This window comes from Neophocaena asiaeorientalis, unplaced genomic scaffold (assembly GCF_003031525.2).
Source record: "Neophocaena asiaeorientalis asiaeorientalis breed wild unplaced genomic scaffold, Neophocaena_asiaeorientalis_V1.1 scaffold82, whole genome shotgun sequence".
In the NCBI taxonomy this organism is placed as follows: Eukaryota; Metazoa; Chordata; class Mammalia; order Artiodactyla; family Phocoenidae; genus Neophocaena; species Neophocaena asiaeorientalis.
In genome coordinates this window covers 1362794-1432761 of record NW_020173068.1, presented here as the reverse complement: position 1 = coordinate 1432761, position 69968 = coordinate 1362794, and the positions used below count along the sequence as shown (strand labels likewise).

At 47.3% G+C, this 69968-nt stretch overlaps 4 protein-coding genes across 7 annotated transcripts; 1 reads left to right on the top strand and 3 right to left on the bottom strand.

Moving 5' to 3' along the window:
- The first annotated feature begins 3684 nt into the window (after positions 1-3684).
- OXT (oxytocin/neurophysin I prepropeptide) lies at positions 3685-4487 on the top strand. Its single transcript, XM_024743170.1, has 3 exons — positions 3685-3846; positions 4037-4238; positions 4330-4487. Exons 1-3 carry the CDS (start codon positions 3727-3729, stop codon positions 4383-4385), a joined length of 378 nt encoding a protein of 125 aa, XP_024598938.1. The 5' UTR covers positions 3685-3726; the 3' UTR covers positions 4386-4487.
- Positions 4488-14013: 9526 nt separating this feature from the next.
- LOC112398466 (vasopressin-neurophysin 2-copeptin-like) lies at positions 14014-15669 on the bottom strand. Its single transcript, XM_024743040.1, has 4 exons — positions 15550-15669; positions 15052-15276; positions 14762-14774; positions 14014-14297 (listed from the first exon to the last, which is right to left on the bottom strand). The coding sequence occupies exons 1-4, from the start codon at positions 15667-15669 to the stop codon at positions 14053-14055; spliced, it is 603 nt and encodes a 200-aa protein (XP_024598808.1). The 3' UTR covers positions 14014-14052.
- A 14457-nt stretch (positions 15670-30126) lies between these two features.
- On the bottom strand, positions 30127-63305 carry UBOX5 (U-box domain containing 5). 3 transcript variants are annotated; one of them, XM_024742981.1, is made up of 5 exons: positions 61550-61650; positions 39019-39113; positions 36616-37804; positions 33507-33668; positions 30127-30866 (listed from the first exon to the last, which is right to left on the bottom strand). In XM_024742981.1, the coding sequence occupies exons 2-5, from the start codon at positions 39070-39072 to the stop codon at positions 30658-30660; spliced, it is 1614 nt and encodes a 537-aa protein (XP_024598749.1). In that variant the 5' UTR covers positions 39073-39113; positions 61550-61650; the 3' UTR covers positions 30127-30657. The 3 variants fall into 3 exon arrangements, with proteins under 3 accessions (XP_024598749.1, XP_024598751.1, XP_024598750.1); XM_024742983.1 differs by having other exon boundaries at positions 30127-30861; XM_024742982.1 differs by lacking the exon at positions 61550-61650 and adding an exon at positions 63182-63305 and having other exon boundaries at positions 30132-30866.
- On the bottom strand, positions 51458-63281 carry FASTKD5 (FAST kinase domains 5). Of its 2 annotated transcripts, XM_024742979.1 has the most exons (3): positions 63182-63212; positions 61550-61657; positions 51458-54431 (listed from the first exon to the last, which is right to left on the bottom strand). In XM_024742979.1, the coding sequence occupies exon 3, from the start codon at positions 54392-54394 to the stop codon at positions 51950-51952; it is 2445 nt and encodes an 814-aa protein (XP_024598747.1). In that variant the 5' UTR covers positions 54395-54431; positions 61550-61657; positions 63182-63212; the 3' UTR covers positions 51458-51949. The 2 variants fall into 2 exon arrangements, with proteins under 2 accessions (XP_024598747.1, XP_024598748.1); XM_024742980.1 differs by lacking the exon at positions 61550-61657 and having other exon boundaries at positions 63182-63281.
- Positions 63306-69968: the final 6663 nt, after the last annotated feature.

Sequence of the window (69968 nt, the reverse complement as noted above, 5' to 3'; positions counted from 1 at the left end):
CCCACTTGTCAGGCCAAAAGCCTTGGAATTGTCTTTGACTCCTCTTTTTCTCTCCCACCCATATCCAACCCATCAGCAAACCTCAATTGGCGCTTCCTTCTAAATACACCCAGAAATGGGTCACTTCTGCCCACCACCTTTGTCCAGCCCATTGTCATTCCTCGCAGGCATTGCTGCAGTAGCCTCCTCTTCCCTGCTTCCACCTTTTTCCCACAGCCTTTTCACAACAAGATATCCAAAGTTGTGCTAATAACATGTAAACCCAATCACATCATGCCTCTGCTCAGAACCCTCTCTGGTTCCCCATTTCATTTGGGCCTATGTGACCCAGTCCCATGTGACCATTCTGACCTCAGGATGCGGTCACTCTGCTCCAGTCCCACTGGCTTCCTTGCTATTCCTTGAACATGTCAAACATTCCCACCTCAGGACCTTTGCACTTGCTCTTTCTCCTGCCTAGAATAGTCTCCCTCCAGAATTCTAAAATAGTCTTGTGATTCCCACCCCTGGTATCCATACCTTTGTGTAATCTCCTCCAGTTGCATGTGGGTAGGACCTGTAACTTTCTTCTAACCAATAGAAGAATGTGGCAAAAGTGTTGGGGGATCACTCCCATGATTATATTATAAGCTAAAGATGAAGGGATTTTGCAGATGTAATTAAGGGCCCAATTATCCAAATTAATCACTTTGATTTTGAGTTAGAAGATGACCCTGGTGGACCTGGCCTAATTAGGTGAGCCCTTTTAAAAGAGGGTTGAGGACTTTCCTGGTGGCGCAGTGGTTAAGAATCCACCTGCCAATGCAGGGGACACGGGTTCAAGCCCTGGTCTGGGAAAATACCACATGCCGCGGAGAAACTAAGCCCATGCACCACAACTACGGAGCCTGCACTCTAGAGCCCGAGAGCCACAACTACTGAGCCCGTGTGCCACAGCTACTGAAGCCCACTCACCTAGAGCCCGTGCTCCACAACAAGAGAAGCCACCGCAATGAGAAGCCTGCGCACCACAACGAAAAGTAGCCCTTGCTTGCAGCAACTAGAGAAAGACCGCGCACAGCTACGAAGACCGAACACAGCCAAAAATAAATAAATTTACATTAAAAAAAAAACATACATAAAGTTTAAAAAGTTATTAAAAAAATAAAATAAAATAAAAGAGGGTCGCCTGCACTTATAGACTTGAAGTACCAAAGACTCTTTCTCTCTGTTGCTGGCCTTGAAGATGCAAATCACATGAGTTCTACAGCTGCAAGGCAATGCATTCTGCCACCAATATCCCAGGCTCCAGAAATGAATGCTGCCTGGCTGATATCTTGACTGCAGCCCTGTGAGACACTGAGCAGAGGACCCAGCTGAGCCGTGCCCAGACCCACAGAAACTGTGGGGTAATAAGTAGATGTTGTTTTAAGCTGCTAAATTTGTGGTAACTTGTGACATAGCAATAGAAAACCAGTCCACCCTCAGATATCCACATGACTTCTTTCCTCACCTCCTTCAAATGTCAGATGTCACCTTCAGAAACAGGCCTAGACTGAGCACCTCAGGAAAACTGCAACAAGTCCCACCTTTTCCTCCATAGAACTTACTGCTTCCTAACCCACTGAAATATGTTTCTTGCTTCTCCCCCTCCACTAGAATATAAGCCCCTGAGGCCTGGGATTTTTGTCTGTTTGTATTACTGATGTTTCCAAGCATCTGTACTGGGACCTGGTGCATCTTCAGATGACAGTTGTTGAACAGCTGAAGGAACACTGTCCTGTGGGGGACACTATGCTAAAATAATCTATGTGCATGTGTTAACTTGGGTGAGGTCACTGTGCTCACAGGGCAGGCGGGAGGACTTTCTGGGGCTGCCTCCAGGGTCAAGCCCTTGGCCTTCTAGCCCGGCAATGCCAATGAGCTGATTTGGGTGAGAAACAAGACCAGCTGCTGACTGGTAATCCAGGTCAGCCTGATCTGCTCAGCTTGGCAGCCTCAGCACCCGCCTTGAGGGGGTCAACAAGAGTGCAGAGGAGGCTGTCTCCTCTCCCAGGGATGACAATGACCTCATTTTTTCCTATTGCACGTTGGGATCCCCAGAGAGCAGACTGAGATGTAGTTTAACATGCAGGATGCATATTACCAAGGGCCCTTGGGACCCACACTTGTGGGAGGGAGGAGGTGGAAACAAGGCTAGGAGGAGGGAGAACTTCCATGCAAGGCTCAATTGACCCCACAGGGATGTCCTGAGCTGAAATAATCCTTCAGAGTTGTCCGGCATTAGGCCAAAATGGACCAGTCATTGGATGTGGGCCACCGGGGGAGGATGTGACTATGACCTTGGGACAGGCGGCTCTCTGTAGCTGAGGCAGGCCTTGGATGGGCTGTCAGCCAAAGGCTATCTGATGACCACTCTCCCAGCAGCTGGGTGGCAAGTCCCTTCTTGAAGGAGGATCCATGCTGAGCACCTCCCTGGTCATGACAACACTGATCAACACCCTTTCCACTGAGGCAGTCTGTCTTTCTTTTATTTTTAATGATTTTCATTTTAAGATACTGTACATTAAAAATGCAAAAAAAAATCAGTTGTTTTTCAATTTTATTTTTGGCTGTGTTGGGTCTTAGTTGCGGCATGTGGGATCTTCATGCGGCATGCTGGATCTCTAGTTGTGGCAAGCAGGCTTCTCTCTCTAGTAGTGGCCCGCAGGCTCAGTACTTTCAGTGCACAGGCTTCATTGCCCCGCAGCATGTGGGATCTTAGTTCCCTGCATTGGAAGGTGGATTCTTAACTACTGGACCACCAGGGAAGTCTCCCAAAATCACTGTTTTCAAATGCATAACTAAAAACAGAGAATTACAAATGAAACCAGTTATATTTGTGAGCAGGTATCAAAATATTAAAAACATTTGAGATACAGTCACAAATGTGCTTATTTAAAGCATTAGATAACAAGATCTAGTGCCAGGTCCAATAACTGCCATAATTTCAAAGTGATGATGAGTCTGATGTTTAGAGACATTTGTGATAGCTGTTGTAATGGGCTAGGAGGACATCTGCCATTTTGATTTGCAACAAAGCCATGGGTATTGCAAATTCCACTGTGGTTTGTTGTCTACCTCACAGCTGAGGAAAGGCTGAATTTCAGTTAGAAATGAGAGAAAATAAAATCTTTTCCGATCCCAGTTCCGGGTGCAGGGAAATGGTTGCTGGTGTGGGGAGTGGGGCTGGGGTTCCAGGAAATCTGTGTTCAGGAAGAGGAGGACTTCTTTGTAGAGGGGAGCTAGGCTGCGTGTGTGGTTGGCCGAGAGGGCAGAGGGGGAGTCCTGCCGGAGTTTCTTCTGGCCTGGAGGGGCCCGAGGGTCCAGCCTGACCCCCACCCCAAGGAATTGGGAATGGGGGAGGGGGCTGCAGGGTCCCCCCCACCAAACCCTGTCCCACCCTAGGGCCCAGGCCACGGCACTGGCTCCCCTCCCAGAGCTGCTTCCTTCCCCTAGCGGCATTTGGCATTCGCTATCATCGCCAGGTCCATTAGCCATTAGCTGATGCGGTGACCTTGACCCGGCCTGGACCCTGCAAATGAGGGGGCACGCCGGGGGCGCAGGGCCTGACCCGCAGCGGCCTGCTGTGACCAGTCATGCGGCGGCCCTCTTAGACACTGCTCCGCCTACGCGGCCCCTGGGCATAAAAAGCCGGGCCAGAGAGACAGCGCAGCCGCCGGACCCCGGACCCAGCGCGCCCGCACCATGGCCGGCCCCAGCCTCGCCTGCTGCCTGCTCGGCCTCCTGGCGCTGACCTCCGCCTGCTATATCCAGAACTGCCCCCTGGGCGGCAAGCGGGCCGTGCTGGACCTCGACGTACGCAAGGTGAGCGCCCAGCCCTAGTCCTGCGGCACTTGAGGCTGGGCAACCCGCAGCCACAGGGTCGCCCCTGCCGCTCCCTTTCCCGCGCTGACCCTGCGCCGGCCCCGCCTGGCCTGGGAGCCAAGGCAGCCGAGTAGCTTTTGAGTCCCCTCCTTCGATCGCTTCTGGGGGCCAAAGAGCCCCTTCCCGCCAGTGTCTCCCCTGCGGCCCCGGGGGCAAAGGCCGCTGCTTCGGGCCCAGCATCTGCTGCGGGGACGAGCTGGGCTGCCTCGTGGGCACGGCCGAGGCGCTGCGCTGCCAGGAGGAGAACTACCTGCCGTCGCCCTGCCAGTCGGGCCAGAAGCCGTGCGGTAGTGGGGGCCGCTGCGCCGCCGCCGGCATCTGCTGCAGCCCGGGTGAGTCAGGCTGGAGCCGGGGCGGGACCGGGACACCGGGACCAGGCGGGGCGGGCCGTGGCGGGCCCTGACCCGGCGTCTCTTCATGCAGACGGCTGCCGCGGCGACCCCGCCTGCGACCCCGAGGCCGCCTTCTCCCAGCTCTGAGACCCGCCGGCCACCGACACCGTCGGAGCGCAGCCCTCGCTCCCTCCGTAGCCACCCCCAGGAATTATGACTATTAAATAAAGCAGATTTTTTCCCCTCCAACCCGACTCGCGTCTAAGTGTCAGAACTGGGAAGGGAGGGCGTTGGGGGAGTCGAAGATCGCCGGCTCTCGGCGCTTCATAGGGAATTAAAGCCGCCACCCCGAGGGGAGAAGGGTGACGCTCCGCGGTGACATCCTGTAGGGGTGGATGGAGGAAGGAGGGGGACGACACGGCAGGCTCCCAGGGAGATGGAAACAGCCCCCTGCTTCCCACTCCAAACAGAGGTGGGGGCCTACAGCAGGCTGGACATGAGAGGAACTTTCTAAGGTCCAAAGCGACAGAGTGGGCCTGCAGAGATAAGAGTCTGACGGGGCACCAGAGGAAGGGCAGGAGGTTGGTCGTAGAAAGTGAAAGACTTCCTGACATCTGGAAGCAGGCTTGGGCCACACATGAGGGCTGGCCTGGGGGAGGGGAGCTTCGCTGGGGCAGCTGAAGGGCCTTCACGTTTCCAAGGAGCTGGACTCTCAGGCCGCAGGAGGCCACCTGTACTCTCAGAAGGGATGGCCAAGCTGGGGAGGCTGGGCGGGAGGGCCAGCACAGCCACCCTGTGGCTTGTTGTCCCACCCAGGAGGCCCTGGGTTCCCAGTGTTGCATGGAAGCCAGGATCCCTGCTCCTGACTGTGCAGTAAAGAAACGTGACAGCACTGGGGACCCTGCAGAACAGGGTTTCCTGAGAGCCCATAGCCACAGAAATGACCACAAAATGCAGAGAACACTAACAGAGAGACTCTTGCAACCTACACTTCTCATCTGTTCCTGGATCAAAGACCATTTTGGAGCAGCTATAAAAGCCTAACCCCTCTCCCCCAGAATGTGCCGCCGTTCACTTACTCGTGCTGTGGGACAAAAGCGATTTCAGAAGGTGCATGCCCACACACCCATTCCAAATAAAACAAGAGTGCATCACTATCTGTTAGTAATTTTTATATGTTATTTCTGTGGCTTTCTCACACACTGAAGCAATGAGGATTCACTCAGAGGCCTCCCACCCACCACAGCAGTGTGTCGTCTTACAGAGTGGAGAGAGAAAAAGTATACTAAAGAGGACTGTAAGGTTTTCTTTGTATAAATTACAAAACCAGGCAAAACTAAGCTATGGTGCTAGAGGTCTTGGGTGTGGTGGTGACAGGAAGGGGTGTAAGGGGGCTTCTGGGGTGCTGGTCATATTCTGTTTCTTGGCCTGGGAGCTGGTAAAACAAGTGTGTTCAGTTTATTAAATTTCATTCAGATTGCACACATGTGATTTGTTCACTTTTGTATGTATATTATACTAGAATAAAAGTTTTTTAATGAAAAACTTATCATTATTACCAAGATGTATGAAGAGAAGAGAGATGAAGCTTTTGAAAGCCCCAGTGGTTCCTGACAAGGCTGTGAGAGCAGGTCCCTCCTCTTACCCCATATCTGGAACAAGAAATGACTGAAAGCTGAGCCCTGTTCAAATCAACCATGGGGAATTATGTGATTCTCATAATTTGGTGTTTGAGAACCATGTCAAAGTTCTGTGGTCCCTCAGAAACCACACAGATGAAGAGGGAAGCAACCAGAAGGAACCACACTACTCAACTAGAGAGACACAAGGTTAGGGATTTGTGCTTTTCCAAGCTTGGGCATCCACCGGCCACATCAGCAGGAAGCCTGGGATCTCCCTCTGGGACCTCACTCTCTGAGTGCCCTGCATACCCTTCAAACCCCAGAGGATTCCATAGAGCAGAGCCATGTCAGCCCAGGTCTCCCCACCTGGAGAGAGAGTTCAGGGTCCCCTCACCCCTCCAGTGTTTTCTTTTCTGGTCTCAATAACACAGGGGCAGATTGACACCTCTTTTTCAGGGGATGATGCAGAGGTGGCATCAACCTGGGCCTGGTGAGGAAGAGGAGCTGGGAGAGCTGCCACGTGTGCTAAGTGAAGTGGTTCAGTGGCCAGACGGTGCAGAAGCCATTCTTCACTCTTCCTCCTGGTTCAGACCCATGGCCTTTGTCCTCCTTGGAATGACTCCTTCAAACTACCAAAGTACTTGGGGCTTGTGCAGTGGGGTGGTTCCCAACCCCTGCTTTGTATAACTAGTACTTTGTGAACCATTTAACTACCTGGGAATGAAATTCCTAGATAACATGCCCACCCACACACAATTTCAAAAACATATAATTAGTCCTAGCAGTAATATAAAGTAGAGAAAAGGAAAGTAATTTAGTACAAAATAACACTATTTTAATATGTAGCTAAACAGGTCAGGCTACACTGGGTGACATATACACAATAAGGTCATCTCATGATTATATCTGCTTATATCAAATACAGTAAAAAGAGATTGGAAGCCAATCTCTACAGGACATTCGGGAAAATAAGATGATCAAAGCACCATGAGGATCAATAGTCTTTTTTGTACCTAAAGAAAAGATGGACTCAGATATCAATGAATCACAAAGAATGTATTCATGGGACACCTGGGGAAATTTGAACAGTATATATTTGATGATAATATATATTGTTGAGTTTTGGCTTGGGGCTTGCATGTGTGTGGTAACAGTCTGTGGTCATATCTTTAACAAAAGTCCCTCTCATTTGAGATGCACACTGGAACATTTACAGATGACATGGGATGACTGCTGGGATGACTTGGGGGTGGGAGGAGGGAATGGAGGTAGGGATGAAAGAAGGATCATGTGTTGATAATTGTGGGAGTGAAGGAGGGGGTAGGTATCCAAGGGGTCTTTGTTTAGTGGCTCTACTTTTTTGTATATTTGAAATTTCTCTTAATAAAAACTGAAAAACCAAAAAGATTGTGGTAGAGGTAAATATTCTGATATGAAGAGATGCCCCAAATGTACTTTGTTAAAGAAGATGTGAATTAGTATCTGTACATTATGAAATAATACTAATTTGTAAAATAAAAATTCATATGTGTGCATACCAGAACACTGTGGGCAACCTCAGAGATGAGCTCTTCACAGCTGTGAGAAGCTTTAGGACAGAGCATTCCAGTCTGAAAACTATAATCATTGACTGCATCACTGAGCATTTATTGCTGTGATTTATTTTTATGTCACTCTGTACTATCCAGCTCCTCCAGTACAACCTTGAAGGACAGCAATTTCAGTTTTCTGTAGGGTCTATGTGGACAATAAGTTTGCCCTGCTTCCATACCTACTAAATTTCGTGTAGTTTAGTTTTTAAATCTGGAATGGTTTGAAATTATACCAGAAGTTTTTCCCGGCATCATAAGAGGTGATTGTCCATGGGACAGAGGTCAGAAATATTTTTTCCTTTTCCCGATATTTTCTTCCGTGTAGAGGGGTTTCCCTGAGATAACACTCCTCCCAGGGAGTAGCTGACTTGCGGGGCAGGGTGAGAGGAAAGGAGCAGGTATAATGCCACCCCTTCCTCTCTGATCCCTCTTGGGATGAGGCTGCCATCCCAGGAAGCATGTGCTGTCACAGTGCAAATGCAGGAGCTCAGCGGTAAGCCCTGTGAAGGTCCAGCTCCTTGTGTCTGGGACAGTAAACAGCTCTAGCTTGTTACTCAGCTTTGTGAAGCCTCCTCGCCAGCAGGTCCAAGTTGCATTGTTTAATATCAGTTCTATCAATAATAAAGGTAGTCTTCTGGCCTCCAAATGTCACATTCTTTTATTTCATTTTTTAATTGTTTCAGAATTCAGGGGTTATAGTTAGTTAAAGTTAGGCTGCCATTATAAAAACACCCAAACCGTAAGGAGACCTTAGGGAGGTAGAGAAGGTCACTGTTTAATTCCCTCTGTCCTATCAGTCCTCAGCATCCTCAGCTCTGTTGCACTTTGTCACTTAGGGACCCAGGTTTCTTCTGTCATATAGTTCTGTCATCCCCTAGGCCTCATCTCTGTCTGCATATTTGAGACCAGGACGTTGTGGATTCCACTGGGTGGGAAGGGAAAGAGTGTGGAGGAGGCTCACACTGTCGTTAAGACCCCAAGCTCACTATTCCTTTCACTCACATTTTATTGACAAGAACATGGTCATATGGACACACAGTGCAAATGAAGCTGGAAAATGTAGCTACAATTCTATTACTACACAGTGCCAATCAAACTCCCAGAAGGATTTTTTGGGTACAAATTGCAAAGGAACTAAAATAGCTAAATCAGTTTTGAAGAAGAAAGTTGAAAGAGTCTCACTACCTAATTTCCAGACTTACTGTAAAGCTACCACAGTCAGGACAGGGTGGGAGTGGAGAAAAGATAGGCCTATTGATCAATGCAACAGATCAGAGAGGCCAGAAATAGACTTACGTGTGTATGGTCAAATGATTTTGAGAAAGTTACAAAGACAATTGAATAGAAAAAGAATAGCCATTACAACAAATAGAGCTGGAGGGAATTCCCTGGCGGTCCAGTGGTTAGGACTCCATGCTTTCACTGCCAAGGGCCCGGGTTCAGTCCCTAGTCAGGGAACTAAGATCCTGCAAGCCCCATGGCCAAAAAAAAAATGAAAGAAAGAAAAGAAAAATAATTAAAACAAACAAATAGAGCTGGAACAAATGAATATCCAGATGCAAACAGTGAACTTCAATTCACAACTTGCACCCTATACAAAAATAACTCCAAATGGATCATAGTTCAAATTCTAATCTGTTTAAAACTTATAAAGTTTTGATGATTACAATAGAGCCACTATAAACATTCACATACAGCTTTTTGTGTGAATATAGATATTCATTTCACTTGGATCACTACCTGTTAATGGGACTGGTGGGTTAAATGGTAATTGTGAGTTTAACTTTACGAGAAACTATAGAACAGTTTTCCAGAGTGGGTGAATGATTTTGCATCCACATCCACAATATATGAGGGTTACGATTGCTCCATATCCCTGTCAGCACATGATATTCTTAGCGCCCCCCTTTTTCTTAAGACATTGAAATGGTTTCTCACTATGGCTTTAATTTGCCTTTCCCTAATGACTAATGATGCTGAACATCTTTACATGTGTTTATTTGCCATCTATGTATCTTATGTGGTAAAGTATCTGCTTAAATTGTTTAGCCATTTTAAAAGTTGAGTCATTTTCTTATTATTGAGTTTTGAGAGGGCAGTCTTTATATATTCTGGGTATAAGTTCTTTATAAGTTGTGTGATTTGTGAATCTTTTCTCCAAGTCTGTGGCTTGTCTTTGCATTCTCTTAACAGTGTACTTTAAAGAGCAGAAGCTCTCTCCTGCTCTCATGACCACGTCCACACTCCTACAGTCCAGCCTCCCTCTGCCTCTTTCTCTCTCATAAGAACACTGAGATTACATGGAGGGACCGCCCGGATACTCCAGAGCCATTTTCCATCTCAAGATCCTTAACTTCGTTCCATGTGTAAAGTATCTTTTCCCACATAATAGAATTTCATGGGTCACAAGGATTAGACTCAGGGTACCTTTGGGGTAGTACTCTAACAAAGTATGGTAAGAACTTCAGAATGTTCTGTTTTCATATAAAGAAAGCTTTGAAAACTGTCCTGTTCCTGTCCTGTGTGCCTGATTGTGATAAAGTGTTGTCCCCATAATTGTACCTCCTCACACTCCCCAGTCTTGTGGGACGGTCCCATTGCTTCTCACACCCCCTTAGACATTTATTTGCATGGTTAGCTGTCCTTCCCTCAATCTGGTTGGAGGATGGTGACATTGGAATGAAAATGGGGCTGGGGGTCAGTGCACTTGTTCCTTGTACAGGAGCACTTCCTCTGGAGGTACAGCAAGCTCAGGTCAGATCTGGACTCTCTAAGAGGCAGACTTTCCAGGTTCTAAGCCACTCCTGGGACTAAAGCAAACACATGCTCATTGTGTCTTCCAAGGATTCAGTTATTTCATGTATGAAAGACAAAACTTCAAAATTTCTGCAAGGTAATACGATTACACGTTCATGGATAATGTATGAATATTTCTGACAGACAAATTAGTGACATGTCCAATAATCCAGCCATCAGTATTCTTAAAGCAGATGTCTATTCTTCGATTGAAGACTTTTTAAAATATATTTAGTGGGCAAAACTGTTCCAGTTGTATACAACCAAATCATCATTCTGCTGTGAAAACATTATATATTGTCTTAAATATGACATATCATGAACCAAAATTAATTAATTAAAATGAGCAGAAGTTTTAAATTTTGGTGAATTCCAAATGTATCAAATTTCTTCTTTTATGGATCTTGCTTTTGGTGTCAGAGCTAGGAAATTTTTGTATAACTTGAGGTCCTAAAGAATTTCCCCTATATTTTCTTCAAGAAGTTTTATAATTTTAGGGACTTCCCTGGTGGCCCAGTGATTAAGACTCTGTTCTCCCAATTCAGGGGGCCTGGGTTCAATTCCTGGTCGGGAACTAAGATCCCACGTACCACAACTAAGCCCACATGCCTCAACTACTGAGCCCGGCGTGCTCTAGAGTATGCATGCCGCAACTAGAGAAGCCGGTGTGCCACAGCGAAGACCCAGCGCAGCCAAAATAAATAATAATAAATAAATTAAAAAAAAAAAAGTTTTATAATTTTAGATTTTATATTTAAGTCTATGATCCATTTTTTTAATTGAAGAATAGTTGATTTACAATGTTGTGTTAGTTTTTGGTGTACAGCAAAGTGATTCAGTTATACATATATACGAATATATATATTCTCTTTTTTCTTTTTCTTTTCTATACATTCTTTTTCAGATTCTTTTTCACTATAGTTCATTACAAGATATTGAATATAGTTCCCTGTGCAACAGTAGGTCTTTGTTGTTTACCTATTTTATATATAGTACTGTGTATATTTTAATGCCAAACCCCTAATTTATCCCCCCTCCTTCCCCTTTGGTAAACATAAGATTGCTTCCTATGTCTGTGAGTCTGCTTCTGTTTTGTAAATAAGTTCATTTGTATCATTTTTTTAGATTCCACGTATGTGGTATCAAATGATAGTTGTGTTTGTCTGACTTACTTCACTTAGAATGATAGTCTCTAGGTCCATCCATATTGCTGCAAATGGCATTATTTCATTCTTTCTTATGGCTGAGTAATATTCCATTGTATATGTATATACCACATCTTTTTCATTCATTTGTCGATGGACACTTAGGTTGCTTACCTGTCTTGGTGATTGTGAATAGTGCTGCTATGAACATTGGGGTGCATGTATCTCTTTTCGAATTATAGGTTTTGTCTTTTCTGGATACATGCCCAGGAGTGGGGTTGCTGGATCATATGGCAACTCTATTTTTAGTTTTTTTTTGTTTTTTTTGGGGGGGGCACTGCGGTGGGTCTTCATTGTTGCACGCGGGCTTTCTTTAGTTGCAGCGAGTGGGGGCTACTCTTCATTGCGGTGCACGGGCTTCTCATTGCGATGGCTTCTCTTGTTTTTGTTTTTGTTTTTTAAAGAGATTTTAAAAAATTTATTTATTTTATTTTTGGCTGTGTTGAGTCTTCGTTGCTGCGCGCGGGCTTTAGTTGCGGTGAATGGGGGCTACTCTTTGTTGTGGTGTGCGGGCTTCTCATTGTGGTGGCTTTTCTTGTTGCAGAGCACGGCCTCTTAGTTGTGGCTTGCAGGGTCTAGAGCGCAAGCTCAGTAGTTGTGGTTCACGGGCTTAGTTGCTCCACAGCATGTGGGATCTTCCCGGACCAGGACTGGAACCCATTTCTCCTGCATTTGTAGGCAGATTCTTAACCACTGCGCAACCCAGGAAGCCTTATTTTTAGTTTTTTAAGGAACCTCCACACTGTTCTCCATAGTGGCTGCACCAATTTATATTCCCACCAACAGTGTAGGAGGGTTCTCTTTTCTCCACACCCTCTCCAGCATTTATTATTTGTAGGTCTTTTGATGATGGCCATTCTGACTGGTGTGAGGTGATACCTCATTGCAGTTTTGATTTGCTTGTCTGTAATAATTAGCGACGTTGAGCATATGATCCTTTTTTAAAAACCAAGCTGCCTCTTCCCACCGCCCTCTGTCTGGATGGGTTACTAAATTCCTATTAGGTCTGGTCCTGCCCCAGGTCTTCCCAGACCTGGGGACTGGTCCTGAGTGTGCCACACTAGGGTAGAGGCGGGAGGCCATGGCAGGGAGAGAAGCCAGTGTGGGCCCTGCCCCGGCCAGAATTAATCACGCTGGACACTGAGCTGGGTCAGGATGATGGCAGAGCAGAGCTCTAAGACCAGAAGAGAGCTTGCGGCTGACTAAGACTGAGTCACCAGGCTCCGCCCCAAGGCAGGGTATTGGGGTCAGGGCTCAGAGTGACTTCTCTCTGCCTGCGCTCCCTCCTGGCCTCCCTCCTGGCCTCCAAGTGTGGGAGGATTCCAGAGGAGATGCAGCCCCTGTGGTCCCAAGACCTGGAGCAAGAAATCCCAAGGAGAGGATGCAGAGAAGAGAGGGGGTAAAGAGAGAAGGATGGGAGGTAACGGAGGGGAAAGTTGGGACAGAAGAGGCAAGGAAGGGATGAAGAGGGATAAGGAGAGAAGCAAGAGGAACGAGAGGTCGGGGGGTGGACAGGGGAAAAGAGACCAGTGAGGGGAAAGGGGATAAAGGGGCGAATGGGATAGAGGGGGCAAAGAGGGACAGAGGGACATAGAAGAGGATCTGCCAAATGCTAGCAGACTTCTACCCTGAAGCTGCATAGTCAAGGCTGGAAGGTCCTAATGTGAGTGTGTGTGTGTGGAGTGTGTGTGTGTGTGTGTGTGTGTGTGTGTGTGTGTGTGTACATGTGCCTGTCTATGGTCTAGTCAGCTGGGTCTGCATTTCTCTGGGTGTGTCTGTGCTTCCCAATGTGTATCTCAGGGTCTGTATCTCTGACTGTGGGCAAAGATCACTGGGCGTGTCCCAAACAATTTTTTCTTGTCTGTTTGTCTGGCTGTGTGTGTGGTTGGTGTGGCTGTTTTGGGGGTGAGGGGGTATGTACCTAGGGTTTCCGTGGGCTCTGTCTCTCATGCTGGCTGAGTGGCCCGAATGGGGATGCTTAGTCTCCTCCTGGACCGACAGTACCTGGCCCTCTCTCTGCTGGGTCTGGGGTGATGTTGTCCCCTCCACACGGGCACATAAAGCACAGCCTTGGATGAGATAGGCTGGGAATTCCTGAAGCTGTTTGTGCCTCAGCCTCCCAGGATGTAAACGGGGATGAGAACTGCGGTCACCCTTGGTGCATCCCCTTGCCTCTCTCTCTCACTCTTCTCTCCGTGACTCTCAATGTTTCTCTCTCTCTCTCCATCGTTCTGCTGTCCCTCTGTCTCTTGCTATCTTGTCCACCCATGTCTTTCCCCATCTCTGCCTTTATTTCCATCCCTCTGCCAGATCCCCAACCCAGCCTCTCCACGGCCTGGACAGTGGCCCTTCCCCTCCCCGCCCGCAGGTCGCCCTGTCAGTAGTTCTATCTAGAATCGTGCTGGCCCAAGATCGCTTCCCGACAGGATCTGTCCCTTTTCTGGGGTGGATCTGCCCACGACTTAGGGTCCGGGAACTGGTCCCCCACCCTCCTGTCCTCTCCCCTCTCCACCCCCAAAGACGGAGACGCACGCTAGCCAATGCCTTTAAGACCGTTTATTTTTCGTGCTGCGAGGGCAGGGGTTGGGGTGGGGGCGCCTCAGTAGACGCCGGGCTGGGCGGGCTCAGCGGGCTCCGGCGCCCCCGCCAGCTGCACCAGCCGCAGCAGCAAGGCCCCGCTTGGCCCGTCCAGCAGGGTCGTGTTGCTCAGGTCGCTGGCCCGGGCGCGTCGAGGGAAGCTGGCGCCCTCCCGGCACTCGGGTTCCGTCACGCAGCTCTCTGCGGGCAGCATGGGCTGAGCGCGCGGCGCGGGGGCGCAGCAAGCTGCCCAGGCCCCGCCCCCACCTGGAGCACCGGAGGTTCGGGGTCTCCCTGGGGCTCTTTGGCCCCCAGAAGCGGTTGAAGGAGGGGACTCAAAAGCTACTCGGCTGCCTTGGTTTTCAGGTGACTAAGGAACAGCTCTCAGTGACAGCCCTCAGCATCCTCCCCCTTCGTTGAGGGAGGGGTCCCTCATGGGCTGCATGGGAGAGACCTTCCTTCTCACCTTTGGGGCCTCCTGGTGTGCACCCCTCTCTCAGCTGCCCACTACCCTCCCCTTAATGCAGACCTTCCTCCTCTGCCCGCGTTGCTCCCGTTCCATCTCTAGCATGCACCCCCTCTCCACACTCACCCAACCCCGTGCAGGGAGGGCCCCTGCCCCGCTCCAGAATACACTCAGGCCCTTCTTCATATGTCCTGTTCCCTCTCTGGCCTTACCCTGCCCCTCAAGCCAGTGGGCCTCACTGGGGCCCTGACCTCTGCTCACTCACCTATGGACTGACCCTGTGGGTGGCAGGGACATGAGCCCTAGAGGAGGGCATGAGGCACCTAGGTGACTCCAGCTTCCAAAGCTGCCAAGCAGAGGGAGGGGTTGTTTGTGGGGGCTGTCCACCTACCCACCGTAGTTTGTTCAGCAGCTCAAAACTGGCCACCTGTGGCCTTGACAGAATTGAGCATGGTTATTGGATTTCCTTTAGCTCTGCTGAAGGTGGAATAAGAGGGAATCACTGGACATGCAGCATGAAAGAATTGGGCTAGGTACCCAGCAGAACTTCCTTACAGGATACTTGGGTGGCGCCTCCCACTCAGGCAAGCTCAGGGCAATGGCCAGCTTCTGGGGGATGGGGGGCTGGGGCCCATGGCTAGGAGAGGCCAGGAGTTGAACAGGGAAGGCCTCAAGTGCTGGAGAAGACAGAGCCTCCGAAGCTCCAGCTAGTCCTGGAGGAGAGGCCGCCATGGGCACCGCCGCCATGGGCACAGAGGAGGTCTTGCCATCCAGTTCTCCCTGATCCAGCACAGAGTCCAGTTACTGGGGAAACCTCTCTTTCCTGCATCCCTTCTCTGGATGGAGACAATGTTCAGGAAGTCCTATGGCCCGTCCTAGCCCGCCCGACAGCCTGGTCCCCTCTGTTTGCCCATGCCAAGCCTCCCTTCTTCTGTTGGGCACTTCCCCTAAAGCCTGCCTCTCCCACGACTTCCCTTCCTAGCCCCTGCACTGTGATGCCATCCCTGGGCCTCTGCCCCTGCCCAGTAACCCTGAGATGGGCCACGGTCATACCTGTCTCAGCTCCAGGTCGGACATGGCCCTCTTGCCGCCCCTTGGGCAGTTCTGGAAGTAGCAAGCGGAGGTGAAGGCCAGCAGGCCGAGGAAGCAGGCAGGCAGTGTGGCGTCGGGCATCCTGGCACAGGTGGGCACAGTCTGCAGTACTGCTCTGTGGACTGCTGTGCTGCCTTCGCTGGCTGCCTATTTATGTCTGCAGGTGTTCCCTCTGAGGTGACGTGGCCACCACCCCCCTCCCCAGTGGCTCCCCAGGAGCCCATGGCCGCCAGGTCCCAGTCGTCAGCAGTGATTCAGGCATCTGGGGACGCACGTGGGCCTGTGCAGGGGACGATGGGGGAGGGGTGCCAGCCTCGGGGCTGTCATTGGCAGCGGTGTGGCTGCGGTGTGACAGGAGCTGCTGTGACTGTAACTGTGACTCTCTGGACTCAGGGAGAGACAGACGTGGGGGGGGGGCCGTCACCTGGAGACTGTCTCCAAGCTTTCTGGTGCCCAGAAGAGGCTGGGGGTCAACAGGCCCTGTCCCCCGACACAGACCCCAGAGAAGGGGATGGGGGGGGACCCGAGGGGCTGCTGTGTAAGGAGCAGGTCAGGCCCCAGCCCAGGAGTGATGAGCAGGGGACAGTCGCTATGCAGGGCCCCATCAGGAGCATTAGTCCTGTGAGAGGATAAGTGACCAAGAACGGCACACACTCGAGGTGGTGCAGACAGAGGCCTTTGTACCGGCTGCACTAGGACAGAAAGTGCTGCCTGCAGCCCTGTGTAATGGAGGCAAGAGACCAACATGGGATCGGGGGTCATTCCCACTTGGTGGGTGAGGCAGGTTCCCGGGGGGAGCTGGGGATGCTCCCACCCCCACCCCTCACACCCACACCAGGGTCCAAAGACTCAGGGACTGGGGACCTTGGGGACAGCTTCTTGGCATGTCCCCATCACTCCCCTTCCAGGCAGGAGCATGGGGTAAGGGGAGCATCTATGGGGGAATGAGGAAATCCAGACCCATTAAGGCTCAAAGGTTGGGGGGTAAAATGACAGCCAGTTTGCCCCAATTCCTACCCTGACCAGGACACTAGTTTGTGGGGACCAGAGCAGGTACCAGCTCAGGCCTGGGGCCTCAGGGGGCTTTGAGGCTCGGGGAGGGCCAGAGCCACAGCCAAATGGGCCCAGCCTGAGAAGCAGCTTTTGGTTTATGACCCCAGGCTGGTAGGTTTAAGGGATGGAAGTCTCCCTCCCTCGGCCGCCTGAGTGGCCCTCTGGTCCTTGAATCCAAGCTAGCCACCCTGCACCTCTCAGGCTCTGCACAGCCCCCAGCTCACCCAGCCCCCAGACTCTCGGCCTCCTCTCCTCTCAGCCTCCTCTCCAGAGTGCTGCCAGGAAGCTCCAGCTGCTTCCTGTCAACCAAGTGCAGTGCAGGGTCCCAGGTCCCAGAGATGGGGGGCTGTGAGGATGCTGGAGCCCAGCAGCCTGTTGAAATCTGGCCTCTGTTCCTCAAAACATCATGACTCGGGTAGATCACTTGACCTCTCTGTGCCTCATTTTTCTCCAGTGTGAAGTGGGGAAGATACTTGCACCCACATCACCAGGTTGTCATGAGAACTGAGAAAATGTAATGCAGGAGGGATTTGGAAAAGTGCCTGCACCATTGTAAAGTTAATTACTAGTATCGTAGTATCATTAATGCCATTATTCTTAATAAGACCTTAAGAGAGTTCTTCCAGAGAGAGTAGCTTCCTGAGTTAATGCAGGATAAACTTTTTCATTCTGTTCATGGCCGAGAAATAAACTTGGTCTGGACATTGCCCTCCTGAGACTCTGCACTGTGGGGTAGACTGAGAGGGGCGACCAGAGGCCTGGCTTAGGCCAGCTGTGCCTTGGCCCAGCACCTTGCCCTCTCTGCACTTTTGGTCTGAGTTACCAACTGAAAACTGAAGGAGCTACAGGAAATTAAGGGCTCAAGCTCTGGAACAAGCTGTGTCCTGACTAGCCGTGTCTACCTGAATCACCATTCTAAGACTTGCCTCCCATACCAGGGCCCTTTGAAGATCCCAAATCCCACCTCCACACAGATACCAGAGGGCCTGCTTCTCCCAATACCACCTTCTTGGAGCCCACACTGGCTGGAAAAAGTCCCGTTACTGTGCTGACTGGCTGCATTTCCACTATAATACCTCCCAGGTCACATGGACCCTGAGGACACCCCCACCCCTTCTTCACTTCCCTTATATGTTCTCTTTCCAAAACTACTTTTTCACACCTTTGCCACCCTTACATCTTCTACAACTTAGCTCATGATCTTGATTCAGTGTCACTTAGAAAAAGAGGATTAACTCTTTTACCAGTCCTTCCTCACCACCCCTCACAGTACCCTCCCACACCATTTTCTTGATATAATAATGTCATAATGGTTAGGTCACTGTTACGAGTTAGACTGCAAGCTAAGCCTCCAAGCTAAACCATATGGTATATTATGATGACCTTTCCATCACTGAACAACTTTTTGTGTTCCCTGGAGTTAGTGATCACCTTTGTTTTTCATTGTTGTCCAACTGCCATTTTTATCCAGAAGCCAACATTTACTCTTCAACTCACTCCACTCAGGCTTCTGCCCAAACCAGTCCACTGAAACTCCTGTTATCAAGGTCATAAACTACTTCTGTATTACCAAATTTGGTGGTCATGTCCATGTCCTCATTTTACATTATCCCTTAGTAGCATTCAACATGGTTGAGCAGTTGTCTTTTTTTTTTTTTTTTTGCCATGTCTTGTGGCTTGCAGGATCTTAGTTCCTCAACCAGGGATTGAACCTGGGTCCCAGCAGTGAAATTGCTGAGTCCTAACCACTGGATAGCTAGAGAATTCTGCACTTGTCCTTTTTAAATATATGCTTTTAAAATCCACCACACTGGGGCTCCCCTGGTGGTGCAGTGGTTGGGAGTACGCCTGCCGATGCAGGGGATGCGGGTTCGTGCCCCTGTCCAGGAGGATCCCACATGCTGTGTAGCGGCTGGGCACGTGAACCGTGGCTGCTGGGCCTGTGCGTCCGGAGACAGTGCTCCGCAGTGGGAGAGGCCACAACAGTGAGAGGCCCGCATACCGCAAAAAATAAATAAATAAATTGCCAAAAAAAAAAAATCCACCACACTGGATGTTCTTTCTCAGTCTCTTTTTCTGGCTCTACCTCTTTGACCTTGACTTCTAAATGTGGAGTATCCCAGGACTCAGTCCTGTGTCCCTTCTCTTCTCTTCTCTTCTTAGGTGATTGCTTCTAACCCCATAATTTTATATACTTTCTACAAACTAATGATTCTCAAATTCATACCTCCATCCTGGGCCTCTCCCCCAAGTGCCCAGTGACAACTCCCCTTGGATATTCAATAGGCCTTTCCAACTTAGCGTGGTCAACTCCTGATTCTTAGCTGCTCCCCTGTTCTCTCCCAGGGTTCTCCAGCCCTGCAATCATACCACCATCCAGCCAGCTGGTCCTCCCAGAACCTGGGACTCACCCTGATCCATTGCTTCCCCTCACTCTTTGTTAGTCCTACCTCTAAAATCTATATCAAACTATCTGCTTCTTTCCATCCCTGCTTTGGAATTTCAGAGCCTGCTGTCTCCTTGTCCTAAAAGGCTTGCCTACCCTCACCTATCCCTGGGGTTCACTTTGCTGCTTTAAAGTGTCATCTCCCAAGAGGAGCCTTCCCTGAGCACCCACGTGGAGCATACCTCGCACTTAGCTCAGTTATTTTTTAAGTTGGGTCTATGTTGATGGGTTTAATAGCACCTACTACAACTTGCAGTTCGTTTGTTTGTTTATTATTATTATTTTGTATGTATGACTGTACCCCCTCTAGAATGAAAGCCTCAGGGCAGAAAGGACTCCATCCTTTGTGTCCCGTACTGTAACACCACTCCTGGTACAGTGCTTGCCACACAGTGAGTTTTCAATAAATGATGGAAAGGAGGAAGGGAGCGAGGGGAGCCCTGGGTACCAGCCTCAGCTCTCCAGGTAGTTACTGTGTGACCTTGAGCGAGTCACACCTGTTCCCAAGGTTGCTTGATGTACTGACCCCATGTCCTATCTCACTGAGGTCTTAAGGGAATCAGATCTGAAGGTGCTATAAGGGGTTAGAATTTTCAGAAATCTTTACATAACAAAGAGTTGCAAGCCTCCAGATTAAACTCCAAATCTCAGAATGTTCTTTAAATACTTCCTTACCCTTAGACCCTCTTTTCTGAGAACAGGTAACAACTGCCCCCCACTCCTGTTTCTTATTCCTTTTTTCTCAGGGTCAACCCAGTGCTTGTACTATAATGACATCTCTGCTACGCTCCGAAGGGGGTGGCCTCATTCTCAAACAGGTCTGCTAGCGTCTCATCTCATCTGCTTCCTATTAGTCTGACTCAAGGACCTTCAGCAGTGTGGTCACACAAATGCTCTGTGAACTATGCAGAGGAACGAAAGTGAGCAAACGTTGTGAGAGCCCAAGAACTGCTGACTGAATGAATCGAAGAGGCCGTGTTGAGCAGGGGCAACAAACAAGAAAAATGCTGGGCCTTAGCATGAAACTGCCTTGGGTCTGCACCAGCAGTAAGGAAAAAATAAAAAAGCTTTCCCTTCTTCATCAGACGGGAGGGAGCTGAATGTGAATATGAGATCTCTAAAGAGGGTTACATTAAGCTTAAAAGAAATCAGAAATGAGCGGTCATCATAAAAAGTCTTACCTGCAAAAATAACCTAAGTAAAAAGCAACATAACCTAGGAAAAAATATTTTTGAGAGGCTTTTTTCTGTATTAAAAGCCTGTACAGCAGCCAGGTGGGTGGATTCACATCTGGGGACTGTGGGCTCCAGCTCCAGGGCCCACGGGGCCGGCCTGACACCCGCTGGGGACAAAGGCTTCTGCTCCGGGGGCGATCGAGGTGGCCCCCTTTGGTCGGCTGGGAAGAGCCAGCGGAGGGCCACATGCGCTTCTCTCACGCTTCAGCCAGAGGACTGGCCAGAAATGCCGCGGGCCGAGGAGAGCAGAAGCGCAGTCAGGAAGCTTCGTGGGCCTCGGGGACCCGACGGGGTCGAGCACAAAGCGGGCGGTGCTGCCGGGGCGCACGGCCCGCCGGCTTGGGCTCCCAGGAGGAGTCTCGCTGCGCCATCTGACGCCCTGGCCCAGCCCGGCCCGGCCCCAGCCCCGCGCTCCCGGCGGAGAAAAGCGCGCAGGGCGGCCACGCGGGGCGCAGGCAGCGGGGCAACGGCACAGGGCAGATCCCCCTCTCCGGGACACCTTCGGTGCCTGTAGTTTGGAGAGTGAAGGCTGAGTGGGGAGCTCCGGGAAGAGGGGGCAGGGAGGGCGCAGTTGGCAGGATAAAGGACTTGTGCTGCAAAGGTGTGAAGGAAGAGGATCTAAGCATGGGGGCCGGGGGCGGGACATAACACAGGAGGAACAGGCCTGTTGAACCCCGGACAACAACAGAGACTTCCATAGCCCTGAGTACGCGGCAGTACTGTTCTCAGCCTTTTACAAACCTTTCCTCCTTGAATCCGCATAAAACCCTAGGAAGGAGGAAGTCATTTTTATCTCCATTTGTAGACAGGAAACTGGGGGACCGAGAAGTTGCCCCAGGAGGCCCAGGTAATAAACAGCAGACCTGGGATTGAAACACAGGCCCCAGAGTCTGTGCTCTTTACCACTCCATTGCCTGGAAACCCACTAACAGTGACTAAACCACCAGGACATTTATAACTTATTTAGGATTCAGGGTTGGAGGTTGATGGTCCTATGCTTGGCCTGGGGTCCAGGGATGTCACCTGGGAATTCCTTACTGCCTCTGGCACCTTCTTCATGTCTGGGTGTCCCTCCTCATGGCAAGGGAGGCAGTCACAAAATGGGTGCCCTCCTCCGAGCCTCTCCTTTCTCAGGGAGGAGAAACTTATCTGTCCATGTTCTACACTAAATAGGGGAAATGCCTAAACAGGGGTGATGGGGAATAGCTAACAATTACTGCAAGCTGACAGTGTGTTCCCAGCACTACACTATAAGCTGTGTAACAACGTCAGAATATACGTTTATCACCATTTTATTGATGTGGAAACTGAGGCTTAAAAGGGTTAAGCAATTTCCTGAAGTGCCACAGCCAGCAAGGAACAGGGGCAGGACCCCAACACCAGAACACCCTGAGGGAGACGGGTCCCCACCCCTGCGCCTTTCAAGGCTTTGATGGGTTATTCCAGGTTGTGATTTGCTGTTTTTTTGGGAAGACAGAACTCCAGGAGCTCCTACAAATCATGTCCTAAATGTGTTAATCTGATGCCATCCTAACTTGCTTCAAAATAACATGAGAGGGGTGAATTTGGTGGGGGTAAGTAAAGAAGAAATAAGACTAGCCATGAATTGAAAGCTGTTGAAACTGGGTGATGGATACATGAGAGTTGATTATACTAATCTGTATTTTTGTATGTGTGTGGAATTTTCCATAATAAATTTTTTTTTTTTTTTAAGTATCAGCTCCACCTTTTTTAGGACCTGGGGTAAAATATGACTAAATATATAAAAGTTGTAAGTCAAGCTAACAAAATGTAAAATGAAACATGTTCTGCCCTCCTACCTTGAAAAATATATGTTCATAATGACCTGAAGTCATGTTCAGATTTGGAGGTCTGCAGCAGAACTTGGCAGCCTAGGGGGCTGGTCTCTCCCTATAGCTTTGTTCTGTCCCACATCCCAGGGACAGGCACACCGGTGGACATTCCGCGTTCTGCCTGTGCACCTCACAAATTGCCTCCCCTTCCCGCCACGTAGGCACATTTGCACAGCTGAGGGGCAGTCCACCTGGGCCACAGACCCATGGAAGAGGACTCTTCCAGCCATAGATACAGTCATGGGAAAGTTAGGCAGCAAGTTCCAGGCCACAACCCTCAGTGCACAGATTCTGTGTGGGCATGTCCCCTGGTCTCACCCTGAGGAGAGCAACATAATGGCTTCTCTTGTCGGGTCTTAGACATTAATGGTCCTTGAGTCTGCCAGAGCCCTGCCCTCAGTAGGCACATGGCTCCAACGACTCAGCTGCTTCCTCCTCCCCTGTCATAGGACACCAGGGTCCAAACCAGAGTGTAAAGACCCATTTCACTGCCTTCTGCCCCTTCCTGAAGAATCCTACCTGCCCCTCATGTTCTTGAGAGTCATATGTCCATTCCTTAAAGCTCCCTCAGTCTATAGCCAATGGAGAAACGGTAGTGCCTTAAAAGAAAATCAGGATGCTATTATGAAGAGTCAGCGGATGCCTCCCCACAAAATCCACTGAGATCAGTACCAGAGTCCCATCTTTCTTGCCCCCATCCCTGACCTTAGCAGACTTGACTCTCCTTGCAGGTTGATGTAGTACTGTACCTAGACATCCCTTAATGTGTTTCCCCGTCTCCCTGCCCCACTAGACAGTGTTTCTTTCATCTTTGTGTCCCCAGGACCCTGCATCAGGCCCCTCACTGGCTCTTTAGTAAATGGCCAAGTCAGTGTGCTGGCCAGCCCGGGAGCATTAGGATCCTCTGTCTGTGCTGGCTGCCCACGGTCAGGTACAAAATATTAGCATAGGAATATTTTCAGGTTTTCCCCTCCCCTCTCTGCTAAGAGGATTCCGGTTTTGAGCTCCCAGGTTCTCCCCCTCCTTCCCCAGCCCCCTCTGCAGCAATTGTCTAGGATTTTGTGGTTGTTCCAGTTACTACTGCTGTGTAACAAACCACCCACAATGCAGTGCTCTAGACAACCACCATTTCTTTATGCTCATGGATTCTGAAGGTCGGGAGTCCCAACAGGGCACAGTGAGGACACCTTTTCTCTGCCCCACAATGTGTGGTGTCCCTGCTGGAAAGAGTGAATGGCTTGGGGCTGGAATCATCTGGAGACTTCTTCATGCACATGCCTGGGCACCTGGGCTGAGGTGACTCAGAGGCTGGGCCCAGCTGGGACTGCCAACTGGAGTGCCTGCCTGCCTGTGGCCTCTCTGTGTGGCTCCTCACAGCCTGGTGGCCTTGGGATAGTTGGACTTCTTGCTTGGTGGCTCAAGGCTTCAAGAGGGAGTGTTCCAGCAAACTAAGCAGACTGGCAGCCTCAGAAATCTCATAGGGTCACTGCTGCCACACTCCATTGGTCGAAGCAGCCACAAGCCTGTCCAGGGTCGAGAGAAGGAACAAAGTGCCCCTTTGGGTGGGAGGAGTGCTGAATAATGGGCAACCAATCATTTGAAATCATCCCAGTGGCATGAAGTCAGGAGGAAAGGATGAAGACTGAGGTTTGGAATAGATGTTTCCAGGGAGCACTGGAAAAATAGGTATGGGAGCAGGGGCACAAAAGGACTGCAGGAGGTAGGTGGGAGGATAAAGGGGGAATTTGAAGAAGAGTTGCTGACAGACATCACGTATCATGTGAAACTGCGTTTTGGCGGCTGAATCTGTATTTTTGCTCCAGATCACTCCATGACTGAGCCGTGTGGGCCACAGCTTTGCAGGCCTTAAACAGACCAAGCTTGAACAGGTCCACCCAGGCCGCTCAAGCCTGCCCACAGGTTTCTTGAGTTGAGGAAACTTTCAGGGGCTGAGGCACTTACCATCATTTCCGCCATCTCATTACAGAAGGTCAATCTGCCAAGGCCGCCTGGTGCATAAACGCATGCCTTGGCATCTCATTTACCCCCGGTGTTCATGCCCTCCTCCCCTCCTCATTCCCAGGGGCCAGATCCCCTCAAGCCTGATCTCATTCTTGGGGTGGGGGGGAGAGGAAGGCAGGTGAGAGGGGCTCTCTCTGGGGGATCCTGGTTTCTGAGACGGGCTAATTACAGGCTTCCTAATTAATGAGCCATGAGGTTGCATTTCATCAGCTGAGTCACAGGTGATGTCTGGGCCCTGGGCCCAAGGGGAGAGTATGAGGAATCATGGGAGGCGGAGGCCAGGCTGTGTCTCTGCCTCCCTGACCCTCATTCTCTAGATGCTCTCTTTTCAAACCCAGTTCTTCTTACCACCTTAGAGGGTGTCAGCAGCCCCCCTTCCTCCCTACACCTACCTCTGCTTCCTGATATTTTCCTGGGACTGTCCCCCAGTCTGTCCATCCCTTATGCCTGCGCACCCCCCCAGGACCACATAGAGCTCATTAGTTATTGTTTCCCCATCACCCAGTTTCTCTTTCTCTTTCTCCCTCAGCCACATACATCACACAACTGGAGCTGCTGTCTGTACCATGGCAACCACATCTCAGGATCCTAGCACCCACTGCCGTTGGCCACAGCCTGCCAGAGACCATTCCTGAGCCACTCTTCCACCTGTCTCCTCGCTCCTTCCCACACTCACCTCTTTCAGTAACTGTACATGACAGGTACTTTTCCACTTTCATTTCAACCAGAAGATGTATCCATTTACAGGAAGTTAATGCTGCTGAGTCTTTATTGGCAGTGGTGGGGGAAGGGGAATTCTTTTATTTTTTGTGCCTAGAGGTATAATATTTTTGAATTTTCAAAAGCTGTGCTGTAGCTTGGTCGTGAGTTGTTATTCCATAGAATTTTTTGTGCCTTTAGTTCTGGGTCTCATGATGGACTTGGGTCCAGGTGGAAAGGTTCTAGTAGGTCGTGGAGTTGGGTGGTTTCCCACCAGATCAGTGCTGGCAGTACCCCGTTCCCTGCACTAGGCTCCCGTTCAATGGAGGGATCCTTAGCGGCTCTGTGGTGACAACATCCAGGCCACCCCTGTAGAGGGGAACTGCGCCTGATCTTTGCCAGCCTCTACTACCTTCAGAGTGTCTCAGGGGTTAAGTTGGTGGCCTTGGAGTCAGTCAGATGAGCTCTTCATGGAACTGGGCCTCGGCTTACTCCTTCTACCGAGAGTTGTGAGGATTAAATGAGATAATATGTATGAAGTGCTTAGCACAATTCCCAGGACGGCATGCTCAATATATAAAAACTTTCTAAAAGACTTATTTATTTATTTTTATTTGTTTTTTTCGGCTGCATCGGGTCTTAGTTGTGGTGCTTGGGCTTCTATAGTTCTGGCATGTGGGCTTAGTTGCCCCTTGGCATGTGGGATCTTAGTTCCCCGACCAGGGATTGAACCGGCATCCCCTGAATTGCAAGAAAGATTCTTAACCACTGGACCACCTGAAAGACTTCTGAATGCAAAGGTTTTTTTGTTGTTGTTGTTTTTCATACCTGGATGGGCTTCAAATTCTCTATAATCCCCTTGATATTTCATGCAAAATCATGTGTGTGCAAACCACTTGTTCCTGGGCCCATCTTCTGGACACAGCTGGCCACTCCACAGGGGGTGATGTGGCTCTAAGCCCCCCAGACCAGCCCTGGCTGCTCAGGCTGCCTGTTGGTAGGGTTGGAATCGTTCTCTTCATTTTTTGCCGAAGAATCTTTGGGCTAGAATCCTATAGGTGGGATGGCTTGGTCCAAGGGATCATGCATATGTAACTTTGCTAGATATTCTCCTCCACAGAGGGTGTACTCCTTGCATTCCCACAGCCTCATCAGCAGATTGTGGCCAAATTTTGAGATTTGTGCCCATCTGCTAAACAAGAAATGGTATTTCAGGCGTATTTTTATTTCATCGTATTTATGAGCAAGGTTGAGCATCTTTTGACATGCTTAAAAGGCCATTTGCATTTCTTTGTGTGTCTTTATTTTTAGAAGCTATATATTGGAATATTAACCATTGTAATGCAACTTACATATTGTGTCTTCCTGGCACGAACCCGTGTTCCCTGCATCGGTAGGCGGACTCCCAACCACTGCGCCACCAGGGAAGCCCCTGTAATTTGTGTTTTTGCTTTGCTAATGGTGGCTTTCTTTTTCTATGTAAGAGGTTTTTTATGTTTTAATTTTTTATGTAGTCAACTTTATCAATATTTCCCCTAACTGTATGTGGATTCTGAAATCAGGAAAGGTTTTCTCACTTCCAGCTTTACAAGAATTTCCTCATTTTCCATTTTCTTCTAATTCTTAGATGGTTTCCTTCTTCCAGTGACTCCAGCACCACTTGCTGAGAGTTCCCCGCCCCCGCCCCGCCACCCCAATTTCCTTATGCAGTTGGGTCTGTTACTGGATTTAAAAATTTTTTTTCATTGCTCTGTCTGTGTATTCATGGGTTAGTTTTCCCCACCCCCAAATCAAACTGTTCATTTTCAGATTTTTTCTAGTTATTCTGGCTTGTTCTTCAAAAAGATCTTTATAATAGGAATAGTGTGTAATGACAGCAAATGTCCATTAAATAATGTTAAGGGAAATAGCAGGCAACAGAACCACACAGTATATACACGTGCCTCTTTTTCCTTATAAAAAATTATTGGAAGAGAAAAGAGCCAGGAGAGCCATGTTTGAGTGGTCATCTCTCAGTAGTATGGCTATGGGTAGCATTACCTTGTTACTGATGCAGACCTTGGTGGAAAAAACCTGCCAACTGCCACATGGCTGCCTCTTCCTCCTTCCTCCTCACCTCCTCCCTGTGCCACTCGGGAGATCTTGTCACCCTCTGGGCCAAGGCATCTCTTTGTAAGGGAGGGAGAGCATTACAGCAGGGAGGAGCCTGTGGGCACGGCCTCTGCCAGGTCGGGGGTGGGGGTGGGGGCCGGCAAGGTGCTGGCGCATCTGATTCTCTACCCCACTGTCCTGCTCTCCGTTACAAGCTCCACCCCCGTGTAGGGGTGTTTCCCTACTTCCCGGGAGACAGGTTCCTAAGCGGTAAAGGGAACACCAAGGGCCAATAGAACTTTCTTTGATGATGGAATGTTCTGTATCTGTGCTGTCCAACAGGGTAGCCACTAGCACATGTGACTATTCAGTACTTCAGATGTGGCTGGTGTGACTGAGGAACTGAGTTTGTTTTCTGTTTTTTGTTTTTTTGCGGTACGCGGGCCTCTCAGTGCCCTGGCCTCTCCCGCTGCGGAGCACAGGCTCCGGACGCGCAGGCTCAGCGGCCATGGCTCACAGGCCCAGCCGCTCCGCGGCACGTGGGATCCTCCTGAACCGGGTCACAAACCCGTGTCCCCTGCATCGGCAGGCAGACTCTCAACCACTGAGCCACCAGTGAAGCCCCTGAGTTATTTCTATTTACTTTAAAAAGCCACTCTGTTGGCCAATTCCCAATCCAGCCACGCCCCTTCCAACCTAGAACTGGAAGGAAAGATCCTGCCTGTGTAAGTGGACTGAGAGGCCAAGCAGGCCGGTGTGGGCTGGAGAGGGGAGAGGGCAGCTCCGCGGGAGGGCCCAGCACACCAGCAGCCCCGCCCTTGCCCCAGTGGCCAGCACACAGGCAGCCAGCCCAGCATCACAATACTGCAGACCGCAGGTGAGCAGCAGCCTGCCAGCCCGGCAGCCTGGCAGGGGGGGTCCCTCTAGGGGCAGGTCTCTTTGTCTGCAGACCTCCTTACAGCAACCCAGGCAGCAGAGGACCATTTCTTGGGGAATGGAAAAGCACCCAGCAACTGAGTGGCCTCAGGCTGGAGACCCATGGGAGGAAGCAGGGCTGACGAGGGGATGGGCGAGCCTTTCAGCTCCAGGACCCAGATGCAGCCGCCTGGAGATGGAGTACTCCGGGGCACAGAGCAGGTGCTCCTCTTGGTGATTTGGTTTCCCTACTTCTTCTACCTTCAGAACTACTTCTGAGTGGCCCTCCTTTCTGCCTGCCCCTGGGGCTGGAGGGCGAAGGCAGGGCGAGCAAGAGTGAGGGTGGAGTAGCCAAGGCCTGGGGCCTTGGCCCCACAAGGGGACGGCCAGGTTATGGGGCAAGGCCTCACTCTGCACCTTGGGGATGAAGATTTGGAGACCAGCCACTGGGGCCCAGCTTCCTGCTCTCAAAGGGCCCAGGGCTGCGTGCCCCCAAATGGACTTTGGGTTGAGTAAATGCTACAGGAAAGGGGACATGTACCCGCAAAGACCCTGTGGTCAGGCAAGGAGGCAGTGGGGTCACAAGGCTTTGAAGTCCTGAGTCTTCTCAGAGTCAATAGAGTCCAGCTCCTTGAGTTTATTGGTTAGCTGCTTTGCGCCTGCCCTGGGCTCTGGTGAGAAATCCTTTGAGTCTAGTTGGCAGCAAGAGAAAAGTTATTCTCATTTTCTAGGGGAGAGAAACGGAGCCCAGCAGTGCTTTGTGTGTTCTGGCAAGGGTGGTGAAAAGACCACTTCATTTTAGGGGACTCTTTAAGATAAAAATGGATGCATCTCCAAAGATGTGGATATGGCTCCACCTGTCCATCACAGGAGCTCCCATGCCTGGTTTCCTCCCAGAGCTACCTGGGGAGCAGCAGCCTGTTCAAAATGCAGATCACTAGGCCCCCTGCAGGAGGGGAGGAACCTCTGCCCTCATCTGGGCACTCTGCGCTTTATGCTGACCCCACGCTGGCGGCTTCCTCAGGCTCCCAGGTTGGGAGAGACAAGACAAACCCCAGAGGGAAGGCCTCCCAGCAGTGAACTTGCTCTTGGGGAACTAGGCTGTTATCTTGAGGCCATGACAGGCTGAGGGTAGGAACTGCCCTCCCCTCTGCAGCACTGCTTTTGCTGCAATGGTGGGGCTTTTCCTAGAACACAAGCACACAAGGAAGATAAGGCAATAATCTGGACTGACGCAGACATTTAAAGCCGAAGGACACATGGGAGTCTCACCAGCCAAGAGGAAAGCCCCCCAATGCAGACCTTGGAGGCTCATGTGAGGAGGGGTCAAGGGAAGTGTCACCAGGAGGCAGAGGGGAGGGTGGGATTGCCTCTCCACAGCTACCTTTGTGGCCATACACACCTTCTAGGAACTCTTAAAAACACATTCTCTAACCCCAACACCAGATCTCTAAATTCTTAGATCTGGAGTCCAAGAATGGAATTTTTAATAAGCTCCCTCCTTCCCCCATTAGTGTAAGAACTATAGTTCTCTCTGCCCTGTGAGCAAAGCGTGGAAGCCAGAGAGAACGCTGGCCTTCTCCCCTGGAGGGTCCCGGAGGCAGCGGGCCTGTGGGAGTAGTGGAGAGCAGATGGCTCAGTATCCTGAGTGGCTTGAGGGACCCCCACAGGCTGTGCACCGGTGGCTGTGATGAAATCTCAAGAATAAACTAAGAAGCATCACCGTGCTCCTCCTTCCCAAACATGCTCAGAGGGAACAGGGAATAGCAGAGTGTATTTTTTCACGGATATTCTTCCATGACTAGGATCTACTCCATACAGTGAACAGTTGTAGGAATACATATTTTCCCTCTGGGACTCCAAAATTTTGAATGGGAAAAAAAATGCAATCTATCCACAAGTATCTTTGCTGAAATAGGCCCCATGCAGAAAAGGTACCTTCTCCCCTCAGAAGGCAGTGCAGCTCTGCCCACACGCAGCTAAGCAAGCTGTCACCAGCCTAGGGGGCTGCTCAACCCTTCCAACTGGCGTGCACACCCACCTGCAAACCCTCATGCATCAGATGCACCTGCAAATGCAACTTCTTGTCCCTTCAGGCCATTGACCCAAATTACAATCTGACAGGGTTGCAGTGACTGCTCACGGCTGCCCTGTGACAGCCCCACTTTGTGTGGGTGCGGGTAGGGTAGAGGAGTATGATGACACAGACAAGAGGAAGCCCACAGCGGATGTCAACCATTGCTTTATTAAGGCTCGGAGTGGTTTGCCAGTCAGAGGGGCTGAGTCATTTACTCCACAGATCCTTGCCATGCTCCACTTTTGGGTGACACTGAAGGTGGAGGCTCTCTCTGAGATCCCGAGCCACATTCACATCCACCTTGTAGGCTGAGGGGTGTGTGCAGACGACCTGGGGGGCCTCAGAGGGTGGGGCTGGCTCTAGCAGGCCCTGGGCTCTGGCAGGGGGGTGCTGGCAGGGAGGCACAGGAGGGCAGGGACATCTCCCCCATCCCTCCCAGCTCAAACTATGGCTTTGTTATCCTATTGCCAATTGAGCAGGCGTGGAGAGCCCCTTCCCTGACCCCTCACTCCGCAGGCCCATGTACTATGCTGTGGGAGGAGACAAAGGGAAAGCCCGTGAGAAAGCAGAGGCCCCCCTGTGCCTGGGACCTGGCCAGACCTCAGGAGCTTTGACCCCCCCACTCGCTCCTCCTCAGCTCCTCCCAGCGATGGGTCTTCTCAGGTTGAGGTCAGTCACTCAGAAGTGAACCCGCAGAACGTCCTGGCTGGCAAATGGCCGCTGGCAGGCTATGCATGTCATGGGCAGGGAGCGTTGCTTCTCACCCAGGCAGGGCCGGCACAGGAGATGGCCACAGGGAAGCTGGTACACGGGCTCCTTTTTGAAGTAGGGAGAGAACACTCTTTTGCAGGATGTGCACTCGGGGCCCAGGATGCTCCCAGGCTGCTCTGGTGAATCAGGGAAGAAAATAGGCCAGGGTTAGGAAAAGCTGCCCCCGGTCCAGGCTCCATCCTGGAGGCGGGCATGTGCCTGGAGTATGACAAGAAGCTTCCCTACCCTGCATCCCTTCAGCAGCCTGGCTTCCTCCCTCCCTAGGCTGCCTCTGACTGATCTGGGAGGAGAGGATGCCAGAGAGCCTGAGAATCTGGGGAGCCTCCTCTCCATAATCAAATCTCGGTGCTCCAATGAATGCTCAAGAAAAGCTGGCTTCTGAGGGCTGCTGGGCAGCACTGGGCCCTTCCTGCTGCTCTCCCAGCAAGATGGACTTTCCCCTGGATGGGCTGCCAAGGTCAGGGCAAGGCACAAGCTCACCCTGACAACCTTGATAAACTGCAAGAAAGGTGAGATGTGACGAGAAGAAAAAGCAAAAAATGGTCTGAGGTACCCAGGTTGGGCAGGTCAAGGGGGGACGGAGGTCACCAGAGGGGCAGGGTTGAGGTCTGTCTGTAGCAGACCTGCCTGCTGAGCCTGGCACCTGAGTCTCTTTGGCCCTGTAGCCCAGCAGTTCCCCTCCTGACCCATCAATCCCTTTCTTGTGCTGCAGGCTCTCTCCTTCATGCTTCCCACAGGGTGTCCTGAATGAGGGCCACAGCGGGCAGGTCTTGCCACCCCTCCTCCCCAAGCTATACCTGCTGCCCTTCTCTCGTGGCCCTGGCCTAGGGAGGCTGCTCTTTCTCCCCCAGTCCACACCCATCTGGAGAGGGCAAGGATGACCTTTTGGGTGAAGAGCCATAAGAATGAAAGGGAGCCAGCCATGCATGAGTGAAAGGGACAGCAAGTACAAAGAGTGGCTGGTCCATTAAAGAAACAGAAAAAACAAAGGTGTGATGTGTGAGAGAGTGGCAGAGGAGGGTGAGGCAGGGCTGGAACATGCAGGACCTCACAGGCAGCAATTTGTATTTTATTCCAAGTTCAGTGGGATACCCTGGAAGGATTTTAAGAAGTGGAGTATCATGATCTGGCTTACATAAAAAGATCCCTCTCTGGGCTTCCCTGGTGGCGCAGTGGTTGAGAGTCCGCCTGCCACTGCAGGGGACACGGGTTCGTGCCCCGGTCCGGGAGGATCCCACATGCCGCGGAGCGGCTGGGCCCATGAGCCATGGCCGCTGAGCCCGCGCGTCCGGAGCCTGTGCTCCGCGACGGGAGAGGCCACAGCAGTGAGAGGCCCGCGTACCGCAAAAAAAAAAAAGATTCCTCTGGCTCCTATGAGGAGGATGGGCAGGCAAGGGTGACTGTGGAGGAGCAGCAGAGGCTGCTACAGGAATCTGGGGGAGCAGTGCAGGAGCTGGGGCCAGGGTAGCAGCAAGAGTAATGGAGCAGAGAGGACATCCCTGAGATCTATTTTGGAGCAGTGTAAACAAAACTTGATGACGAATAGAATGTGAGGAATGTTGACGGAAACGAAGGATGACCTCCATGTTATAGGCTTGACCACAGGGTAGAAGATGCTTGCTCTTTACCAGTGACTGGATGATGGGGGGCTATGGGGAAAAACCTTTGGAGGCGCCTGCAGTTCTGAGTTAGATATTCACTTAAGATATCCATGAGTTTCCCACACAGAGGCACCAAGAAGCTGTAAGGGAGGTCAGGGTCTGAGTTCCAAGGAGAGGAAGGAGCTACAGGTGAATATGGGCAGTCACAGGCCAAGTGGGCTCTCACTTGAGTGACACAGAGTATAGAGAAGAGGGTCTAAGACAAGAGTCTGGAAGAGAAGGAAGAATCAGCAATGGAAATTGAAGAGAGACTCTTGAAAATGGGGAGAAAAAGAGCATAACATCCGGAAGGCCAAGACAGGTGTTTCAGAAAGGAGAGGCTGGTTAGCCACAATAGACGCTGCTGAGAGGGTAAGTGTCCATCGAATTTGGGGTCATGGAAATTGCTGGTCACCTGGACAAGACAGGTTCTGGGAGTGATTAGGATGGAAACATAATCAGAGAGACAGGGAGGAGGGGACAAGGGCAGAAAAGGTAAGATGGCCTGGGATCCAGGCAATAAGAGAACAGACTAACTTTGGACAGGCAGGAGGAAGCAAGTGTATACCTTATCATTAGCCCCACCAGATTTCATCTTGTAAAAAATGCTCCAGATCCTCTCACTTTGTATCCTAACCGATTCTATCATCCATTGTGGTCCCAGGTTCATTTTAGGCAAAACTTAGCTCAGTAAGCTATCACTGTTCTAAGATACTGGTGAAAATGTTAATAGGAAGGGATGAAGATGACATACTCAACTTGAAACCACCCTCCACATTTACATGAAGTACCCCAGATGTCAGATGAGAGACAGACTACATAAGAAAAATAAGCAAAAAGGGAGAAACAAACAAAAGTCCTCAGGACAGAGTAATTAACATTAGATCTTACCAAAAAATACCAATCCCCAGCGCCACAGAATTACTAAGAAATGACTAAAGAAAGACTTTCTTGTGAAGAGTTAAACTTCATAGGCAGCCCTTGAACTCACCCTGGAAAAGTAAAGGCCTGGGTGTTGGAGCTAAGGAGCTTGGGCATAGAGGTTCACAGAGCCCCAGAGGCATGGCCTGGCATCCTGTTCAAGGGCTCTGAGGAGACAGACAGGGCCCCTCTTACCCGAGCTGGAGCCTGGCCTCCAGGAAGTACTGCTCCCTCTTGTGCTGAGGTGCTGGAGCTGTCCCCTGGTCAGCCGAGCTGTGAAGGAGGGCATGGAGCCAAGGGTTGATGTCAAGGCAATTTCCAAGCTTTGCGACAGCTTTTGCTCATGGGATACTGGACCTGTTGAGAGACGCACAGACCACAATATCCAGAGGTTTGGCAAAAGCGAAGACCAAAACACAAAGTCCTCTGAGAACCACAAATGGTACTTCTAACTTCAAACAGACACAAACATAAAGAAGGTCCTCCCTAATGTCTACTAATAGACTGTGATGACAGGATACCAGGAGTTAAAGCCCTGGGGCCCCTGGCAGTTCTTACCCATCCCACACTGCTTTCAGGATTCCTGGGCTCTGCGCTAGCTTTTCTCCTCCTGTACAAATTGCTGGGCAGGCCTGGGCCACCTCCTGGCTCACCTGTAGAACTGTACCCTACTTTCTGAAGGCCTCCCTGCCTGCCAAGGAAATGACTGGGGCAAGTAAACACCCAGTTTTGTACCCCTGCTCCCTGCCCCCATTCCCTCCCCAACAGCCTTAGTCTGCTCTTTCCCCACCTCCTCCCTGCTAGGGCCCCCTCAACTCTGCAGGGCCACTGGCCTGCACTCCCTTGGTGTTCGTGTCCTCTTGCTTCCTAGGTAAAGCAAAGCAGTTATTATCGAGTGGAATAATGAAGACCTCACTCCACTATCTATAGGGCCTTCTCTGGATATGGGCTGAGGATGAAGGTAACAGGAGATGGGGACCGCTGCTGAAGAAAGGACGTAGAGATCTGCCTGATAGCAGGGCTTCCCCAAAGTAGCACCATAAAAGTACCCCAAAGCGGGGAGTGGAATGTTTGGTCTACAGTATGTAGGACATAGGATATCAGCTTGAGGCCTTGAAGGAGCACTGGTCAGCGTGGTCCTGTGTCACCAACAAATCTGTCAAGGCCAACACCACTGGAGACCTCCACAAACATCAAGGTCTAAGTACCTTTCTCCTCATCTTGCCCCACTGCACCTCAGATGCTTCCAGGAGTTTCTGGGGGTCTTGTTAACTAAAATTTGCACTCAAAGCCAGAGAAGATACATACGTAACCTTTAAGTGTGCTGTTTGCATAAGCCTTTTAGACTAAGAGAGGAACTTTAAAGAATGATACAGGTGGATGGACCTAGAGTCTGTCATACAGAGTGAAGTAAGTCAGAAAGAGAAAAACAAATACCGTATGCTAATGCATATATATGGAATCTAAAAAAAACGGTACTCATGAACCTAGTAGCAGGACAGGAATAAAGATGCAGACGTAGAGAACAGACTTGAGGACACAGGAGGGAAGAGGAAGCTGGGACGAAGTGAGAGTAGGACTGACATATATATACTACCAAATGTAAAATGAATGGCTAGTGGGAAGCTGCAGCATAGCACAGGGAGATCAACTCGCTGCTCTCTGACGACCTAGAGGGGTGGGATAGGGAGGGTGGGAGGGAGGCTCAAGAGGGAGGGGATATGGGGATATACGTATACACATAGCTGATTCATTTTGTTATACAGCGGAAACTAACACAACATTGTAAAGCAATTATACTCCAATAAAAATGTTAAAAAAAAAGAATGACAGAATCTAAACAAACTAGTTTTCATAAGCAAAAAGAAAAAGTTGTCAAAGAGCTATCTCCAAAAGCACCAAGCACTGACAATCACAGGGGGATTCTACCAAACATGTAAAGAGTAAATGAGGGACTTCCCTGGTGGTGCAGTTGTTAAGACTCCATGCTCCCAATGCAGGGGGCCCGGGTCCGATCCCTGGTCAGGGAACTAGATCCCACATGCCGCAACTAAAAAGAAAAAAAGATCCCGCACACAGCAACTAAAAAAAAAGAAGATCCCGCATGACGCAACGAAGATCTCGCACTCAGCAACAAAGATCCTGCATGCCGCAACTAAGACCCGGCACAGACAGATAAATAGATAGACAGACAGATAGATAGGAAGGAAGGAAGGAAGGAAGGAAGGAAGGGAAGGAGGGAGGGAGGGAGGGAGGGAGGAAGGGAGGGATGGAAAGAGGGAGGGAGGAAGGAAATAAGGAAGGAAGGAAGGAAGGAAGGAAGAGTAAATTATTCTAATACTACTAAATTGTTCCAGAGTTTAGAAAAGGAAAATTTCTTAATTCTTCTTATGGAGCAAATCATTGATACCAAAACCTGACAGAAGATGATGTGTACTTGTACACACACACACACACAAAACTGCAGTCCAATCTCATTAATGAAGGCAAAAATCCTAAATAAAAACACTAGCAAACAGAATTAAGCAGTACACTAAAAGCAGCATGACCAAATAGAGTTTATTGCAGGACTATAACAGTGGTTCAATATTAAGAAGCCTATTAATATACTTTACTGTATTAAAAGATCTAAGGATGAAAAATCATAATATCATCTCTACTGATATTGAAAAGGCATTAGACAAAATCCAACCACCAATCTTGGGTAAATACATTGAATAAAATAGGAATCAATGGTGTGGGAGAGTGTCTGAAATGGCCCCCAATGAACCCCACCTGAACTTAGTAACTTGCTTCTTACAGAATACAATAAAAGTGATGGGATGTCACTCTGTGATTAGGTTCTACAAGACTGACTTCCACTTGTTTGCACATGCTGGTGTACACAGCTACCATGTTGTGTGCTGCCCCTGAGAGGCCCATATGGCAAGGAATTGAGGGCAGAATCCAGCCACCAGACAAAAGGGAAGTGAAGCCCCCAGTGCAACAATTCAGCAAGGAACTGAATCCTGCAACAATCACGAGTGACCTTTGAAGTGAATCCTTCCCCAGTCAAGGCTTGAGATGGCCGCAGCCCTGCCAACACTTTGATAGCAGCCTTGGAAGACCCTAAAGCAGACAATCCAGCTAAGCAATGCCTAGATTCCTGACCAGAGAAGCTGTAAGATAATAAATGTGTGGTTCTTTAAGCCAGTAAGTTTTGGTGTAATTTAAGCTAGCAAAGCATAAAACAAAGGGCAAGTGCCAAGTGTCACCCGGGAGGAGTAGAGATGACGACGGGCTTGGACATAAAACGAGGGATTACCTGTTGAACAATCCATGAGCTCACTGGCAGCTTTCATTTTCTTAGCAGTGTGCTCTGAGGTAGTGGGTGAGACCAGAAGGCTTGTGGTAGAAAAACAGGAAGCATTTAAGCCAAGGCTACTGTCTGGGGCATGTTCACCCTGCTCCATCTTCCTTTTCTGAGAGGGCAGAGCAATGGAAGAAGGGGTCACTGCCAATGCAGTCTGTGCTCTCCCAAGCAGGTGGCAGCCAGGGATGGAGTGCTGGAGCAGGAAATGGTCGATCCGGGCCTTCAAGTAGGGGTGAGGCAGGGGCTGGGAGTGCGGAGTAAAGGCTACTCCTGTGAAAGGGTCACTGGGCACTCGGCCCCATGTGGCTTCACTACGGTTACACTTCTCCAGCGTGCTCTGGTCAATGACCTTGCCTGAGGGCAGCAACATGGGGTAAGGCATGATCTCCAGGGTGATGGGATCCAGGAACTCTTCAGGTACATCCCGAATTACCTCAGCCAGCTCCAGGAGGCTGGAGGGGGCCTGCTGGCCCTCAGACTGGCCCCCAGGATCACAGTCACTCTCCATGGGCAAGGCTGGGGCCTGTAGAGACAAGTCCTGAGGGAGGCTCTCTGAGGCAACCAGCAAAATACTGTCTATCACCTCCTGAGAGCAGGTTTTAGCTGGCTGACCCCATACTTCCAACCGCTTGATACAAGGGATACCACTGCCTGTCACATGGGTGATACAAATCTTGAGATGGGCCACATGACTAAGAGAAAGAGCCCCTTTATTCCAGAGTTCCTGGGCCACAACAGCAGGGGAGGGAAGTGTGGCTTCCATCGGGCCAAAAGGTGGCCTGGCTTTGAAGCCCCTGTGGCTAAACACCACTTGGCTCTGGTTTTTCAACAAGACTTTGCCCACCAAAGTGAACGCTTCTTTCTCCGGAATGGATGGCTCATCTGGGCCTGGGGTCTGGCACTCGGGGGTATTCCAAGACACTCTGCTGGACAAGGCAGATGTATACATTTCCAGGCCAGTGACATTCTGGCCTCCCCCAGCTGTGAGGTCTATGTTAATCCTACAGATTTCCACATTGAAGGGAAAGGAAACTGTCACATAGACTGGTGGCTTAATGAAATACTCTGTCCTAAAACCATGACTTCTCTTTGTGAGGTCTTCAGAGATGAGATTTTCTACTTCATAACCATCAGCTGATATCTAGATTTAATGACAAAAACGAGACACATTGATTTGACGAGATCCAAATGAAGACAACTAGTTTTCAACAACTTGTCACTTCTAAGAAAACTCTTTAAAGAAAATCTGAAGTTCCTCATTTGAAATTTCCTCTATTACATCAAATTTTCCTGGGGTTTTCTTTTCTTTTTTTTTTGGCAGGCATCCAAGATCAGGTCAAAGGCTGAGGGCCACTGTGTCCCCAAATACTGCCCATCCTTAAAAAATGAGCATAAAACTCTGCCTAACCAACAAAAAATCCCTTCAAAATAACATGTCTGTGAAAAGGGGGCAGATTTACAAGTGTTTTTTAGATTGTTTTTGGGTTTTGGGGTTTTTTTTGCTTTTAAATTCAGAGGATGAAAATGTACAGATTTAGGGAAAAATAAAGATGTTCACTGAAATTCTCAATTTTGTATTTGGACTTGATCAGTTATAAGAGTTTCCCTAGGAAGGCATAACAAAGGAACTTCTTGTAAATCTATGAATGATGAAACTTGGAAAGAAAAGTTTGCACAGAGACAAGGACCACAAAAGACTATGGGAAATTTAAAACAGTAAATGTGCTAGGGGTGGGACTGTAGTAGCTTTTTCCTTTCTCCCTTTTAATGTTTCCAATACCTGTTATAACCAATGGAAATTTTAAGATATCCTTGTCTGAAGGAGTCAGCTTAACAATCTGGGAACCTGAAATAATGTGCTGTGTGCAGAAATTCCAAATTGGGGAAGAAGTTCAATTCTCCCCTTGGAGTTTCCTTACTCCCTGCTCTGGACTGTGGAAGATATCCAGCTTTGTACAAAAGGGGAGGCAGCTTAATTCAAATAATAAAGAACAAGGAATCCATATAACAAATATAAGCCATTATTTCTAGCATGAGAAGTTAGCAAGAACAACAGCATGGAAGAGAGAGAATTCCTACCTTCACTCTGATCTTGAGTGAAATTAAAATTTACTGTCAAAGGGAAGAGAACCCTCCACAAAATGAGTCACAACTCAGCTTGTAATGGTGCTGTCTGACTCTAGAGGTGCGGTCTGACCCATGCTTACCTAAATATCATCTGGTAGACTCTAAAACAATGAGGGTGAAAGCACATTAAGCCTGAATTAAGTCTACATACACAAGGCAGGAAATGGGGAAAAACATGAAAAATAGATGTCATATATTTATTTATGTGTATATACTTGTTTTGTTTACCTTGTTGCAGTAAATTCTTGGTCTGAACTGTGGGAGGCAAAGATTTATTACCATCCTTACGGCTGAAAGGATAGCTTCCAAGCATCAGAAATAGCCTTAAATGAAAAAATAAAACTTGGTATTAGACAAGTTAAAATTCAAATCTAAACTTTTAGGAGTTGATTCATAAGATCAGCTTGGTGCTTTGTGACCACCTAGAGGGGTGGGATAGGGAGGGTGGGAGGGAGGGAGACGCAAGAGGTAAGAGACATGGGGATATATGTATATGTATAGCTGGTTCACTTTGTTATAAAGCAGAAACTAACATACCATTGTAAAGCAATTATACTCCAATAAAGATGTTAAAAAAAAAAGGGACGAGAATCAAACAGGATAACAATAAAACTTTAACACACACACACTCTCATGGTCTATACTCACTCTTTTTGTATACTATATGGGATACTGGGAAATTCGTCACTGAAAAATTACAAAGCAGATTTCTTTTGCAGACTGTGTAGTTTGGTTCTCTGGATGACAGCTGTTCTAAAGCCCCAGTGGAGGCAAGGGCCTATCAGCTCTGCAGGGGGATCCCCACAGGAAAGAGAGGGTCAAAAGTGGATGAGCTCAAAGAAAAAAGAGGACTACTTAGCCAGAAGGTTTAGAATGAAAAGGGGCACAGAAAATAATCATAGTGGTGCTATGCATCATTGTCATTTAACACTTGTTAATGCAATTATGTTTTCTTATTAACATGAAAACAATTAGAAGAATCAAAAATGTCGTTATTGAGAAGTAGAAAATCTTAGAGTTGAAAAGCACCTTAAAAGAACATCTAGGAGCTTCCCTGCTGGCACAGTGGTTAAGAGTCTGCCTGCCAATGCAGGGGACATGGGTTTGAGCCCTGATCCGGGAAGATGCCACATGCTGTGGAGCAACTAAGCCCGTGTGCCACAACTACTGAGCCTGCGCTCTAGAGCCTGCGAGCCACAACTACTGAGCCCACGGGCTACAACTACTGGAGCCCACGCACCTAGAGCCTGTGCTCTGCAACAAGAGAAGCCACCGAGATGAGAAGTCCACACACCGCAAGGAAGAGTAGCCCCCACTCACTGCAACTAGAGAAAGCCCGCACGCAGCAATGAAGACCCAACACAGCCAAAATTAAACAAAAAAACAAAAAAAAATATATAAAAGAACATCTAATCCAAATACAACTGACCCTCGGGACTTCCCTGGTAGCACAGTGGTTAAGAATCTGCCTGCCAATGCAGGGGACATGGGTTCAATCCCTGGTCCGGGAAGATCCCACATGCCGTGGAACAACTAAGCCTGCATGCCTACAGCCTGTGCTCTGCAACGAGACGCCACTGCAATAAGAAGCCCACGTGCTGCAATGAAGAGTAGACCCTGCTCACTGCAACTAGAGAAAGCCTGCGGGCAGCAGTGAAGACCCAATGCAGCCAAAAATAAATAAAACAAACACATTTGACCCTTCAACAACACAGGGTTTAAGGGCACTGACCCTCCACACAGGTGTTGAAAATCCACGTTTATCTTTACAGTCTGCCCTCTGTATTGTTTCCACATAAGTGAATTCAACCAAACTCAAATTGTGTGGTACTGTCGTATGTATTTAGTGAAAAAAAATCCACATGTGAGTGGATCTGCATAGTTCAAACCGGTGCTGTTCAAGGGTCAACTGTAGTCATTTTGATGACCAATAAGCAGGGTGAGGGAAATGGATGAAGGTGGTTAATAGGTACAAACTTCTAGTTAAGATAAATAAGTTCTGGGGATGTAATGTACATACAACATGGTGACTACAGTTAACACTGTATTGTACATTTGAAAGCTCCTAAGAGAACAGACCTTTAAAGTTCTCATCACAAGACAAAAAAAAAAAAAAAAGTAACTATGTGAGGTGATAGATGTTAACTAAGCTTATTATGGTAATCATTTCACAATATATACATATATTAAATCACTATGTTGTACACCTTAAACTTATACAATGTTATATGTCAGTTATAGCTCAATAAAACTGAAAGAAAAAGACTTTCTTTTGTCTTTTTCCAATGTCCAACAGCCTTCGTCTTTCTCTGTAGAGAAGTAGGGAAGGCACTAGAAACATCCCTCCCAGTGGTAAGCCTCTCCAATGGATTTGAACTCCTCGAATGAGGCCAGCCAGCCATCTATGCTTTTCCATCTAACAGACAAGGCCATGAAAAACTCCCGATAGCTACAGGGCCACCCTCTGGGGTCTTGGTATTGTCGTGCTCAGTAAGTGCCACTTGCAGAGGCCAGGCATGTTGGGCATCCTGCAACATTTTAGTGAGTAGTTTCTGCACAGTGAAGATCTGCCATGAGACCTGTGAATGTTTATTATCTCAGCCTAGCCCCTATGTCAGTTTTACATATAAACACAGAATTTTTTTTTTTTTAAAAGATCTTTAAATTTATTTATTTATATTTGGCTGTGTTGGGTCTTCGTTTCTCTAGTTGCGGAGAGCGGGGGTCACTCTTCATCGCGGTGTGCGGGCCTCTCACTGTCACGGCCTCTCTTGTTGTGGAGCACAGGCTCCAGACACGCAGGCTCAGTAGTTGTGGCTCACGGGCCTAGTTGCTCCGCAGCATGTGGGATCTTCCCAGACCAGGGATCAAACCCGTGTCCCCTGCATTAGCAGGCAGATTCTCAACCACTGCGCCACCAGGGAAGCCCCAGAATATTTTTTAACATGATTTTAACACATGCTGAATTTTCTAGGAAGGGAACTTCCATGTCAACCACAGGAAGACCATACTTTACTTCAGGTCTTTACCAAGAAGTGTTCACTTCTGAAAACCACATCACTGTGGTATTCAGAAATGCTAATATATCTGACAGTCCACATTTTTTTTTTTTTTTTGCGGTACGCGGGCCTCTCACTGCTGTGGCCTCTCCTGTTGCGGAGCACAGGCTCTGGATGCGCAGGCTCAGCGGCCATGGCTCACGGGCCCAGCCGCTCCGCAGCATGTGGGATCTTCCCGGACCGGGGCACGAACCCACGTCCCCTGCATCGGCAGGAGGACTCTCAATCACTGCGCCACCAGGGAAGCCCCTGACAGTCCACGTTTGTAGAAGTCTGCATTCATGTTGATTCTACATGTTGGTAAAAGCTTTTGATTACTTTTTTTTTTTTTTGGCTGTGCCACGCAGCTCAAGGGATCTCAGTTCCCCAACCAGGGATCGAACCTGGGTCCCCTGCAGTGGAAGTGAGGAGTCTTAACCATTGGACCACCAGGGAAGTCCCTCAGTTAACCTATTGAGCTCATTGATTTTAACAAAGTTTCAGGGACTTGTGGGGGCAGGAGGTTCTACAATCTCAATAATAATGAGAGCCTCTTTCTTAAAATGGTAACTCTTATTTCTGTCTCTCATCTTACTATACTAGCTAGAACTGCCAGAATTATATAAAATAATATTAGAGTTGCCATGCTTGTTTTGTTCCCATTAGAAAACACCTCTAGTGTTTCATCTTTGAACATAATGCTGACTGTTAGACTGAAATATTCTTTCTATGTTAATAAAGCACTCTGATTTTCATAGGTTTTTGAAAATCAGGGATATGCTTTGAATTCTGATTGTCTCTATATATTGAGTTTTATTTTTTTCTTATTTGACAGATTAATGAGATATATTTATTTTTTAAATAAATAAATAAATTTATTTATTTATTTTTGGCTGTGTTGGGTATTCGTTGCTGTGCGCAGGCTTTCTCTAGTTGAGACGAGCAGGGGCTACTCTTCGTTGCAGTGCGCGGGCTTCTCATTGCGGTGGCTTCTCTTGTTTTGGAGCTTGGGCTCTAGGCGTGTGGGTTTCAGTAGTTGTGGCATGGGGGCTCAGTAGTTGTGGCTCGTGGGCTCTAGAGTGCAGGCTCAGTAGTTGTGGCGCATGGGCTTAGTTGCTCCGCGCCATGTGGGATCTTCCCAGACCAGGAATCGAACCTGTGTCCCCTACATTGGCAGGCAGATTCTTAACCACTGTGCCACCAGGGAAGTCCCAAAATTTCCAATTTTAAGCCATCTTTTTATTCCTAAGATAGGCTCTAGTTGGTTGTGGAAGATTGTTCTTTAAATGTTTTTCAAACTCTACTGAATTTGATTGGTCATATTTAATTTTAGATAACACTGCACATTCATGTAACATTTACAAGCCCTATGCTAGGAACTGGAGTAGAGATAAAAATGAAATGGTCAGGTGGTGAAAATATTCTGTATGATACTGTAATACATGGCATTATACATTTGTGAAAATCCACAGAACTGTACAACACAAAGAATAAACCTTAATGTAAACTATGGATGCCAGATAAAAATAATATATCAATATTGGCTTACCAATTATAATAGATATACCACATTAATGCAAGATGTTAATAATAGGGAAACTGTATGCAAGGGAGAGGACGTATATGGGTACTCTCTGTATTATCTGATCAATTTTCCTGTAAGCCTAAAACTACTCTTCAATAGTCTAATAACAATAATAAAATAATAATAATGACTGGGGAAAAAGTGACTGAAAACAAATTAGGACTGGAGAGCAAACTGAAACAAGTGACTGTGCCGTTACAGGATTAGAGTAGCAGATCCTTTAAAGAAAATCTTACAAATCGTGGTATCTGTTTCTTTAGGAAATAGTGATGTCCAAACACTGTAGGATTCTATACGACTCCGGTTGCCACTGAGGTCTGTGCATGATCTTTTCCTCTCTTTTGTTCCAACACTCCTGATCTTTTAAGGCAAGTATTTCCTGCCTTAATGCTTAACACAGAAAAAAAAGAATGGCTCACCATATGAAAATGCAAACAGTCTCATCCAGGAAGACGGCCTCCTTAGCTCTGCCTAGGAAATAGCCAAGCTACCTGAATTCACTGCAAACACTCTCCAGTGAATACTTACAAATTATAGACTCCTTATCCAAATTTGGCAACTAAGTACAAGAGAGACTGTGTCTGAGTATAAGCTGGGGACCACAGACCATGGCTAAAGTGCCCTGCAGTTCAGAGAAGCAGCTTGAAGCCAGACAATATGGCCTTATAAGATAGTAAGATAATAAATATTTATAAGCAGATATCAATTTTCATTACAAAGATTTTTTTATTACAAAATATTTTAGATTAAAAGGTAAAGAATATAACAGAGTAGACATTCTTCTACCCACCACCTAGATTTAGTAAATGCTAACATTCTGCCATGTTCATGTCTCATTAATGTACCTTAATGATAATTTACCGTGTATTATCTTGCAACATGCTTTTCTATTAAGCATTATTATTTTAAGTTTTCTCATGTTGAAATGTGTATATCTAGTTTGCTCATTTTAACTTCTTCATAGTATTCCACGGTATGACTAAAACACAGTTTATTTCTCCATTGACCTATTACTTATATTTTTAATTTTTTTACTATGAAAAAAAGCTGCAGTAAATATTCTCTATAAGTCTTTTTGTGGGGAAAAAAAGTTAAATAACACGGTCCTGTCCTCAAGTCTTGAAGCATTACAAACTTCCTTCCAACAGTGATTATGGAATACAAAGGTTTGTAACAGAGCTTTTCACAGATGACATTAAGAGGAGGGAAGGATGGTCTAATCAATGTTTTTCAATTTGTTGTTTTAAAATCAAGTTATAGGTTGAAGAAAAGAAATATGAACTAAAAAAGTACAAAATACCAAAGTGCACATAGTGCATTATTTCAGGAGACTTTTGTTTCAGTTTTATACAAATACATTTAACAAATATATACTAGGTTCAATATAAAATGTACTGTGGCTTTTGATGAAAAAGACTGAAAACATTGGCCAAAGGTATACCCAGAAGTCAGGGAAGAATTCACAGGAGTAGCGTTTGAACTAGAGACAACTAAGACACATGTCTGACCTCACGGACAACTCTGAAGGACAGATACCACATACTAGTGGTAAATCGTACAGTATGTGCTTGACTATAGGAGCCAAGAGACAAGAACAGGAACAAAATAGGAAGGGCACTAGGGAGAAGGACCAGTAAGACTCAAGGCACAGAAACAGGACAACGTGAGGCCAATCCAGGAAATGCTGAATATGCCACTTAGCTGGAGGAAGCAGGGCTGGAAAGGCATAGTTATAGTGCAACATTACTACCAGGAATCTGACAATGATAGGATCTACTGATCCTACTCAGATTTCACCAGTTTTACACGTACTCATTTGTGTGTGCCTGTTTATTAAGTTCTGTGCAATTTTATTCTATGCACAGATTTATGTAATCACTTTGTGTGTACCAAAGTCAAGATACAGAACAGTTCCATCACAAGGATCCCTTGTACTGTCCTTTATAAATCCAAATACTCTACTACCACAGAAGTCTTAAAGTTCCTCACCCAGATCTAAGCTCCTCAACTGAAGACTCCAGTTTAATTCACTACCCACACTATAAGAAACAAACTTGAGGGACTTCCCTGGTGGCGCAGTGGTTAAGAATCCACCTGCTAATGCTGGGGACGTGGGTTCAAGCCCTAGTCCAGGAAAATCCCAGATACTGCGGAGCAACTAAGCCCATGCGACACAACTACTGAGCCTGCTCTCTAGAGAGCCCGTATGCCACAACTACTGAAGCCTGTGCACCTAGAGCCCATGCTCCACAACAAGAGAAGCCACCTCAATGAGAAGCCTGTGCACTGCAACGAAGAGTAGCCCCCGCTCGCCAAAACTAGAGAAAACCTGGGCGCAGCCAAATATAAATAAATGAATAAATTTATTTTAAAAAGAGGAAGAAGAATGAGGCTCCAGATACATGCTCTGGAGTATTTCTTGCAGCTGACAGCCCCTACGGGACTGGATGTCCACACAGAGACAGACCTTTCTCCTCTGCCTCCCTGTACCAGGCTGAGGAAGGGAAAATGCAAGGGAAGGACTAAGAAGGGACCCAGAGGTAGGGTGACCAACAATATGGTATACCCAGGACTGAGGGTTTTTTTCAGAACGTGGAACTTTCAGTGCTAAAACCAAGGAAGTCCCAAGCAAACTGGGACATCCTATCTGGAAGGTTTCTGTCTGTGCTTCCTTGGAGCTTAAAGCAGCCAAGCAAACCTTTTTGTTGCTGATGACTCAGAACCTAGAGGTGGGGAAGTGTGGAGGGATAACTTAGAAGTGAATAAGGTGACCATGACACTTTCTGGACACGTGTGCATCCATCTTCCTTTGGCTTACAAAGAAGTTGCCATAGCTGAGCTATACAAGCTGATTTTTGAGTCTCATGAAAATGTAATGGAAAGTAATTCTGGCAGGTGCACATATTTTAAAGACTAGGGTCAAACAGGTTACAGAATAAAAAAAAAGATTACCTGTCAAATAAGAGAAAAGCATTTAGCATCAAAGAGTGGGTGGAATACCAAGGCACTGAGCAATTTCATAAATTGGGCATTTCAGCTTTTAAAGAAGTACAATACTTCTTATAATTTCTAAATTGAGTTACTGGTCCATCCAAGTAAAAAATCTGACTTGTGTGCATTTTTTTATAGCTGGTTAAAATGAAAGACAGCTGTCCCAGCCTATCCCACATAGTCACCCACAGATGAGAGGGAAGCAGGAAGACCAGAACCCAGGTGTAGGCCCAAAAGAAGCTTGCAATGTTATACATCTGGAGCCAATTCACCCTTCAAGAGCTTAATATGTGCAAGATACTCTGCTAGGCACAAGTGGACACAGTTTTTACTCTTAAGAAACTCACACGATCAAAACAAGGCACAGATGGGGAAGGGTTCTAATACCATTTACTCGGTACCTTAATAGCAGTGTCAGAAAAATTACATGAGAACCCAGGTAAGGCTACCAAGCTCCTCACATACAAACCTGACCCTAACTCTGTCCTTCTCCTCCAGGGCCTTATTCCATCTGTTCTTGCCTCTCTCTTGAATCTTCAACTTATCTCTGATTATTGGACCCTTTCCTCAACATGTAAACAACAATTCAAGTCTCTTCTGCCCCCATCAGCCACCTCAAAAGAACCCAGCCTTGTCTTTCTTAGGGTTGTCAATTTAGCAAATAAAAATTTTAAATGCCCACTTAAATCTGAAATTTGGATAAACAATGGATTTTTTTTGGTTGTTTGTTTAGTATAAGAATGTTCCATGTACTACTTGGGACATACTTACACTAAAAAATTACTTATTGCACATTCAGCAAACTACGAATAGAAAGGAACTTCCTCAACACAATAAAGGACATTTACAAAAAATCCACAGCTAATATCATACTCAGTGGTAAAAGACTAAAAGCATTCCCCCTAAGATCCAGAACAAGACGAGGATGCCTGCTTTCACCACTACGATTCAACTTTGTCTAGAAGTTCTAGCCAGAGCAATTAGGGAAGAAAATGAAATTAAAATGTATCCAAAGTGGAAAGGAAGAAGTAAAACTATCTCTATACACAGATGACATGATCCCATATATAGAAAATCCTGAAGAATATACATATATACATACACAAAACTTACAAGAGCTAATAAAAGAATTGAGCAAAGGTGCAGGGTAAATCAGTTGTATTTCTATACACTAGCAATGAGCAATTCATAAAGGAAATTAAGAAAATTCCATCTACAATAGCATCAAAAAGAATAAAATACTTAGGAATAAATTTAACTGAGAAGGTGCAAAACTTACACACTGAAAACTACAAAATGTTGTTGAAAGAAATTAAAGACTGGACTTCCCTGGTGGCGCAGTGGTTAAGAATCCACCTGCCAATGCAGGGGACACGCGTTCGAGCCCTAGTCCGGGAAGATCCCACATGCTGTGGAGCAACTAAGCCCATGCGTCACAACTACTGAGCCTGCACTCAAGAGCCCGCGTGCCACAGCTACTGAAGCCCGCGAGCCTAGAGCCCGTGCTCTGCAACAAGAGAAGCCACCACAATGAGAAGCCCGCGCACCGCAATGAAGAGTAGAACCCCACTCGCCACAACTAGAGAGAAAGCCTGTGCACAGCAACGAAGACCCAACGCAACCTAAATCAATCAATAAATAATATTTTCTTTAAAAAAAAAAGGAAAGAAATTAAAGAGCTAAGTAAATGGAAAGACATCCTGTGTTCATGGGTTGGAATACTTGATATTAAGATTGAAAAGCTACTAAACATCATCAGTCACTAGGGAAATGCAAATCAAAACCACAATGAGATATCACTTCACATCCACTAGGATGGCTATTTTTTTTAAAATAGCAAAGATATGGAGAGGGCTTCCCTGGTGGTGCAGTGGTTGAGAGTCCGCCTGCCGATGCAAGGGACGCGGGTTTGTGTCCCAGTCCGGGAAGATCCCACAGGCCGCGGAGCGGCTGGGCCCGTGAGCCATGGCCGCTGAGCCTGTGCGTCTGGAGCCTGTGCTCCGCAACGGGAGAGGCCACAACAGTGAGAGGCCCGCGTACCGCAAAAACAAAAAAACAAAAACAAAACAAACAAAAAAAAAGATGTGGAGAAATTGGAAACCTAGTACTTTCTGGTAGGAATGTAAAATGGTATAGCCACTGCGGAAGTATGGTGGCTCCTCAATAAGTTAAACATAGAATTAATACATGACCCAGCAATTTCACTCCTAGGTATATACCCAAAAGTACTGAAAACAGGTGTTCAAACAAAAATTTGTATATGAGTGTCCACAGCAGCACTATTCATAATAGCTAAAATGTGAAAACAACCCGATGTCCATCAACTGATGAGTGGATAAATAAGATATTGTATATATATGAAATGGAGTATTTTTTGGCCATAAAAAAGAATGAAGTACTAGTAAATGCTATAACATGGATGAACCTTGAAAATATTATGCTAAGTAGAAGTCAGACACAGAAAGCTGCATATTGTACAATTTCATTTATATGAAATATCCATATATGCAAATCCATAGAGACAAAGCAGATTAGTGGACAGGGTCTGAGGAAGGGGGAAATGTGGGGTGACTGCTTAATGCGTATGGAGTTTCCTTTGGGGGTGAAGAAACTGTTCTGCAAGTAGATAGTGATGACTGGTTACACAACACTATCAATGTACTAAATATCACTGAATTGTACACTTTGTTTAAAATAGCCAATTTTACATGTATTTTACAAAACATTATTCACTACTTATCTGAAATTCAAATTTAACTGACCATACTATATTTTATCTGGCAATCCTAGTCCCATTCTAAATCCTGCTCAAGTTTCCCCATCCCTTCAAAGGTTCCCAAGGAATTGCCTCAATATTTGCAATCCATTCCTTAACTCCACTCATTCAACAGGTGTGCAGTCTAGCTTTTGCCCTGACAATTCAATTCAAATTGCTATTGTTAAGGTCATCAGTGATATACAAGTTGCTAAACTGACTGAAGATTTTTCAGTTCTTGCCTTAATTGCTCTCTCCCTAGCAACTGACTATACAATCCCTTTCCTTCTTGAAATACTCTTTACCCTTGGCTTCTGTGCAGTGAAAGGTTAACTCAGCAGGTTTGGGGTATTCAAGTCTTGCACATTCCAAAGAAACTTCACCAAGTCCTGGGATATAATCTCTAAGCCTTTGGAACACTGTGCCTGAGAAGACTGTTTTATATACATCTAGGACCTCGGGCCACACCAGATAGTTTACAGTAACAAAGTAATTTATGGTGGGAGCCTTGTGTCATGCTGTATAAGCTGGACCTCTGGAGGGGTTGGGGACTGAGTAACTAAGATCAGCCATGTGGGCACTCACTCCATGTCTACATGACTGACCCCAAATAACAACCCTGCACACCAAGACTCAGGTGAGCTTCCCTGACTGGCAATATCTGTACATATTGGCAAACATCATTGTTGGGATGAATTAAGAGCAGACTGTAAGTCTCCACCGGACAAGGACAACTGAAAGCTTGTGACTGGCCTCTCCTAGACTCTACACTATGTGCCTTTTTCTTTTGATTTTAATCTGTATCCTTTCACTATAATAAACCATAACTCTAAATTTTTCTTAGTTTTGTGAATCATTCTAGTAAAAGTGGTCTTGGGGAGCCCAGACTTACTTCTATGCCCCTATTTTTTCCTAAGTCTGATTACCTAACTGTTCTTTTCCTGCCTTTATCACTGGATCCCTTTGCTTTGCCCTCCCTATAAATTCTGGTATTCTACTCTTGGTCATCTTTTCCCCTCCCTACCTGCAATAACCTACTTTCCACCTGTCCTAGGAAATTTCACTCATGGTTCTGCCATCTGACCTCATGCCCACTTGAGACCCCAGCCTGGACCCTTCTGCCTAGAGGCCCATCTCAGCATGATCCGGGCAGACTCAGCATTAACTCTGTACCCAAACACATCTCCTGCTTTAGTCTCAATTTTAGTTGCTGACTCCCTATCAATCTAGGCACTAAAATCATCATTCCCCAAACTGATCAATTAGCAAGTATTGATCTTTTTCCCCTTCCAAACATCTCCGAAACTTAAACTTTCCATTCCCATAATTTGGACCTTCATTGTCTCTCACATGAGCACACATTTGTGAAATACTCTCCCTGATTGATCTCACACACCCCAACCACTCAATCTAGTTATATCCTGCTTTTTACCTAACGTTTCTAAAACATGAATCTCTCCAATTACTCCCCGACTTAGACCCTTTAGAGGCACTCTAGCCCCTGTAAACCTAGGCTCTTTAGCAAGGCCATAAGGCTTGTAACCCAGATATTCTCTCTCTCTAGCCCCACCCTCTACCTTCCTTCTACCCCCAACTCTCCAGCAATGCCTAACCACTCTAAATTCCCCGACCACACTCACTAAACATTATTATGTCCCAGGACCCATTCTAGGCACTGCAGATAAATTCTAGACAAAGTTAACTCAAGGAGCTACCTTCCAACAGGGAAACCAGTAAGTAAATAAAGAATAATTTCTGATACTGCTGAATGCAATGAGGATAATGAAGCTGAAGGTGATAGAGCATGATCAAAGGCCAATGGGGTAATTTTAGTTAGCATGGATGGGGAAATGACTTTTGAGAGGAAACCTAAATAATGGTGGGAGGAGTCCATTTTAAAACAAATTCTCATAGACCCCAAGTGTTTATAAAAGTTACCTGTATCAAGTTTCTTACATATATATAATCTTCTTATGCTTGTGGCTCTAATACAAACCTGAAGCCCCCTAGACTACCTATTATGGGAGTAATACATTTCTTCTTGTCAGAGCTACTTGCCATGAAAAACATTCTGCCTGGTCATCAGATTTGGGAACCACTGGCCCAACAGGCACTCATGTAATTCTACTCTTCTAGGTCCAATTTTAAGGAGAAAATATCCTTGGGAGTGGGGCGAGGAGGAATTATATAAGAGAAGTAGAAATGCAGACAAGGGAGCTAAGAGGAAGATATTAAGGTAATTCTAAAATGGCTCTTTGAAACAGGAAGAACGAGCAACCAACGACAACCAACCAAATCTAAATGAAAATGAAAAGGACTTTAATTTTAGAGGGTGTGAAGAAAACATGAATGGGGGAAAAATGGTGAAATGTAAGTGAAGCTGTAAAAGATTCTTACTTAAAACAAAGTATAAGAAAATCACTTATTTAAAATGAGCTTTAGACAATGCCTGACTACACTCCTGTCCTAAAAATTCAAAATAACCATGAGATGAGGCCAGTAAACTGAAAGGAAAATGAGATAGGAGTTACTTGACCATAAGACATTTTAAGATGTTTATTATTTACCTGCACAAATTAACAGAAACTTATACAACTGAACCAGGTTACAATTAATTCACAGTAACTAACGTATGCTAGCTTCTATCTGCCACAGACAAGAACACAACCAAGTCTCCTCAACAGATGATTTTATTACCAAATCTACATTCTGGCTTTTATAACTGTTTCACAACAACTGGCACAGTGCACATCTACAGCATTTATGACTAGAAATGACCCAGAAGGCCCTTCAGAGAGCAGAGGTGAACACTTTCTCATGGAGAAAGGCCAGCTTTTCTAAGCGAGTTCGTTTCAGTAGTGGGAGCCATTCCCAGTGAGATAACTCCACCACATGGTATCCAAGCTGATTCAGCTGCCGCCTCTTCATATGATGTAGTCCAAGCAGATCCCTGGAACCATAGCAATACTGGTTCTTGTTTGTCAACTGAATAGCCAGCTTCACTTGTGGGGCCTGCCTGCAGGCCGGGGGGCACAGGCCAGCCATCTCCATGGCCTCCAATCTGTCTGCCGTATTGCAAAGGGAGCCCCCCATAGGTATGGCCGCCTCCTCCTCTAATTTCATGGGCTGCTGCCCACTGTCTGACTCAGTTTCCCCCTGCAAATGCCCTCCTGATTTCCCTTTTAGTAGCTGATTCATCAAATCATCTGTAAGGCTGATTCCCACATGCTTAAGCCTTAATTTGGCTACATCTTCAGTTGGTGTGGCTTCTCTGTTAAATGGTAATGGCTTCATGTTACCATCAAGCTGAACCTCTAAATCAGAAGATCGGGTATGAGGCAAAATCATATGGTGTTTGACATACTGGGGCCCACCCAACATGGTCTCAAGTAAAAAGAGAGCTTCTAGGAATTCAGGCTTTGAGTTCATATCCTTCCTTGCTAAATTCCACAGCATTTCCAATGCCTTTTGCTGAAGGTGAGAACTAAGACGATTGCCTCTGTAATCTGGACACTCAATGCCAACTGTACCATCAAGAGTATAAAGCTCCTTGGTGACCTCAAACTTACTTCTCTCTTGAGCTAACCTGACAAACCCTGGACTCAAAGCGAAATCTATGAGCTCTACTGGAAAGTACTCAGAAAATGCCAGGCCCAGCAGGCAGGTGAGCAGGTGTTCTGGGTATCGGTTGAACTCAGGCATCTTTCTGTGAATCTCATTTATCAGGCTAGAATAAAACTCTTCTGCATTGGGTGGCTTATAATTCAGAGTTCCAAATGACCACAGAATCTTGGCAACATCTTTACTTCGACAGTATGCTACCCTAGGAGGCAAAGAAGCAGCTACAGCATTCATTACTCCTTCGTCCAGGATGCGTAAGGCTGAGCAGGCAAGAGTCAGGTGCATGACACCTTGAACTCCCAGGGAAGGAATTCGCTGAGGAGCAATCTGTCCAAACTGCTTCATGAAATTTACGTGATCCACATGAGTGAAACGGAACATTTTAAGAATATTCACTAAGGCATAACTACTCAGATGCTGCATGTCAGCACAAGCCAGGTCTCCAATTTTCCGCATGACAAATTCAGAGAGACTACTACTAGATTTAAAAAACCCCAAACAGATTGTACCAACCTCCTCTAAATTAATCAAATCTATATACTTGAGGATTAATGATTCCAATTTTTTCATTAGGTCCTGGGGTGCCTGACGACTTTCACCTATAATATAAATTAAGTGAATCAGCTGGGACAAGGATAGCTCTTTCCAGTGCAAATTAAGATAACTAAAAAAGATTTTTAAAAACCGAGGTACTCTGCGGCCCAAGTACCGCCAGAGGTCAGCCACCAAGAGAAGTTGATCCAGACTCACCTCCCATACCTTATGGCAAAATTTGGTTTCAAACACATCTAGCATTGAATGGGAATGAGGAATTCCTAAACTGACAAAGGCTTTCAAAATACTGATCAGATCTGGGGCATCAAAGAGATTTATGTTTTTCACACTCAGCTGGCAGAGCAGAGCAAAGCTGGCACTGGACAGCAAAACAGGATGCTGCTCTGCAGGCAAAGAGCTCAGCTTACAAAAATAGTCAGCAATAATTTGAGGCTGGAGATTATCTTGATAAACTGTGACTTTGTGCAAAATTAGTTCACCTTCTGAAACAGACAGGGGCTGACAAGTCTCAGACCTGTTATAGCTGTGAAGCTGGTATTCTGGTCTTAGCTGTAGGAAAACTCGAGGGTCTTCAAAGGAATCAAAAGTTTCTACATCCTCTTCATCAACTCTCATGGCCCTGGGTGAGCCCGGCTTCAATGTGCTGGCCTTAGAGGCAGAAGCCCTGCTGAATTCCAAACCGGGGAGGGTACTGCTAATTGTCAGAATTCTCCCAGAAGCAGAGGTGCTACAAATGTTAACTTTTTTGGCAGGATGGCAGAGGCTGTTTTCTGGAGAGTCCTGTCCTTTGCGCCATGTGCAGCTTCTCATATTCCAACATGCCACACTTTGGGTTGCAATGTAGGTAAAAGGATTGCAAAAAGCTCGATATCTTAAAGGTTTTAACAGCTTGAGAGTGGCTGCCATTCTGGTGTCAGAACTGATCATTTTGGCAGTCAGAACACAGTCCTCACTGGTTTGACCAAGCAATTTCTTGTTTACATGGTTCTTGATTAGAGCTGGATGAGAAGGCATTCCACAGAAACTGCCTGGAAATCTTCGGCATATCACAAGAGCCATGGATCACAAATGACTGGGCCAGAATTGGTGCCAGATACTGAAAGAAGGGCAGATGAAGAGTAAGTGGCTTCCACCTATCATAGTACCAAAATTTACACACTATAAAAATGGATTAAAACTACACCACTGTCCACTCAAGTAAGTTCAATGCTGGTGAACGCCCAAACCACAAGACAGCATACATCAAGGATAAACCCCATGTACCTTGAGTAAAGGCACAGGAAAGCCCCAAACCCAGGGTACTATTGGGCAGTTCTTCGGACTGCTCCTCAGTCTGAACTTCCTTTGTCCTCTGGACAGACTTCCTTTATGCTTAGAAACAGCTGTTCCACTAACATCCAACAGGAAGGAGGCAGGCAGATTTCCAAAAAGAAAGCTGGGAACAAAAGTGAGCAACGTATTCCACCTCTTTGATATCAACACATAAAGAGCACACTTGGAGAATAAGAAAGTTGGTAAAAGCTGCCATACTAACAGCTAAAGTAAAAAGTGGGATTTGGGGTAAAGTTTAATTAATTATACCCACAATAACCTTCCCTGTTCCTCCTTTTGATTACAGAATTTGGCTGTTCTAATGCTGCTCCTGTACCTCTTAGAAGATGCCTATCCTCCTTCCAGACCTCTCCAGTCTAAATCACTATCACAGAGTAGTCATGTACTTGGGAAGTAAACTCAAAAACTCACTCACAAGGAATGAAACTGTGCCATTTGCAGACATGGATAGACCTAGAGACTGTCATACAGAGTGAATTAAGTCAGAAGGAGAAAAACAAATATCATATAATATAGCTTATATGTGGAATCTAGAAAAAATGGTACAGATGAACTTATCTGCAAAGAAGAAATAGAGACACAGACGTAGAGAACAAATGTATGGATACCAAGGGTGGGGAGTGGGATGAATTGGGAGATTGAGATTGACATATATACACTACTATGTATAAAATAGATAACTAATGAGAACCTACTGTACAGCACAGGGAACTCTATTCAGTGCTCTGTGGTGACCTAAATGGGAAGGAAAACTAAAAAAGAGGGGATATATGTATATGTATAACTGATTCACTTTGCTGTACCACAGAAACACAGCATTGTAAAGCAACGATACTCCAATAAAAAATAAAAAACTCACCCACTTTGGTGGGGGAGGGCAGAAGGCCCAGGCCCTACTCACTGTCAATTCATGGGTGGGACACAAAGAGCATCTCAAAGCTGGGCTCAGGGAGCACCAATTCATGCAACTGCCCTGCTGACAAGGGGACAGCACAGCTTTCCTCTGGAGGAGGCAGATTAGCAATGCTTCCAGTGAGTCAGGTGTTGATTATCCTGCCTGTGAGCAGCCCAAGTCCCATTTTTCTCCTATAGTAGAAACCATGAGAGGCTATGAAAATGACTCTGCTGTACTCTTGCTTTCAATGTTTATTGTCTTTCCCTCCACTTGAGAAATACCAAGGCCCGACAAAGAAAACCCAGGGAGCCCTAAGCTGCCAAGATATGGACCAGACAGGGCTCTTGCTGCAGAAAATCCCATGAGGGTTCTGAGGGTGCCAGAATGACTTTCTGAAATGCCTAAGCAACTCCTGTCAGTCCCTTCCTTCCAGAGCCCACAGCATAAGAAATAGAGGACTGCAGGGCAGGCCAGTAGCATTTTTCAGGTAGCCCAGCTACACAGGCTTCTCTGGATGGCAGAAATGTATGCTCTAATTTCTTTGTGAACCAGAACGGAATTCTCTCATGCCAAATCTTTATACGCTTGGTTTCTTACTGTGGCCTGGGGACCATTCTGCCCACTATGTTTCAATCTGTGGGTCCAGATGCTATAGATCAGGTGTTAGCAAACTATGGCTCAGAGCCCAAATCCAGCCCTCCATCTGTTTTGTTTTGTTTTTTTAATTTTTTTAAATTTATTTTTATTTTTGGCTGCGTTGGGTCTTCGTTGCTGCGTGTGGGCTTTCTCTAATTGTGGCGAGCGGGGGCTACTCTTCGTTGCAGTGCGTGGGCTTCTCATTGCGGTGGCTTCTCTTGTTGCGGAGCACGGGCTCTAGGCATGCAGGCTTCAGTAGTTGCGGCGCACGGGCTTAGCTGCTCTGCGGCATGTGGGATCTTCCCGGACCAGGGCTCGAACCTGTGTCCCCTGCACTGGCAGGCAGATTCTTAACCACTGCGCCACCAAGGAAGTCCCCTTCCATCTGTTTTTCTAAGTAAAGTTTTATCGGAACATAGCCAGGCCATTTGTTAAATATTGTCTATGGCTGCTTTCTCACTACAAGAGCAGAGTTGAGTAATTTTGGCAGAGAATATATGGCCTGCAAAGCATAAAATATTTACTATCTGGCCCTTTACAGAAAAAGTTTGCTATAGACCATTAGCTTACTCCTATGAATGCATATGGCCCACTTTTTAAAAATTAGAAAACATCAGAAAAACAATACTGAAATAAATTTTTCTTTAACACTTAGATGATAATTAAAGATTTATGCCTCAAAATAGTCACTAGGAATCTCAATTAATATTGCAGCACAGGCACGGTGGGAACAAAGGAGAGAGCAATTAATGGAACTCTTCAGCTGACAGGGCTTTTAAGAATACCTGTTTCAGAGGACTTCCCTGGTGGTCCAGTGGTTAAGAATCCGCCTTCCAATGGAGGGGATGTGGGTTCGATCCCTGGTCGGGAAACTAAGATCCCACATGCCGCAGGACAACTAAGCCCGCATGCCGCAACTACTGAGGCCGCGCACTCTGGAGCCTGCATGCCACAACTAGAGAGAAGCCTGCACACCGCAATGCCCACATGCCACAACAAAGGTCCTGCGTGCTGCAACTGAGACCTGACGCAGCCAAATAAATAAATATTAAAAGAAAAAAAAAAGAAAGAATACCTGTTTTGGAACCTGGAATCTAAATTTAATTCAACACAACGTGCAACTAAAGCAATTGTTCAAAGTCCTTCTTCTCATCTTGGGAACTAGATCTGAAGAAATAACTTAAAAAAAAAAAAAAAAATTTTTTAAGAGGATTCCCTGGGGGCGAAGGGGTTTAGAGTCCGCCTGCCGATGCAGGGGACACGGGTTCGTGCCCTGATCCGGGAGGATCCCACATGCCGTGGAGCGGCTGGGCCCAGGAGCCACGGCCGCTGGGCCTGCACGTCTGGAGCCTGTGCTCCGCGGCGGGAGAGGCCACAACAGTGAGAGGCCCGCGTACCGCAAAAAAAAAAAAAAAAAAATTTTAACAATAGCAAAAAACTGAAAACCCATTATGTCTCTCCAGAACGAGGAGGGTGATTTACAGAATAAGTGTGTGTCAGGCATCAACACATGAAAAAGTACATACAAATAGTCAGTGGAACAAACAGAACACAACAAGTGCCATCACTTAAAATATACTGGGTTGGCCAAAAAGTTCATTCGGGTTTTCCCAAATGAACTTTTATAAAAGGAAAGTAACTATGTAGCTTCTTTGTTGGGAGACTTTCTGCTACACCTTTGATAAATTCACTTTTTTTTCCTTTTTATTGGGGTTAAAACTGTTAAATAGAAGAGTACATGGATTAATTTAACAAATACTTTTATAAATGATATAATTTTAAAAGCACATTAAATAATTTAAGTTACTGCAATTAATACTACCTAAGAGTACTTAATGAGATTACTGTATGTGGTCCTGAAATGAACAAAAGAACCACATGGAACATCATTTGACTGGTGTAGATCCAGTGTTTCGAATTGATGTGGCTCTTTTTGATACAGGCTAAGGGACTTCCCTGCTGGTCCAGTGATAAGACTTCACACGTCCAACGCAGGGGGGCGCGGGTTCGATCCCTGGTCTGGGAACTAAGATTCCACATGCTGTGCGGCACAGCCAAAAAAAAAAAAAAATACAGGCTACGCCCCAAGATGGAAATAACAAGAGCCACAATTGTCTCAGGGTCTCCACTGTGGCAAGCCTTGAATGAGCTGCTTTATCTGCATCAGTTCCAATCCTTACAACTTTTCTGTAAGGTAAGTTTTATTATCTCCATATTGTTGATAATTAAAAAGAGTCTTCACAAGATTAAGAAACCTGCTGAAGATTACACAGCCAAGGGACAGAATGGGGTTTGACATCACATCAAAGATTATCTGATTCCAAAACCCACATTGCTAGTGTATTGGAGAGACAAGAAGGGGAGTCAGATTCCAGACAGGGGTGTGGGGGGGGACCCCAAACAATCTATACGGTTTCCAGGTGCCAGGAAGCTAGAGGACTAGAACTGGGTGAGCCCAAAAGCCCCTCATACCTCTAATAGTGTAAGATCCTAGCTATCACTAGTATATACTACTTATAAAAAGAACAAAAAGAAAATCTCAAAGACCAAAATCTACATGAAGGAATGAGTTTACAAGATGCCCCAGTATCGGGCTTTCCTGGTGGCACAGTGGTTGGGAGTCCGCCTGCCGATGCAGGGGACATGGGTTCGTGCCCCAGTCCGGGAAGATCCCACATGCCGCGGAGCGGCTGGGCCCGTGAGCCATGGCCGCTGAGCCTGTGCATTCGGAGCCTGTGCTCCGCAACGGGAGAGACCACAACAGTGAGAGGCCCGCGTACCGCAGAAAAAAAACAAAAACAAAAACAAGATGCCCCAGTATTAAGGTAAAGAGAACTATAATTGAAGTTTATACATAAGTTCAACATAGAAGGGAAGTAAAGGGAAACCCCAGGATAATGATGAAGATCCCAGGACTACAGCTGTGAGCAGACACAAAGAGCAACTAGTTTATGCTGGAGGAGATGGATATTACATAGGAGAGAAGATTTACATTTCTGATGGGTAATCTGAGGATGAACAAGTAATAGGTAGATGGAAAACCAAGCCAATAACAGCAACAAAAATGATTAATTCCAAACAACACAAAAAAGTTGTACAAGACAGAAAATGTTATATTACTCTCCTTACTCAGCTGTAAACAATATTTACATAATCTTACTTATATAAACCTTGAATATCTGCCTCACCAAAAATTATGAGCAACCTATGTTGGGACATTAAAGGGAGGGGAAGTGGGGTAGAAGAAAACTGAGTAGTGATACAAGAGACCTAGAGCATCAAAGTCCATAACAAAGAAGTCAAAAGATTTTATAGACATAGATATATCCTAGAAATCAAGAAATAGAAACACAAATGTTACTTAGAAATACACCAATGAATGCCAAAAGAAACAGGCAAATAGTTGAAAAGTGACTCTGGGTAACAAAAATGGAGGGAGAAAAGAAAGAAAATTAATTTTAGTGTTATAAGATCTGTCAAACTATTTGCCTTTTTTTTTTTTTTTTGGCAGTGCTGCATGGCTTGTGGAATCTTAGTTCCTGGACCAGGGACTGAACCTGTGCCCTCAGCAGTGAAAGTGCAGAGTCCTAACCACTGGGCCACCAGGGAATTCAACTACATAAGCCATGTATTTTTTTTTCTTAATAAATTTATTTATTTATTTATTTTTGGCTGCATTGGATCCTCGTTGCTGCACATGGACTTTCTTTTAGTTGTGGCGAGTGAGGTCTACTCTTCGTTGTGGTGTGCGGGCCTCTCATTGCGGTGGCTTCTCTTGTTACGCAGCACGGGCTCTAGGCGCGTGGGCTTCAGTGGTTGTGGCGCATGGGCTCAGTAGTTCTGGCTCACGGGCTCTAGAGCACAGGCTCAATAGTTGTGGCACATGGGCTTAGTTGCTCCGCAGCATGTGGGATCTTCCCAGACCAGGGCTCGAACCCATGTGCCCTGCATCAGCAGGTGGATTCTTAACCGCTGCGCCACCAGGGAAGCCCCAAGCCATGTATTTTTAATTTAAAAACTTAAATTTACAAAATGCATGTTCTAACAGGAAATTAAAGTGTTCTTCAAGAAGACAATCAGGGACTTCTCTGGTGGTCCAGTGGGTAAGACTCCGCGCTGCCAATGTAGGGGGCCCACGTTCCATCCCTGGTCGGGGCACTAGATCCCATATGCCGCAACGAAGATCCCACGTGCTGCAACTAAGACCCAGTGCAGCCAAAATAAATAAATAAAAATGAATATTAAAAAAAAAAGACAATCAGTGAATAGAGAAAGCAACCTTGGGACTTCCCTAGTGGTGCAGTGGTTGGGAGTCTGCCTGCCAATGCAGGGGACGTGGGTTCAAGCCCTGGTCCTGGAGGATCCCACATGCCGCGGAGCGGCTGAGCCCGTGCGCCACAACTGCTGAGCCTGCACTCTGGAGCTCTCGAGCCACAACTACTAGGCCTGTGTGCCACAACTGTTGAGGCCCGCGTGCCTGGAGCCCATGCTCCGCAACAGGAGAAGCCACTGCATGAGAGGCCCGTGCACTGCAACGAGGAGCGGCCCTCGCTCGCTGCAACTGGAGGGAGCTTGCGTGCAGCAACGAGGGCCCAACACAGCCAAAAAATATTAAATAAATAAATTAATACTTTTTTTTTTTTAAAAAAAGAAAGAAACCTACATACTCAAGGAAAATGCTGAAAAGTTATTTCTAGTAAAAGCACTTCCTATTGTCTGCAGAACTTCTCTGTGGATGCCCAGTAACAGAACGATGACAAAATAAATAATCTTAGAGCCATGCAGAGTGAAATTGCAAATGGCAAACAGCAGCTACTCACTTTTTCACCATGTAACTTTTAGCACAACTGTATAGACACCATATCTATGTATACAGATCTGAAATATAACCACTTCAGAAGCTGGGTATTAAGTACTGTGGAGAAGGAAAGGGAAGAAACACAAGGAAGATACAGAACCAATAAAGCAGAAGAGTGGGGGGAAAAGGCACTACAAAAGAGAGGAGGCCAGAATGTTTTGCCCAGATAGAGAAAAATATAGCTGAGAGTTAGTTCCTCCTTACGTAAGGGCTCCCAGAAAATCCATAAGAAAGCTGGAAAGAGAACACTATGAGATGCCCAATCAATAACTCCCGATGTCTCCTCTAAAGGTTCAAATTTATGTGACATCATTTCACAAAACCCCTTTCCTAGTTAAGTGCCCCAAGGATACTCGCCTTCCCATCTCCTCTTTAGGGGTCCTAAAGAACCAGAGTGGAGCCTCAGAGACCACTGGACCAACCATGGCTGTTCTGAAAGGCACTGCCCAAACCACCCTGAATGATGTGATTTCACAAGAGCGAGAAATCTTACCTTCCCACCTTCCAGGTACAGGTCTGAGCAAGGCCGAATAGCTTCGTTTTAAACTACAGTCCAGAAGTTAGAGGAGGGGAGCCAGGCGGAGGAAGGCAGCCATGCTAACTGTAGATTAAGTATATGACACCCTCAGCATATTCAATTTACCAGTTACCGGATCTCATCCCTTAATTCTGATTTGATTCTTTTGCTAGAAAAATTTAACCCACTTATACCCTGATAAAATTACCACAAATAAATGGATACTTCAAACTCCATTTTTGTTTTAGCAAATAATATGTTGAGTAGCCCTGAGAATTAAAATAGCAAAAAACGAACTTCCTCTAGGCACTGCAGTCTACGAGAGGATTGACAAAAATCCCAACATGTAAACTACCTGCACCCACAACCATGTGAAAAAATTTCCAAATAAACAGTCCAAGTACCTATCACTGTTAGCACAACCGAACATTTGGCTTTATCTGTTTTCCTAGATTTGCAAGGCTGCACAGTATAGTATCTCAGACAAGTGAAGGGGAAGCATCAGAATTCTTTGGTATCAAAGTTGACTTATTTGCATGATGAATGACAAGGCTTTGTTGGGGACCAGGAAAAATAAACCAATGAATGGGGAAGAAAGTCATACTGACAAATTAGATGTGCAAAACTGCCAAAAATCTCACTTTCTCAGCTGTCTTATGCAGCACAGAGTCTTTAGGTTTTATTCTGGTCTACCAGGCAGAAGCAAATTCATCCCAGAGCTTGCCCAAGGCCATTCAGAGCAGTGAGTCACAGAATCTAGGTGACCGTTCTTACTATTCACAAAGTGTGAGCAAAGTGCAGAAAACATAAATTCAGATTCCAGCAGCAACAAATGACTAAAGCACAAAACATTAGCCATGTTGGTGCTAAAGCACTTGGCTCCAGCTCCACAGGATGAAGCACCGTCCAAGCGTCTGTAGTGAGTGGGCAATGAAGCATCACCCGAGGAGGCCCATGCACGTAACTGGTATGGAGAGGCCCCAAAGCTCCCTGAGTCAGGAAAGAAGAGCTGTGTCATGATTTGTACGGAAAGAGAAATGGCAATTATTTTTCTTATCCCTGGAGAGAAAAAAGGGAGAGGGACATCAATAACACCCTTAGACTTGTGCAACCAGAAACTATCTGTTAAAAAATGGGGAAAGGGTATATATCGTAGTGATATTTACTGAAGACTCAACCTCTCCCAGGTACTGAGCAAAATGCCGCAAGGCCTTGCTGCTCACAGTGCGGCCTGCGGAGCAGCGGCATCAGCCTCACCTGGAAACTGGTGAGAAACGCTGAATCTCAGGCCCCACCCCAGGCTTACAGAATCCGAACCTCCAGATTCCAGTGAATCGCATGCAGATTGAAGTGTGATAAGAGAAGCGTCAGAATATCTCACTACGCTCTCACAAAAGACCTGTGAAGCAAGTACTGTTATCATCTCCGTCTCACAGAGGAAAACTCAAGGTTCAGGTAAGCAGCCTGCCAAAGGCCACAGAACTCCGGGTCGCCGAGGTTCTCCCTAGAGCCGGGCCTTGGACAGGTGCCCGCAGCCCGCGCCGGGAAGCACAGCCCAGCTCGGCAGGGAGCGCCGCCGCGGCCTCCTCTCTGGCCGCCGTCACTCACCTGAGCCTGTGGAGCGCGGGCGCCGCAACACCAGTCGCCACTCCCGCGAGTGGCCGCGGCTCGGCGACTCCTGCAGCTACCCCCGGGCCGCACAGCCCCACTTCCGGCCAACTGCCCGTTACTTCCGTATGCTGTGCGAGTGACGGGTGCGGCCGAGGCTCAAAAGACTCTGTCAGCGTTTTCCAAAGACGTTTTCCACAGGAAGATGTTGCTGCAGAGACAGGACCTGCGAAGGGAAATCCGCGCTGTGGATGGACGGCTCTGAAAGTCACTGAATAGCCTAGATACAGGTTGGAATCTCAGACCGCTACACAGGGTTTATGGCCTTGGGGAAGTCACGTAAATTCTCTAAGCCAAGTTTCTTATCTGCACAATGAGGTAATCATGCATTTATAATAGAGATATATCTAGAAAGCGTTCTCAGGAGGAGAGTTAGTGATGGATAGACGAGCCTGTTAGGAGAAATGGATGTGAGGAGCTGGGCTGAAAAGGCCAGGGCTTTGGCAGATGAGCCAGGGTGATCCTCCACCTCCCCAAGTAGGGGGGCTCCCACCTGAGTCGGTATGGGCAACCAGGCAGGGAAGAGACTCTCGAGACTTCCAGGAGGACTTGGCCCCAGACGGCCGTCCCTGGGGGCACTGGAGACGATCAGTGTGATCAGGGTGGTCACACCTTGTCCGTGCCTTGGCTGCTGATCCACCCATCCTAAGGGCTGTGAAGGGGACCTGAGAAATGGTGCTCCCTCCAGGGCACCGTCTTGACAGGGAGGACACTTCACTGCAAGGAGAGGCAAGCCTGGCATCCCAACTCCTGAGCTCTGTGGAGGGCACTGTTTGCCTGGGGGTGAGCATTTTGGGCCCTAGACCACTGACACCACTGCTCAGAGAGGGTTCTCTCACCGGGGCTGGACCAGGGCAAACACTGTGAGTTGCTGATTATGACTCTGTCCTTGCCAGCAGAACCCAGAGAGAGAGCCTAGGCGATGAAATGAACTGTAACGGCTCCTTGCACGTTGCTCCAGCCACGACAATCCCGTTCCTCTTTGCCAATACTCAATTTTCCAGGCTCCCCTGAAGTGAGAAGAGCATGTGACTCAGCTCCAGCCCACAAAATTTAAAGGGAATGGTGCTGTGAAGCTTCTTGGAAGGCTTTTACTTTCAAGACAGAGTGCTGCTACCTCAGTCACTTCACGCAGCGGTGGCTGCCGCCTTGTGGCATGGAGGGAACATGCAAAAGTTGGGAGAGGAGGAGGATGAAAAGTCTAGGTCCTTGATGAACCAACACCTATGACACTTAGAGGATGCTTATGTCCAGACTTTTTGTCAGGTGAGGAAAAATGAACCACTCTTTGAGGTCCTGTGTATCAGGTTGTGTTACTTGTAGCAGAGTGCATTCTTGATTGAGGGTCTTTGTGAGGATGACCAAAGGAATTATAAAGGACAGTTTCCTACTTGCAGCACGCTTGGGTCGCTTCTGCCTTTGGGGCCTCACCACTAATTACAAACCAGTTCTCAGCCTTCATGTGTTCTGCCCTCAGACTTTGGCTAATCACTGTAAGGTGGCTCAGGATGCTGCAGGCTGCATCTAGTTGTCCTGCATCACCTGCCTTCTGACCAGCAGTCTGTTATCCAGATTCTGAGCTGGAACTAGTTTGAAACCCTTTTGGCAACAGTCTGAGCTGAAGAGAAAGCCCCTTTGGGCAGAAACGTGGAACCACTACTCCTCCTGGGCAACAGGGAGGAGCTTGGGCTTTGGGCCAACCTCCTGGCACGGCCCAGTGAGCACCTCCAGTCTCATGCCTCCTCTGGGAAATATTTACTCCGGCTTTGCCCTCCACACCCCCCTCACCCAGCCCCACCTCCCACACCTGCAAAGACACAAGCATGCCAAAAGAGTGCCACTCAAGAGGCTTTCTCCATTTTATTTCTTTGGGAAAAGAAAACGAAGTCTTTCCATCACATGTGGTAGAGATATATATTTATATATATTTATATATAATTTCTTTTGTGGTTGGAAATCCCAAAGCTAAGTCTGTTCATATTTTTTTCTTTTTTTTTTTTTTACCTACTAATGCCTCCTCTTCCCCCTGCCCCTCTGGCCCAGGCCCAATTTCTGGGGCAGGTGCAGTGAAGGGTGAGTGGAATGGGCAGTGATTGCCAGGACAGCCCCCCACCCAGCTCAGAGATCTGGTGAGGGGCACTGGAAAGGGCTGTGCAGAAGGACAGAGGCCACAGGGGCACTCCTGTTTTTGTGGGGGATGCACAGCTCGTTAAACAGTCACCAGTCATGGGAGGAGGCTGGTCAGGGGTCGGGGGATTGCTCACAGTAGTTGCCAGCTCCCTCCACCCTGCCCCACAAACCCAGTCTGTGGGTGGGAAGGAGAGAGTAAAAAGAGAGAAATACAAGGGCTGAGGGCCAAGCCTCCTCTGATTTTTATTGCTGGTGTGTTAGAAATTTGCCTTTCCCTTCTTATTTTGGGGAGATGGACTCTGAGACGGCCCCCAGAGGAGGAAGTGACATTGGCTTCCCCAGTCCCCACTGATGGCCCTGCCAGGCCTACCCTGGGCAAACACTGGGCTACTTCAGGCCTCTGGGACCCAGGGGTCAGTGATCCTCTCAGTTCAGTCTTGCTCTTCAAGAGCAATCATAGCCACCCCCACCCCCCAAAACAGGGGCCTCAGGCTCAAGCTTGGGCCCAGTGGAACTTGGAAGTGGGCAGTGCACCAAAGATCAAGCAGTTTTCTATTGGAAGAAAAGGTGAAGTTTGGGGGAAGAGATGGCCTAGGACAATGATGTTCTGAGCATGAAAGCAATAGGCTGAGCACGAAAGCAGAAGGTGGCTGAGGGAATCAAGTCAGGGAAAACACAAGAAGACATCACAGACACTCATGTGACCTCAGAAACTAGGTGAGGGGAGTGCCTGAGAGGCAGGTGGCACTTAATAGCTGTAGTTAGAGCTGGACAGTTAGTGCAGAGTCCTAACCACTGGGCCACCAGGGAATTCAACTACATAAGCCATGTATTTTTTTTTCTTAATAAATTTATTTATTTATTTATTTTTGGCTGCATTGGATCCTCGTTGCTGCACATGGACTTTCTTTTAGTTGTGGCGAGTGAGGTCTACTCTTCGTTGTGGTGTGCGGGCCTCTCATTGCGGTGGCTTCTCTTGTTACGCAGCACGGGCTCTAGGCGCGTGGGCTTCAGTGGTTGTGGCGCATGGGCTCAGTAGTTCTGGCTCACGGGCTCTAGAGCACAGGCTCAATAGTTGTGGCACATGGGCTTAGTTGCTCCGCAGCATGTGGGATCTTCCCAGACCAGGGCTCGAACCCATGTGCCCTGCATCAGCAGGTGGATTCTTAACCGCTGCGCCACCAGGGAAGCCCCAAGCCATGTATTTTTAATTTAAAAACTTAAATTTACAAAATGCATGTTCTAACAGGAAATTAAAGTGTTCTTCAAGAAGACAATCAGGGACTTCTCTGGTGGTCCAGTGGGTAAGACTCCGCGCTGCCAATGTAGGGGGCCCACGTTCCATCCCTGGTCGGGGCACTAGATCCCATATGCCGCAACGAAGATCCCACGTGCTGCAACTAAGACCCAGTGCAGCCAAAATAAATAAATAAAAATGAATATTAAAAAAAAAAGACAATCAGTGAATAGAGAAAGCAACCTTGGGACTTCCCTAGTGGTGCAGTGGTTGGGAGTCTGCCTGCCAATGCAGGGGACGTGGGTTCAAGCCCTGGTCCTGGAGGATCCCACATGCCGCGGAGCGGCTGAGCCCGTGCGCCACAACTGCTGAGCCTGCACTCTGGAGCTCTCGAGCCACAACTACTAGGCCTGTGTGCCACAACTGTTGAGGCCCGCGTGCCTGGAGCCCATGCTCCGCAACAGGAGAAGCCACTGCATGAGAGGCCCGTGCACTGCAACGAGGAGCGGCCCTCGCTCGCTGCAACTGGAGGGAGCTTGCGTGCAGCAACGAGGGCCCAACACAGCCAAAAAATATTAAATAAATAAATTAATACTTTTTTTTTTTTAAAAAAAGAAAGAAACCTACATACTCAAGGAAAATGCTGAAAAGTTATTTCTAGTAAAAGCACTTCCTATTGTCTGCAGAACTTCTCTGTGGATGCCCAGTAACAGAACGATGACAAAATAAATAATCTTAGAGCCATGCAGAGTGAAATTGCAAATGGCAAACAGCAGCTACTCACTTTTTCACCATGTAACTTTTAGCACAACTGTATAGACACCATATCTATGTATACAGATCTGAAATATAACCACTTCAGAAGCTGGGTATTAAGTACTGTGGAGAAGGAAAGGGAAGAAACACAAGGAAGATACAGAACCAATAAAGCAGAAGAGTGGGGGGAAAAGGCACTACAAAAGAGAGGAGGCCAGAATGTTTTGCCCAGATAGAGAAAAATATAGCTGAGAGTTAGTTCCTCCTTACGTAAGGGCTCCCAGAAAATCCATAAGAAAGCTGGAAAGAGAACACTATGAGATGCCCAATCAATAACTCCCGATGTCTCCTCTAAAGGTTCAAATTTATGTGACATCATTTCACAAAACCCCTTTCCTAGTTAAGTGCCCCAAGGATACTCGCCTTCCCATCTCCTCTTTAGGGGTCCTAAAGAACCAGAGTGGAGCCTCAGAGACCACTGGACCAACCATGGCTGTTCTGAAAGGCACTGCCCAAACCACCCTGAATGATGTGATTTCACAAGAGCGAGAAATCTTACCTTCCCACCTTCCAGGTACAGGTCTGAGCAAGGCCGAATAGCTTCGTTTTAAACTACAGTCCAGAAGTTAGAGGAGGGGAGCCAGGCGGAGGAAGGCAGCCATGCTAACTGTAGATTAAGTATATGACACCCTCAGCATATTCAATTTACCAGTTACCGGATCTCATCCCTTAATTCTGATTTGATTCTTTTGCTAGAAAAATTTAACCCACTTATACCCTGATAAAATTACCACAAATAAATGGATACTTCAAACTCCATTTTTGTTTTAGCAAATAATATGTTGAGTAGCCCTGAGAATTAAAATAGCAAAAAACGAACTTCCTCTAGGCACTGCAGTCTACGAGAGGATTGACAAAAATCCCAACATGTAAACTACCTGCACCCACAACCATGTGAAAAAATTTCCAAATAAACAGTCCAAGTACCTATCACTGTTAGCACAACCGAACATTTGGCTTTATCTGTTTTCCTAGATTTGCAAGGCTGCACAGTATAGTATCTCAGACAAGTGAAGGGGAAGCATCAGAATTCTTTGGTATCAAAGTTGACTTATTTGCATGATGAATGACAAGGCTTTGTTGGGGACCAGGAAAAATAAACCAATGAATGGGGAAGAAAGTCATACTGACAAATTAGATGTGCAAAACTGCCAAAAATCTCACTTTCTCAGCTGTCTTATGCAGCACAGAGTCTTTAGGTTTTATTCTGGTCTACCAGGCAGAAGCAAATTCATCCCAGAGCTTGCCCAAGGCCATTCAGAGCAGTGAGTCACAGAATCTAGGTGACCGTTCTTACTATTCACAAAGTGTGAGCAAAGTGCAGAAAACATAAATTCAGATTCCAGCAGCAACAAATGACTAAAGCACAAAACATTAGCCATGTTGGTGCTAAAGCACTTGGCTCCAGCTCCACAGGATGAAGCACCGTCCAAGCGTCTGTAGTGAGTGGGCAATGAAGCATCACCCGAGGAGGCCCATGCACGTAACTGGTATGGAGAGGCCCCAAAGCTCCCTGAGTCAGGAAAGAAGAGCTGTGTCATGATTTGTACGGAAAGAGAAATGGCAATTATTTTTCTTATCCCTGGAGAGAAAAAAGGGAGAGGGACATCAATAACACCCTTAGACTTGTGCAACCAGAAACTATCTGTTAAAAAATGGGGAAAGGGTATATATCGTAGTGATATTTACTGAAGACTCAACCTCTCCCAGGTACTGAGCAAAATGCCGCAAGGCCTTGCTGCTCACAGTGCGGCCTGCGGAGCAGCGGCATCAGCCTCACCTGGAAACTGGTGAGAAACGCTGAATCTCAGGCCCCACCCCAGGCTTACAGAATCCGAACCTCCAGATTCCAGTGAATCGCATGCAGATTGAAGTGTGATAAGAGAAGCGTCAGAATATCTCACTACGCTCTCACAAAAGACCTGTGAAGCAAGTACTGTTATCATCTCCGTCTCACAGAGGAAAACTCAAGGTTCAGGTAAGCAGCCTGCCAAAGGCCACAGAACTCCGGGTCGCCGAGGTTCTCCCTAGAGCCGGGCCTTGGACAGGTGCCCGCAGCCCGCGCCGGGAAGCACAGCCCAGCTCGGCAGGGAGCGCCGCCGCGGCCTCCTCTCTGGCCGCCGTCACTCACCTGAGCCTGTGGAGCGCGGGCGCCGCAACACCAGTCGCCACTCCCGCGAGTGGCCGCGGCTCGGCGACTCCTGCAGCTACCCCCGGGCCGCACAGCCCCACTTCCGGCCAACTGCCCGTTACTTCCGTATGCTGTGCGAGTGACGGGTGCGGCCGAGGCTCAAAAGACTCTGTCAGCGTTTTCCAAAGACGTTTTCCACAGGAAGATGTTGCTGCAGAGACAGGACCTGCGAAGGGAAATCCGCGCTGTGGATGGACGGCTCTGAAAGTCACTGAATAGCCTAGATACAGGTTGGAATCTCAGACCGCTACACAGGGTTTATGGCCTTGGGGAAGTCACGTAAATTCTCTAAGCCAAGTTTCTTATCTGCACAATGAGGTAATCATGCATTTATAATAGAGATATATCTAGAA

Excerpts from the sequence above, each read along its gene's own strand:
- UBOX5 (XM_024742982.1), bottom strand. The coding sequence starts at position 39,072 with ATGGTAATAAATCTTTGCCTCCCACAGTTCAGACCAAGAATTTACTGC. Across the intron at positions 37,805-39,018 it reads CAAGAATTTACTGCAACAAG|ATATCAGCTGATGGTTATGA; the intron begins GTAAACAAAACA and ends CATTAAATCTAG. Across the intron at positions 30,867-33,506 it reads GAGGCCAGGCTCCAGCTCGG|AGCAGCCTGGGAGCATCCTG; the intron begins GTAAGAGGGGCC and ends CTGATTCACCAG.
- OXT (XM_024743170.1), top strand. The coding sequence starts at position 3,727 with ATGGCCGGCCCCAGCCTCGCCTGCTGCCTGCTCGGCCTCCTGGCGCTG. Across the intron at positions 3,847-4,036 it reads TGGACCTCGACGTACGCAAG|TGTCTCCCCTGCGGCCCCGG; the intron begins GTGAGCGCCCAG and ends CCTTCCCGCCAG. Across the intron at positions 4,239-4,329 it reads CGGCATCTGCTGCAGCCCGG|ACGGCTGCCGCGGCGACCCC; the intron begins GTGAGTCAGGCT and ends CTCTTCATGCAG.
- LOC112398466 (XM_024743040.1), bottom strand. The coding sequence starts at position 15,669 with ATGCCCGACGCCACACTGCCTGCCTGCTTCCTCGGCCTGCTGGCCTTC. Across the intron at positions 15,277-15,549 it reads CCGACCTGGAGCTGAGACAG|GGAGAACTGGATGGCAAGAC; the intron begins GTATGACCGTGG and ends GTGCTGGATCAG.
- FASTKD5 (XM_024742980.1), bottom strand. The coding sequence starts at position 54,394 with ATGGCTCTTGTGATATGCCGAAGATTTCCAGGCAGTTTCTGTGGAATG.